Raw genomic sequence first — 72,089 nt, forward strand, 5'->3', positions numbered from 1 at the left:
GAATAAAATGTATTTACATACTGCAGAGTGAGGCAAAAGGGTACTGATTTGGTACTAGGTGTGTCACAGTACACAGTATTTACAGTATTTACTGTACCTTGGTCTTGTGTTGTCAGATGTTTTTAGGCATGTTATTATATCTCAGTTTTCTTGAGCCATACTTGGATTTGACATTGCAACTCGTATATTGTCAATATGAACAATGCAATACAAAAATGAATCGAGACAGACAGAAATGTAATGACAGTAGTGTGGCTACTACTGTTGTGAGCAGCACCCTAGAGCTCACATTATGAGCAATCCCATCATTAGCCTGAACAAGCTAATGTTAGCGTTGATAAAGGTAATATTGTGGTGAAGTGTTGGAGCACTGCTCCATCAAGATGCAGCAGTCAAAATCAATAACTGCAATATCTGCAGCATTTCTGGATGTGAGCATTGTGACAAAATGTTCTTGATATAAAGTCATGAATTAACTATTTTAATTTTAAATCATTGGATAATTTTGGAAAATGCAGTCTATGAAAAAATATTTTATCTTGTAGAAAAGTTGGCCCCACTTGACCCCAGAGAAGTAAATCTGTTGAGCCACTTGAATGTTTGAATCAGAAAAAAGTTGTGCCAGCTTAACATTTTAAACCGTGTGCACACTGCGTCAACTAAAGAGGAATGTGTCATTAGCTGAGCTCAGTGCTCTGTACAAGCATCATCTACATGTAATAGTTTTAGAGTCAGTCTCAAACTGAAACATTAGATGGCGCCAAAGTACTGAGCTGTGATGTGGGTGCGGGCTCAGCCACTGTTACTGAGCCTGATCAGTTATGAGGCAACATGGCACCAACACGATTATTGAGACATCAAATTAAAATAATAATAACAAAGCCTCAAAGTGAAGCACTAGTTGGGCTAGAGTATCCAGAACAGCAGCATTTAGACAAGGCAGTTAGGCCTATGGGTTTATAGGATGATAGTTTATGTGAATTATCTCTAATGCAAGTAACAGCTGATTTTGTTTATGGGTTCTCATCTGTGTTAAATTAAGATTTTATAGCGTGTAGACTACAGTATGTGACTAATCTGGCTCAGACTCAACATGTTGTAACCCGATATGAAACCAAACAGATATAGAAAAAATGCCTTTGTTTAGTTTACTTTGTGTGTAAATCATATAATTACAACAGTGTGGCCTACAGGACAGAGAAAGCTGAGCTTCAGGCCACCTTTATATCTGACTTTGATAGTCTGAGCTGGATTCCCCTCAGAGGCTCCATTACACAGCCTATCATTAAAGAGCCCACACACGTCACTGCTGCATTAGTCCTCAATGAATGATGTAAACATTTTTTTTTTTTTTTTTTTTTACTTTGGCGTTTATGTAAAATAAACATTTGCTTTGTAGCTTTAAGTAAAGACGCAGTCAGGCAGTGAGGGAGAAATGCAGAGATCTTTCAAAATTATTCGAATGACGTCTTCTTTTTCTTTTTTTTTTTTTTTTTCAAATTTCAAATAACAAATCATTTTCCTGGTTGCACCTGGCTGTAAATCTGGAGGAGCTTCTGTCTGTGCTACTGGCCTGCAGAGCCTGTAGGCTATAGGCTGGCTTACAACACAACTGTAAAAAAAAAAAAAAAAAAAAATGAACAGAGACGCAAAATTACATGAACAAGCTCGATGTATTTCATAAATATCACAATAACATAACAGAATAGAAGAGCACAGTAACTTCTGAGAGCTGAGTGTTTTTAATCCCCCCCTGTGGCTTTGAGTGTGAATTCTGGGCTTTTTTCTTTTCTTTTGTTATCATGAGCCTGTTGTGTTGTAGTTATAGTAATGATTCCGCTTATCTGCCACACAGATGAAAACATTAAAATAAGAGCAGAAGACAAATTATCGTTTGACTTTATAGTTTTTATGTAGCCAACGCTGAAAACAGACAAATCAGGCGCTTTCTTTACACACAGACGAATGGTTTATCACCTTTAACACACACTGTTAAATCATATCACATCAAATGATGATGCAGCCCATAAATCAAAAGATATACATTCTAAATATAAATATAAAATCATATAGATTTTTTTTTCTTTATTAGTGGCCCGACATGTTCTAACTCACACTACTTATGTAGCCTATAGTAGCTTACATTACATTTTTAACTGAACTGAACTGAACTGAATCGTTTCACTTTCTTGCATCGAGGCCACCACATTTCATGTGTGCATTTTGCTTAACCTCTCCACAAACTGGACCAAAACCAAAGCCAGAAGACCCACTGTGTAGCCTACAAACAGAAACGGTCCCTCTCACAAAGCTTTAACTTCTACGTGGAACAAATTGAACAAAAGAAGAGGGAGATAAACACTGACAGTCTCCTAGTGGCATCATGGCAGATCAATAGAATTAAGTAATAATCATAATAAAATGAAAACCCTAAATCTTGCCAGTAGTGTAAAAATACAACCTCCCGGTCTACACTGTAAATTTACATAATCACTGCATATTCATATCCACCTTAAAATAAGCTGTGATAAATATGAATGAAACGGTGATGTTAGATTTATCCCCCACCACATCCCTGCTACATAACGCTCTTCTCTTGGTGCGCTCTTTACTGCTCTTCGACTTCCTTGGATAACTCCTCTCTCTCTCTCTCTCTCTCTCTCTCTCTCTCTCTCTCTCTCTCTCTCTCTCTCTCCCTTAGCCCAGCCCCCTTGATCCCCTCTGTCCATTGGTGTCTTCAGTGTCTCTTTTCTCCTTCCACCCCCTCCTCCTTCCATAGGTAGTCCATAATGAGTGTCCATTGGTTTTTATTATGGCTTGTCCCCCTCCCACTGGCTGCCTTTGCCCTGCCCATGTTTTGTATGTCTCAGTCCGTCCATCTCCTGACGTTCAAGTTCGCAGGAACGTCACGTCCGCACTTGAACTTGCAGCTCAGGGGGGCTTCGCCGTACCCCCATCACTCTGTCTTTGCGAAAAAGTCATGAAGAGCTCCGCACAGCCCGTAGCGCTCTACGCCTCAGCCTCTGTATGATCCGCAGTTCATCTGGTGTGTGTGTGTGTGTGTGTGTGTGTGTGTTTTTCCCTTTCCTATTTGGATGTCAGACGCATCAATGAAGATATTACGTTTGGAGTCTACCTTGTAGGAACGGATTTCCCAATGTGAACTCAGCTGAAAAGCCGCCACTGAACCAACATGTCTCGCCGCAAGCAAGGCAAACCCCAGCACTTGAGCAAACGGGAGTTTTCGCGTAAGTGGAGATAAATCGCCTTTTGCTTTCATTTGGCTGATTTTCACGTCGCAGCGAGCCACCTCTTTTTTTCTGTTTAGGGCAACTTCCTTGGGGAATTTTAATAGGTAGGATACAGCTACGTACGGACTGTCCTGAGTGAAATTACGAAAGGCAAACATATCCCAGGCTGGGGGTTATTTTAGAATCATTTTGGCATCATCTGGTGAAAGTTTTGAAACAACGTGACAGCTTCAACTTGTGCGGGTTAAGGTGTTGTATAACGCAGCCTTCAAGGTTTCTCTCGCCATTAAAGGGCATGCATGGGCTTAATGGCCAGAGACCTTTGCCTATATGAAGACAGCCCATAGTACTGCCGCTGCCGCTGCCGCTGCCATCCGCTGAGAAGTTTTCAGGTGTGGCATGTAAAGCTATTCCACCTCTACAACCGAGCCTCTTTGGTCGTTGTAAGAATATTTCCAGGGGTTTCGGGCTGGTTTGGACACAGGGAAGTGGTGTTTACATACCCACTTGTCCACAGCGCACAGACCTCGTGTGCGTTACCCAGAAGGAATATTGTGTCTGTGCACCCCGCTGCTTAAAGACAGCGTATGTGATGTGTGGTATGTTGTCTCACACCAATACCAGACACAGGTTATATGTTGCATAGATCCACATGAACATCCGCCAGCGGTACTGTTTTACGACCGCGACAGAGGAAACCAGGAAAGTGGTTTTTACGCGCGTATGTGATAAAATTGCAGGGCACTGACTGAGATTGAGTGATGGTTTGTGGTTTTTTTTGTTTTTGTTTGGTTTTTTTTTTGGCTCTCTCCAGATACATTTATGTTTGCAGGAGAATTACTTCCCCCCATTTGTCTGATGCCAGCAGGAACTGCTTTATCAATTCACTCTTAAGCGCGTCAGTGAATGAGGAGATGTCTGCACAGACTGTTTTCTTTCAAGTTTTGGTTGGAGATGAGGACATCACGCATTTCTGATGTCTCCAATTATTTTGGTCGTAAACGTATCTCTGCGTGGTTGTTCCCGTTTTTCGGTTGAGACCAATTATGCTCTCGCCACATGTAGCCTATGCTTTCATTTGCCGGACAATTGTCAGAAGTTTTGCCAGTGGGGGGCGCAATGTGATTGTAGTGCTGTGGACCACTGCTGAACTTGAACTTGATCCACTTTCTCCTGCTGCTGCTTGACCAGGAGGATCGGTTTAGTAGAAATACGAGATAGTTGCATATATTTCACGTTCCTTTCCTTGCTCATGTTTTATTTTTTATTTTTTACTGAGGGAGAAAAATATAAAGTAAAACATTCAGATTATTCAAAGAGGATGCAGAAAGAAAGTGTTTAAAGACAAGAAGCTGTGAGCCTGTTTTCAATGAAGCAATTCACAAAAATTACAGATGTTTTTAAAATCTTTTTTTTTTTTTTTTTTTTTTACAATTGCAGATGTTTCATTTAACCTGTGTAATTTCGATTTTTGGCTCTGACCCAGATTTAGTTTAGTTTCACTTAGTTTGACATGATACGTATGTTTTTATATATTCACACTATTAATTTGAACAACACAATACTGGAGACTGCATGGCCACATTTTGCATCATTTGATTTTGGGTCCAGTGGTGAGCTGTCCTGTAGCGGAGGCACACTCTATTACATATTTATACATGCAGAGAGGAAATTAATGTGCTGTATAAGCTTGATGCTTCCATTTGTCTTTTTATTCATTTGAAATGGAAAAAAAAAACATCTCAGTTTTTCCATTTTTCTACGAGTGAGTTGGCTGAAATTATTGATCCACAGGAAGTCATAATAGTCTAAAATGGCAAACGAAGAGGCCTAATGATTTTCCTGATAGTGGAACAGGCCTACCCCTGTATCCCAGTGGGAAACATTGGCCTAAACTACTTTAAATTCTGGCGCAGTTAGATGTCTGAAAAAAGGATTATATTTTAGTTTTCAAAGTTATTCACGTCACTCTTGCTTGGCATCAAAATGAGATTATTTGGTTTGAAGAAAATCTTTCCACCTAACCCAGCCTCACACACCTCGCCTATGTCCGTGGCATAAGCTGGTTAAGATAAGCTCCAGTAAAATAGGGGCGAATTCCCTCATCTTTAATGCAGTTGAACATACAAGTAACAGGGCCTATCTTGCATAGTCCCTCACCACCTTCTCGTCTGACCCGACACGGAATTAAAGGTTGAACCAGCGGCAAGAATTCATCACATCTTATCTCAACATCCCAGTCGGGGCGCCCAGTGTCGTTTACCATGTGGCTAGATTACTTCTTTTAAAATGCTCTCTCTCTCTCTCTCTTCTCTCTCTCTCTCCTCTCTCTCTCTCTCTCTCTCTCGCTGTACTTCAGGGACCTACTCCACATCCAACCCCTCAATGTCTAACCTTGGTTCACGAGATCCCAGCACTTTTAACGAAATGGGGTCCAATCATCTTGAACTCAAATTAGAATCTATTTTTTGATTCTCAGAGGTGTTAGGTTCATTAAAAAAGCGAGATTGGCAGCACAATAAAGAGGGTCAAGCAACTTAATCATTTGGCTGCTGCCTGCAAGCTGAACATGTCAGTCCTTATCGAAGTAGTCTGTGCTTTCTTTCTCTCTTTCTCTCTTTCTTTCTTTCTTTCTTAAAAACATTGTATACACATTTCACATTCTGACCTTATTCCTTTATATGTCTTCAAATATTGTGGTTTACAAGCACTACAGAACCCCTGCTTCTCTCTGTGCCGTATCTCACTTTTCTCCTTCTTGCCTGTCCATCCAGCTGAGCCGCTGTCAGGTGTTCTACCAGAAGAAGACTCTCAGGACTCCCCCAGGCTGGGAGTGGCTCAGGGCGATCCCCTAAAAGGGGACCAGGACCTGCTGACCTGCGGCCAGTGCCACTCCCGCTTCCCCCTGGCTGACATCCTGCTGTTCATTGAACACAAACGGAGGCAGTGCCACGGGAGCCTCTGCACGGACAAACCTCTGGACAGGCCACCATCCTCCCCGCTCGCCTCACCCCTCTCCACGTCCTCCTCGCACTCGCGGACCCACCATCAGCACCCGCGGAGGGTGTGTCACCCCGTGGAGGTGGCCATTCAGGTGACGCCGCAGGATGAGGATTGTTTATCTGCACCCTTGCAAGGAATAATCCCCAAGCTGGAGAATATCACAGGTAAACACACAGGGATCTTAAAATGGCTGCCGCGCAAGAGTAAGCAAATGAGCAAGAAAAACATGTGGGGAGTGAGTCTTGGAGGTCTGGGTCACACTCTCCAAGGTTCATACAGAGTTTATTTCAAACCAGAACAATTGACAATTGGTCTGTGAGATTTTCCTGCCTCTGATAGTGAGGATGTGTCCAATCTGCATAACCAGGGTGTGAAATATCTGCCGCTGCATTTAGAAGCTGTGAATCTCGCTCAGCTGAGCCATGAACCCACATGAAGACAAGCCGAACTGAAAACGATTGTGAGAAATGGAAACATTTGCAGACAGGGAAAAAGACACACATGGAGACAGACAAAGACCCAGATTATGAAAGAGAGAAAAAGAGAGAGAGAGTAAAAAAAGAATTTCTTTTGGTTTGTTGCTGCATCACAGATGTGCTTAGATCCTGTGGCCTCCACAGTCTCTCTCATGTGGTGGTGAGAGATGTATCTCCATCCCTCCCTGGCTTATTACACTGTCATATCTCCCTCTCCCTCAAATATGTGCCTGCAAAGGCTCACTATGATGCTAAAATTAAAAAGAGACCGAAAAGAATGTAATTATGCTGATCTATCAAGGAAGAAGCGTTTATTTGAGAAGCCCTACAGCCACTAATTGTCAGTGTTTTTTCTTGATTTGAGTAATTAAGGACTTCTTAAGGCAGCTGCTCGGTTTGTTGGTTGTCCACTGGGGCTAAATGAGGCTGTAGTGAAAACACGAGTCGCTGTGCAAACAAGCATGAGTCCCTTATGACTGGTTTTACAGAGTGGGGTTTGATTTTGACCAGCCTATTTGAATGTTTATTCATTTCCTTTAACAGATCCGATATCGTGTGCCAGATTGGGCTGATTGTCTGGGCAGTTGTGATTTAATTTGAAGCTGGTTCAGGCTAAATGCGCGGAGAGTAGCACTCAACAATGTGCACTACTGTAGTGCATTAGTCAGTGCTTCAGCTTTGCAGATGGCATCGTAAAGGGACCACTGTTATCTGTTGTTAGCTAGTTAGCCCTCTGTTGTACAGAATGACCGCTGTTCATTAGTGTGCAGTTTGTTAAACATCTGTGCACACACACACACACACACACACATGCACATGTACACACACACACACACACACACACCCTCACACACATACACATTCGACATGCCTCTTGGCCCTGTCAGCTGTTTGACCATGTTTTTCTTTGCTCATTTAGTTCATCGTGCAGTGGAGTTCACATGATATCATAAGGTCAGCAGCATTGTGAGCAGAGCTTTATTTATAGGGCCCATGCCTCTGCACATTGTATAACAGTCAGGATTTACTTGGGTTAATAATGAATAGATTAACTCGGTTTGTATGAGGAGTGAGGTTGTTTCCTGTTGTGACGCCTCATCTGATTGTGTGAGGTGAGTGCGCAAGGTCAACGCTGCAGATAAGGAAAAGGATAAACCAGCCAGAGCTTTGGGGTCAGACAGGAGATGCAGCCTCTGTGCGGGACACACCACACATCAGTCACACATGCGTCCCACCACCACCACCACCTCTGTTTTCAGTGTCCAAGATTGATAGATCCAGACTGGCAGTGCCAGCGCGCCACCCCGTTCTCCATATGCTAGCTGCCATGTTCTCTCACCCTGCTCAGTTAGAGGCTGCCACTGAGCTGAGGCATCTCAATACATACTGCCCCCACACACACTGTATCTGTGCCATACTGGCTTCATGTCCAGTTCATTCCAGTGGAGTGTATTACACGTTACAAGACTTAGCGTATGCTGCTGTGCCGCATACACTCAAATGAATGTGACCCCCCCGCTCCCCACCCTCCTCCTGAAATGTCAGTCGACGGAGATAGATCTCTGCGCAGAGGGCGGCTTAAACAGACGGGGGCTTGGGTTAGGTGTAGGAAAGAAGCTGCTGGATTTAAAGGGAGTTGACACCCAGGATGGTTGAACTATGAGAGTGGGGGGGTGGGTGGGGGGCAGTTGTCTGTAATATACCCAGTATAACCAGCGCTGGAGATGGAGCTTTGCCTCTCTCTCTCTCTCTCTCTCTCTCTGTCTATGGGACAGCTGAGGCCGTCTGGGAGTCTCATGGCTGCAGCTGGGGCTGGGGTCTGCAGTCTGGAGCTGTGGGCCGTTAGAAGAGGGCAGAGCAGCCTGCGTGCCATCATTTGCATGATAAACAATTTAAGATATGCATAGGGACACCGTAGCTTGTCTCCAGATTATGGATGGCCCAGAAAAAGAGCAGATGACAGTTTCTCACACAAACTATGTGACTGCAGTGTGGTGTAAAACTGGATTTATTCCACAGGATATAATTACTGATAAAGAGGCATAGTGGTGAAGGAGATTCATGGTTTTTATTTACATTCACATTCATCATTCCACGGACTAAATGTGAATTGTTATCACGTTTGTTCGGTCTGATTTAGGATGCGCAACCACACGACTGTGTTAAGGCTTCATCATGTCCTACATACTGTAATTAGTATTTTTACAAATCGTTTCTCTTCGCTACATTTTATGAGCGTGGTGCCACATTCTTGTTCTCGCGCTGCTGCATTATTGTGGCCTGTATTTATCCCTCCCCAGCATTAGCACCTCTTGCATCCTCACCAGCATAGCAGCGTGTGGTAATGAGGCCATTGTAAATCGACCACCATCTCACACTTCTGCCTCCTTCCAGAGCACTGCCTCCATTGTAACCTGGACTCTGAATCGATACTGAGTTAATTATGGCAGCCACCTTTCCCCCTTTTTCATCTATGAGAGGGAAAACATTCTTACAACGGAGCGGTATTTCTTGTAACACCTCTCTGTGGCTGTAGTGTGTCTTCTTGCAGCAGCTTGCCTGTCCTGTTTGTCCCAGTGTGTTGTGGAGACAAAGGTATTTAGCAGGCTCTGTATTGGCACTATGCCACCTTTCTCCAAACCACCAGCCCCCCTGCACCGCTCCCCTCCCTCCCTCGTAAGCACACATATACACACTGGGTATCTGTCAGGCAGAACCGGGGGGGGGGGGGGGGGGGGGCTGGGCTCTGTGTGTGTATGTATGTGATGTATGTGTGTGTGACTGTGTGAGTGGGGGGGGGGGGCTCCTTGGTGGTGATGTCTTTTTTCCTGTGTCCAGTATGTCTGTGCGTGCGGGTCGCTGTGCAAGTTCACATGTGGCGTGTGCCTTTGTTTTGGTGATCACTTTAATTGATACTGAAAAGGCACAGATGAATGCTATTGTAATTATTGGATACCAGCTAATATTTTCAACATAAACTCCATTGTCTGTAAAAACTGACTCTAATTTGATCCTACAGCTGCTCCGGGCTCTGATAAAATCAGTCCTATTTTTGGCTGTGGGCTCCACTAAGTTTTAATGAAGGTGAACAGGAATGGTTTTTAGGATGAATTTTTCATAGAGGACATTTTTGTATTCCGTAGCCAAGCTCTAAACACCCACAAATGTTGTCGGCGGAGATTCGTCAGCCTTTGTTGTTGGATTGAGTGTTAGTGGCCTTGGCTGCATTCAAGTGCTGAGGTCCAGCGGATGTTTACATCTAAAGTGTGGATGCAGTGTTAAACTAATGTATGTGCATATGCGTGCATGTGTGTGTGTGTGAGTGTGGGTTTTGACCACTTAAGCTGTTTATAGCTTTCCATGTGTGTGTGTGTGTGAGAGAGAAAGAGTGTGTGTGTGTGTGTGTGTGTTGGGCTGTTTGTTAAGGCTTTACTACCCTGGGCGTGCAGGCTGAACATGAAAGGGTCTTTGACTTGGCAAGCCTCGCCTGAGGACACCCCTCTGTGGACCATGCCAGGCCAGACTTGGCACAGAGCGCTGGGCCTGAGGGTCGGGCTGGGCCTAAACATGTGTGTGTAAGAGGGAGGTAGAGGAGGTATACGTGTGTGTTCAAATGGTGTTTTGTGGCTTTAGGAAGCAGGACTTATGGTGAGGTGGTGGATATATGTGTGACTGACAGCAGGAGTGTGTGTGTGTACTTAAGGGTAGGTATGCAGGAGACTGTGTGTGTGTGTGTGTATGTGTGTGCTGTCCCCAGGGCTCCTAGCTTGGGCTTCCTGTGTCTCTGTTTGTCTTCTAACAACCCTGGTACGACAGCCTCAGGCCATTCAGGTGGAGGCTAGTTGAAGTATGCGCACACACATACACACGCAGACATACGGACACAAACACAAACATGCACACATTAGCAAAAAAGAGGCTCATACAAATGCATGCACCTACCAACAAATGCACACACACCTGTTTTATGAATACAACAATGCCCCCCCCCCACCCCCCACCCCCCCCACCCCCCGACCCCGCCCACCCACACACACATACACACACACATATGCAGACTGTCACACACGTGCAGTGTAAACCCCCTCCTGTGAAACTGTGTTGTGTCGGTAATAAATGTGTTGTGGCAGAGGCCCCATGATGTGTTGAGAGTTGATGTGATCTGTCAGAAACATATGATCCTTATTTTAGCCTCCCTCCAATCAACCCCCCACCCCCCACCCCACCCACCCCCACCTTGCTCGTTCTCTCTCTGTGCTTCCCCAGTCTCTCTCTATCTTGCTCTCTCTCTTTCTCACTCATGCTCTCTCTCCATGCATCGCTCCAGTAGTTTGTCTCGAGGGACTGGAAACTCGAACTTTTGGCTACATTACTGTGTCTGCACCTCTTAAAGGCTTCCAACATCCACTCTAGACCTCATTCTCACTCTCAGATTTGGCTGCAGAGCAAGCCAGAAGACACACACACACACACACACACACACATACACACACACATACACTGCCTCTTTCTATCCCCTCTACCTACTGTCAAGCAAAGCTATACGACAGAAACAACCTTGTTTGTCCACAGCCGCGTCACGCGGGATGAAAAAGTATCCTCAGAAATAAGCGTGTCCTGCCGCTGTCCTGTCAATAGCGTGGCAGGCAGTCACATCGCAAGGTCAGGGGTCATCTGACAGCGTCAGGGCCTGTCACGCCAGCCGCCGGCTTCACCACCTGCAGGTTAATGACTTTATTTTTAGACAGAACAGAAACAGAGAAGAAAAAGTGTCTTTGATACAGCTGTAGCTCAGGAAGTGGTGGATGAGAGCAGAAAGAACAGAAGAGGTATTTTAGGAAGGCAGGTTAGTTTAGGGTGAGAATAGAAAGAGAGATTTTAACAAGGTAATTTTCATTTTCTAAAAAACTCCCTTTTTTTCCTTTAAGTCCTGATTTAGCTCACTGATTGAAACTGATCCAGATTTTATTATTTAGTATCTTGGAGAGTCTGTGTCACATTATCACAGCGTGTATCACTACTCAGTATGTCACCTCAACCTCTTGTGTTCCTATTATGACTGTAGTGTTTATAGATGTGGTGCTGCAGGGCTGTTGCTTTGTCTTTCTCACACCCATAGTGATAATGCTGAGGCCATGGGAGAGCCATGTACAGGAGGGCCTCATGTTGGTCTGAACCCACTGATCCTGGTCACTATCTGTCTCGCTAGTGTTTCTTCCTCCACTATCTGTCCCACTGCAGGTCCCAGTGCTGGGCTTGGCCTGTCTATGGGTGTGTGTGAGTCTATTTGTACCTTTTGTATGTTGGTGGGTGGTCGTCTACAGCTGTGTCTCGCCAGCCTTATCTCCACCAGTGAGATACGGCACAGAGAGGGCCCCTGTGCCTGACATTACACTTGTGAAAACTCACATCCCTCTGTGTGTGTGTGTGTGTGTGTGTGTGTGTGAGAGAGAGAGACTCTTGGAGTGCTTTAGTGTGTACATGTGCATGCAAACCATGTCTGCAGCAGCACTTTTTTCATAAATGTATACTAATAGGTTTCTGTATTCCTCAGGGGGGTTTGTATTCAAAAGCTCATTGCCTCCTAATAGCTCAAGTTAACTGTACATTTGATCTTAGATTCAAATCCCATGTCTTATAAATGATGATCAGAAGATAGGGCCTTCATTCATTTTTAAGAGAGTGTTAATTTGGTTATTAGAAGCACTTTAGGCTGTATGCTGGATTCGGCGTACTGCAGTTTGCTTTGCACAAAATGCATGCAGGCATGATTTGGCACAGCAATGAGACTGACACACACCATCACCATGGATGCATGCAGGCACACACATACTTACACCTCCACTCCATCCCCCACACCAAACTGACCCCCAACCCTCCTCACACACACACACACACACACACACACATATACTCATAAATGCACACTCCTGTCCCAGGCACCCTTTACTTTTGCAGGCTGAATCTCACTGATAACATGCTGGCGCCCTCATTTAAATTTGAAGCGCTTCTTTAATCTTCAAAGGCCTGATTGCTTTATGAATATGCATGGACTGAGCTGACTCTCAGTTCATTACCTTGTTGTAAATTCTAATGACCATTAGGGCCCCGCGCGGTAATTGCCAATTGTTTTGCATTTTTGATTAGCCCATTACTGGAGCGCATTCTGAACATGTCTGCCCTGCCTGCCTGCCAGGCCACGGCAAGAAGCAGAGGGAGGGAGGGAGAGATGAAGGAGAGAGAAAAAAGGGAGAGCATGCGAGGGAAGCTGGTGTGAGGGCATGGAGACACGGTTTAGGTAGCATAAATTTCGAGGCTTGGCTCGAAATGTTAGTTGTGTTTAGGAAGGAAAAAAGAGGATGAAAGACACACGGCAAGAAATGTAGAACTGGATGTTCCTTAAACAAGCTCCGTCCAGGTTGTTTCTCCAGAGCTTGAGTGCAAGAGCGTGTACCTGGCTGCATTTACGTCAGCCTGTGTATTTGTTGACTGTGTCCGCCTCTCCGTGTGTACATGTCCAGGTTTGCGTGCAGTTCGTTGAGCTGGATGGGGTGGGTGGTGTGCTGGGAGCAGTGGGGAGGGTCTGGTAGTGCATCCCAATCCACGCCGTGCCTAGGACTTATGAAAGATTGATGGCTCCTAGCAGAATGGCATCACCCTGCTACAACTTGATAACATCTAATGGATAATTTAGCGCTCTAAAACCGGCAGGCTGCTCCCACTCTGTGGCAGGCTGGAGAGGACAGCAGCTGCTGGGCTTTTGGGGCCGCGGCTATGGCTGTTTGTCGGAGAGAGGCATGAAAGAGGGAGGAAGAGAGGGAGTGAGCGAGGGAGGAAGAGAGATGGAAAATGTGTGTGTTGTGTTTGTGTGACCTAGTCCTAGTCCATAACCCATACCAGGAGTCAAGAGTTGATTAGCCAGCTCTTGTCACTGTTAGCCAGAAAACTCTCTCTGTTAACCCTTATGAATAAGACACAAACTGTGCTAACTGCAATTATGCAAAAATACACCACCTGATTGACGTAAATGGACTGGACTAAACATTAGAAACACCTCGTAGTATTACACATCACAAATCAAATTACAGCCTTCAAAGTGACCATAAAGTTGAATTAACATCAGTCTCTCTAAATAAGATTCAGCTGAGTGTAAGTTTTGAAATGAATCGTTTAGTTAGCCTGTGTGGCTAATTCACAGTGTTCTTCCTCTGTAGTATTCCTCTGTACCATTTCCATGTACAGTAGCAAGCCTGGGCTTTAATGGCGAAAACCCAGATAATTGAATCCATAAATGTTGCAGGATCTTTGTGTGAATGGGGCTTCCTCCTTTTCGTTCTCTCTCTCTCATGCACTGGTCATAATCTCCGTCATGTTTACACACACACAGCTCCTAGGCCTACTGTCAGTCTCTTATTCCCAGACTATTAAGCTGTTGACAGTTTGGTTAATCGTCCCGCAGTTTGACTTCAGGGGAATCGGAGAGGGGTCAGCGGAGTCCGTCTACGAGGTGTGGAGGGAAAGTGGCCTACGTGTGCATGCTGTTCCTCACTCTGTGGCGTGCCTTCATGTCTTGAGTTTGTCTCGTTTTAACAGGAGTTTGGGGGGGGGGGGGGGGTGTCTGTCTTTGCTCTGGTCTTGAAGGGGCCAGGAGGGGCCACAAACACAATGGGGAAATTGTCCAGCTCCGGATCAGCTAGAGCAAGTAGCTATGGGTTTGCAGGCTGGCTGGTTGGTCTGTGTCCAGCCTGTGTGTGTTCACACTCACACACATTCAGACTGAGAGAGAGAGAGAGAGAGAGAGAGATGTAGCAGCAGCGGCAGCGGCAGCAGCAGCAGAGCCTGCTATGGCCAAAGGAGTCTCAGGCAGACAGCATGATAGATGGCTTTGTTAAAGGGTCCCAGGGTGTCCCCTGAACTTGAAGCACTCTGTTTATCTTGAATAGGAGAAGCACAGAGTGTTGGGGGGCAGTGAGGAGGAGGAGGAGGAGGAGAAAGGGAATGATATAGCTTTCAGGGGAAGGGAGAGAAAGGGAGTGGAGGAGGAGGGAGAGGGAGAGTGAGGGTTTGTATCTGGGCAGGCCTGGCTGGGGGTTGGGGAGGTTAAGGGGGGGTCGTGAGCAGGCACGGCTGCTGGAGACACAGAGCGGAGGGAAAGAGGGGGATGGGGCAGCTCTCCTAGTAGCTGTCCATTAACAGATGAACTTGGCAATGGTCCAGGCCTCAAAGGTCTTGGGAGACAGGCACACACACACACACACACACACACACACACACACATATGGATGGATACTTCCCTGGTACCTGCTGACCATGGATGGAATGCCACCATGGTTCTTTTTTGTCCAGAGGCGAAAGAGGACACGTCTCTGGTTCACCTATGTCAGAACCAGTTCAGACCGGTTAGCCAGCCAGGCCAAAGGAGGCAGACGGACAGGCCTCGTCGCCCGGCCCTCCTCTCTCCTCTCTCTCTCTCTCTCTCTCTCTCTCTCCTCTCTCTCTCCTCTCTTTGCAGCTCGCCTCCTCTTGTCCTCCTCCTCTGTTTTCCAGGCTTTAGAGGAGGAAACAGAGAGAACCTCTAACCTGAGGGCACAGGACAATGCAGAGGAGAGAAAAAAGAAGGGAGGGAGCGTGGGAACAAAGTGAGAGACGACTGGATCTGGTCGTAAACAGGGTGGGAAGAGGAGGGAAAAGTGTTTGCTTGTTGTTGGTGCTCGCCTCTTGATGGGGCAACATGAGCTTAACACCACCGCTGCTATTGTGTACTGAAAACATTACAGCAAACATGAGAGTGGTGAAAACTTGGGGGAGAGAATTTGATATGGAAGATGTACATAATGGGCTGTTGTGCCGTGTGCGCGAGAAACCCTGTATCTGTGTCAGCTTTCAACATGCATAAAAATATCCACGGATCCATATTTCCTACATGTACACATGGAGGAAGTCACATCTTCGAATGTGTTTGTGTCTGTGAACGCCATAAAATATGGACGCAGCTCCTCTCCTAATTACGACGGGGATGTGTCCCTCGAGTTTTGAGAGCAGGCTGTTCGCTATTCCACTTCAAATGCTTTCAGCTCGCACACAAACCCTGCCTCAAGATGGCAGATCAGAAAGCTCTGTCACATCATGAACATCTAAGGAATTCACGGGACCGAGAGTTTATGGCTGTAGGACTGTAGGATTTATTCATTTGAGTCCTCCTTTAGGCTACAGCCATCATTTGTCTGTCATCTTGATTGAACTGCTCCCGCGACTGGTTTTCATGTTTACAGTTTTGAGTAGAATATGGAATAGAAATCTCAGATTTGAGAGGAAAAAGATGAGCTGCTGAAGTGAGAAAACTGAGTTGGTAAAAAGTGGGGAATTAGTGTGAGAGGTTGTGTGTGAAGACATGACGAGGTTTATGTAACAGTAGGAGTGGGTTAGGTGTCGCCTTTCCAGCTAGCTTTGCAGGTGTCTATCTCTCTTTCTCCCTTTCTTTATGTCTGCCTTTCTCTCCCTCGCTCTGTCTTTTTCTGTCCTCACTCAGGGCCTTGTGGTTTCTGATTATGACAAATGGACACGAAACAAAAGACTTTAAGTTCAAGTGCAGCTGCGTAGAACTTGATTCATCTTGTATCAGATATCTCCATATTATTCATTTTTGTTTAATTCTTTGAAATTTGGTATACGTCTACAGCGGCTGTATAAGCGTCTTCTCATTTGCTCGGGCCGGACTGACTGACTGACTGACTGCTTAGGCAGATGTGATGTGGGTTGTTGTGGGACAGTTGTGTTACATCTTGTGTCAATTGACAGAGTGAGTTTTCATGTATAAATTCATCACATGCATGCTGCAGGGCAAACATGGATAATATATGTTTGCGTGTCTGTGTGTGCATGTGTTTATGTGTGTCTCCTTGTAAATGCATGCAATCCCATTTGCATGTATTTCACACATGCTCACATTAATTTGTTATTTATAAAGAAGGTTCTTCTTTTCATCTCCCCCATTTCTTCCAGCCGCTTCCAGCTCCTGCTCCATTTCTCAGAAACATGTTTTCTTTTCCAGAACTCTTGCGTGGTTACTTTGGTGCCGAAGCCAACTAAATATCTCGCTTCTGTGTGGGTGTGTGTGTGTGTGTGTGTGTGTTTGTGTGTGTGTGTGTGATGATGGCTGTTTTTATAATGCCCCCCTGCAAATTTGCATATGTATATGCACAGATTGTATGAGAAGAGCTCTCACACTTAGAGCAGTTGGATAGGGAGGGCGATGGGGGCCATTGCAAGGGTTGTGTGTGTAGTTGACGTGTGAGTGTGTGTGTGTGAGTGTGTGTGTGTGTGTGTTTGTGTTAAAGGGGGGTCGTGTTGGCGTTTTCGACCCCCCCACCACCCCAGACAAAGCCGGCCACTACTCCCAGATGGTAGTCTGCTCTCTTCGGCCATGTGTCTGGTGTATATGTATGTGTGTGTGTGTGTGTGAGAGAGAGAGAGAGAGTGAGGGAGAAATTTGCAAGCGAGAGTGTATGTGTGCATGAGATGCAGGCAGAGGATGCTGATGGAGGAAGATGGTGTGAGTGTGTGTGTGTGTGTGTGTGTGTGTGTGTGTATGCATATACATGGGCATATAGGTGAAGAATGTGAGACTTACACACTTCAATGTGTAATTGAAAGCAACACAGTGTGGTCTGCCATGATGTCTGTGCCTTGTTCTACATGCATTAGAATGCAAAATTTGAGGCAGATAGACAAAGAGAGAGATACATAGAGAAAGGGAAGGTGTGGAGGGGGCGGGGGAGATGTCAATGGACGTCTGGCTAATGGGGTCAGAATTAAAGACCAGGCGTCAGGATTATATGTACCTCAACTGTCTTCTGGACAGCGAGAATAAGATGGATGTCACTGATGTATATGTATGTGCAAAGACAGTCGCACAACTGTATTTCAGATCAGATTTGATAGGCTGCTTCCTTTTTACTGTGACATCATTCATGCTGTTCACTTACAAGTGTCTTTCAAAAGTCAGGTGAAACGTCTGCAGCTTGGGAAACAGCTCTAACAGTGTGAGGGTCCTGATATTCAATATAAAAGCCTGCCTGAGGGTTCTGTCTAAATCCTGGTGTCCCCCTGGGGCTGTATGTTAAAACAGGCCTGCAGCCCTGTTAAGAAAGGGCTATCTATTGCTTGGACAGACTCCAGCTTCTCTGACCTTGATGTTTGTTTTTCTTGTATCCCCAGACATAAACATGGCTCTCGCATCCAGACACAGACAGACAGGAAGTCATCCTCTCTGATGTCTTTTTCTTACATCTGGCTCCTCGGTGAACACCGGGGCAGATGTTTTGGGCTTGAAAATGGGTAGTACATAGGAGTACATATCATGTGAACCCAAATGATGTGTGAATTTTCTTCCATGTGCGTTTCTTCACCCTCACACCTCCCTCCCTAACCCTTCTCTTCTCTCATACCTGTCAGACTGGTTCTCTCTCTCTTTCATTAAAGCAGTAGAGCCCTTCTCCTCTTTCTTGACCAGGTAGTATTTTGTTATCAGACGAGAAACCAGACTCCCTTATGACAACCCTTTACCCTGTAGTTCAAAGTGCCAAGATAACCATTCTCTATTTATACCTTTATTGAGGCAAGCCCTTCTTTGCCAGCGAGCGGTCTGGCAGGGAATGCTTTCCATGCTGGACATGCCCTGTTCTCCCCAGGCTCTGGTACTGCTGTGGTCTGCCAAGTTGCAGGGCCAGATTGCCTGTAATAGGCCTGCCATTTCCCTCTCATCATCTGTCAGCACTCTGGATCCAACTGCAGGGTCCAAAGAGGGCTACCACTCTCCAATTAAAAAGGTTAATTTGCCCTCGCCCATCTCTTCCGCCTTCTCCCCTCTCCAGCTTGCTATGTCTTCATTAGCACTCATTTGTGATTCTGTGTTGCTTTTTTCGTTTGCTTTCTTTCTTTCCTCCTTTAGTTCCCTTTTGCAAACACTGTTTTACATGGAAAAGGTAAAGACGAATGTCCATTCTCATATTTTTTCTGAGCCAGCAAGTTTTTTTTAATTATTCACAATGGTTACAAAAGTTATTTTTAACAATCTCCTCTGAGAAGTTCAAGTTTAAATCAGCTCAATTTCTTTGCACGCTATGCCCTAATGTCACTTTGATTAAACTGGCCAGTGCCAGTGGAGGATGGAGGAGACTACAGCGTTAGTTCGACATTTTTGGGAAATGTACTTATTCACTTTCTTGGTGAGAGTTAGATGAGAGGATTGATACCACTTTCATGTCTGTACTTTAGACATTAAGCTTCAGCCAGCAGCAGAAAGACTTAAAACAGCTAACCTGGAGTCCTGTTGTCACGGTGAGGTTGCCAGGAGACTCCATTAAAAACACACTATGTCATTTTTACGCTTTTTTTGAATGGATTAAACCAACATACAATGTGTTGATCAGTGGCCTTTAAAGGTGCAGGTAGGTGGATTATGTCATTTTTGAACAGAGCCAGGCTGTCTTTATGCTATGCTAAGCTAATCGCGTGCTGGTTGTAGCTTCACATTGAACTGACAGGCATGAGAGTGGTATCAGTCTTCTCTTAACAAGTTAGGTGACATCATTCAGTCGCTTTGTAAAGATGTCATTAACTGATGGTGCTCAACAGGTAGCAGAAACATATGAGGCATTGCACTAATTAAGAATTGTGTGGATTTGACAGTGAAGAGAAAAATCTTTCCTTTTACATGGTGGCCGACGCTCTCTGTCGTTATCCTGACGAAGGTCAGTCTTTGTGTCAGTTTTTGGACTTTTTGTCATCTGTGATTCAAACAGAGGGAGAGGAGGTCTTGTCCGGACAGGCTGCTTTAACTCCCTCTGCCTCTATCTCTGCTGAGGGTGTTTTCCTGTATCCTCTCTGTTCCCTCCTTCACAATGTATATGGACGTATGTGGACATGTCGCTTTGTGAACCCAAAGCCCAGGAAGGAAGCTGCCCCTAACCGCTGCCTGCGCTGCTGCTTTCTGTCAGTTACCACTGCTGTCAGAGCTCCATCCCTGTGTCAAGCTAACACAGCCAGCGAAGTGTTGTGCGTGTTTACTTTTGGGTGTCTGGGTCTTTAGGAGCAGGATATTGACTAGGCAATTGAGATATAGCATTTGCTTTTAAAGGATAATGTCGACATTTCCACTTTTTGGGTCATTTTGTTTGTAGCTTGTTTAACTATGATTTATATCCTGTCAGACTTTAGGTCATTTTATAGACTTAAGGTTTTGGCACAAGTAATTTGGCGAAACTCCATCCAGAGCTTACAGAGTTATTGTCTAAGAAAAGGAACAAATGAATGACTTTTTAAATTAAGGATCTTTTTTTAAACAAAATAAAACTAAATGAGGTTTGGATTTTGTGTCATCACACACTGTATGTTAACCTGAGTGTGGGAAACTAACCTAAAACATAGGCTCACTCTTACAGTTATTTTACCTTAATAAATCAGTTGTAGCAGCTGCGTCGTCATCTGCTGTTAAGTGTAGTGGCATACTAAATGAAATTGGGGGTCAGCCTTGGTAGTTTTAGTGATTAACATAAGCTAATGACTTGGAAGGATGAACAGGAGGTGGAGATAAAGGGGGGGAGAGAAAGAGGGAAGAGGGAAGAAGGGGGACGCTGTCTGGCTCCCTCATCGGCCATTAAAGGCCTGCCCCTGGACTGCGAGAGCGGGCCAGTTTCCCATGCACCGGCGGCACAGGCAAGCCCTCTTTGGTTACACAAAATGTCTGCCTGTAGGGCCACGGAGAGAGATATTATTAGTGTTATTTCGCCTCCGTTATCTGAGAGCATAGAGCTTTTAGGCCCCCTTGTTTGAGTGGCTGACAGACACTTGAGTTTCTGCAGCAGATTAAATGAAATTTTAGCAGCTTTTTCTTGGGGCCAGGCCATAAAACCGCACAAAGGAAGCAGCTGCCACTAATGTAATCTAGAATGGGGTGCTGCAGTGTAAAGCTGTCCACCACTCTTTTGTTTTTCCCTTCTTCTCCTCTCCACCGCTTTTTACACCATTCTTGACACCCTGCAACTACACCCCTTCCTCTTCAGATAATATCCTTGTTCTTTCACTGGCCTTAATTCCTCTTTTCATCAGCTACCCCTCTGCACACTGCAAAGGTGAGGAAACAGGACGAGAGCAATAAAGGCCATGTGTTTTAAGAGCAAACATATCTTTTTATGTCTTTATGCATCTATACCGCGGTGTCAAAGGTACACCAGATAGCCGTTGGGTTGGGTCATGCTCAGGCACTTTCCCCTCCCGGGCTTTTCTGTAAGCCTACACCATATCAGCTGGACATGTATGGAATGAGCACATAGGAGCTTTACGGTTTGACCTTGCGCAAATTCTCAAAGTTCATTTCTCAGAATGCAACACAAGCAGTCTACTGGGGTCAATGCCCCCATGACCCCCGCGTCAGTCAGAGGTTGTCAGCCCCTCTCAAATTGACAGGGTGGATCTTGAGAACCTGAGTTCATGTTGGCAGTGAGTGGAGTTACATTCCTGTCAGGGCTGTCATTGTCGAAGTGACACAAGAGAGAGGGAGAGAGAGAGAGGGGGAAAGAGAAACTGCAGGAGAGTACACGAATTCCCAGTAATGCAAGCTGTTTGTTAATTGCATCCTTTAATTATTTGGAGTTGACATTTGCATCAGTGCAGCAACATTTTAGCATGTTGGCGGCGCTTTACATTGAGACTCCACTGTTGCCTTCTGTAAATGAAGTTTTATAGTCCGTTAGAGAAGCAATAGCACAAACATCTGGCCCATAAATCTCAGGTGGTGCTGCAGAGTGCAGCCTGAGAAACCAGCTCTACCCATCCCCTGATCAGCCATTAATCCAAATTTCCGCACTTCCACGCTGACTTATTTATATACGCTTGGTTAGCTGGTGAGCTCTCCAGGAGTGAAGGCAACGCACTGGAAAGTGCTGCTGCGCTTATTTAACGCATATGAAAATAAACTACAGTGTTTGTGTGATTAAGTTCTAGTGAGTGTTAAATGTGTGTCTGTGTATTTGCATCATGGCTGTGTGTTGGTTGTATGTGTGTGTGTGTGTGTGTGTGTGTGTGTGTGTGTGTGTGTAAGTATGTCTTGCCACTGCCTGTTGTGGAATGTCTGACTTCACGGAGCCTTTCTGTGCAGAAACAGTGGCTTGGAGATGGACTCTGTTGCCTGCTGTTTAACCAGTCAGTCAGTCAGTCAGTGAGTCTGTACATGCGTGTGTCCTGTCCTGCAGCTGTCTGTGAATAAATTCTTCTGTCACCAGAGGAACACAGGCTTTCTTCACATGCTCATGAACGCTTTCTCAGATTCTAAAACTGTTCCTCTCAGAGCATAAGAAAAATAACTTTTTTTTTTTTTTTTGCTGGTTGATTCTTTGACCTTTGCTGATCCACTGGAGAAGTTTGTACCTGTTACTGCAGTCCTCCTCCTCCTCTGTCTTAAGTATTTCTCTCGCTCTGTCTCTTATTTGCTGCGACTGTGTTGTTATTTTCCCTCGGTTACGTTTGCTTCTTCTATAGCATCCTCATAAAAACTGGAGAATTTGTTGTGGTGTAGCACATATGCACACTTTCACACTTACAGCACCACATATGTTTACTTAAACCTGATGACCCAATAGAAATAGCTCATACCCCCCTTTTGCCACCCGCCTTTTCTGCTCCTCTGCTCTGCCCTCCCTCCTTCCCTCCCCAGGGTAAGTCGCTATAGCCCCCCTTATAAACATAGTGATCTATAGGAGCCCTAGACCCAGACAGGTTTTTGGCATGGCTATGCAGGTAGCATTCCAGCACGGTTTGAGATCTTAGGGCCCTAGCCTCGTTAAAAGCCTGATTTATGCTCTACAGCTGGGCACAAAGGAACCTACAGGTTGGCTACCTTAATTAATATCACGCTCGCTACCACTTGGACCTATGCATGTTCCTGACACACCTCTAGGGAGAATAAGTGGAAGGGTCCGCACGCTGTATTTTTAACAGGCCAGTGACGGTGTGTGCAAGTGTGTGTAGAAGATGAAGCTGAAAAGACACAGGTAGCTGTGTTAAATATTGTTTCAAATGATTCTTACTACGAAGTTAAACTGGTATAATGCAGATTTTGTCTTTCAGGGTTCTCTGTGTTCACCTTCTGGGTCGCACTGGGTCCTATCGTCCACCATTTTACCCGCCTCTCATGCATCGCTATGGTGGCTGATCAGACCACATGTCTTCAATTAGTAAGCAGGAATCTGGTACGGCGAGCCTCGGAGATGAAGAATTGTGTGGAGCGTGGCCTGCCATTGCCAAGCATATGGCCCATCCGTCTTATGGACTGTTATTGATGGTAAACCTTACATGTAGGTACTAGCTGGCTGCATTCACCCCGTTCTAAACCTGTAGTCTTTTCTCTGGTATGTACAGCACAGTCATGTGTCACTGGGAAAGAATAATGTGCCCTTTAATTTGCAATCCAACTTTGACTCATGTGATTTGGCCATTTGTGTGCAGTATTTGTCCAAAATAACATATAAAGGTGTAGCACTCGTTGGTATGAAGCTTTTAGTGCAGTTATAGCAGCATTAGTGTCCAGTTCTAGCATTGAACAGAGGAGCAGCTCGCTTTGAATATCTGACCACTTCCTCGCTCTGCCGCATCACTTCCTGCTTCTGTCAGAATGTCTTGAAGGGGCTGAAATAGGGCTGAACAGGAGGCCATTTTGCAATTTTAATCAGGATTTGGAAACAGTCTGAGTTGAGAAGTGGCCCAGCACTGTTTTCTCCTCCATGAATTAATAATGGAACAGGAAATGGAGGGTTGGATGAATGGATAGTGGTCGGTCGCAGCATCGAGGTCCCACTGTTAGTGGCGGTGTCCTTATTACAGGATCAGTGAACTTCATATCTTTGGCTTCATATGTTATGACATAGCCGTGAATATAACTCGGTGAAATGAGGACGTGCGATACGCACATAAAAGAATTTTCATCTGCACTCACACACTTTAGTTCTGCGGTCACCACATGTACATGCACAACTCACTCTGCTTCCCGCTTGTACATTGTGTAAGGAAAAATAGGTTTGCGAGCTACATCTGACCTGAGATACCCCTTGATCTAAAGAGTCCGGCTATTGATGCTTCTTTAACCACTCGACCACCGTGTGCGCAGTCACACACACCAGATGGGACGCGTGTTAAACCCTCAGCCTCCACAGCTCCAGGCCACGGGACACTCCAAAACACTGGCCCTCTTGTTTTAAAGTGCCATGTCCCTCCACAATGCCTCGAGGCTCATATGCATAACGAGCTGCTATGGTTGGCCCAAGCTCACATGCCCTGGTCCTCTCACCCTGAGGTGGTAGGACAGGGTGAAAAATAACTGCATGTTTAAAACGGCCCTTGTTCACTGGTATCTCAATGATGGCCCGTGCTTGAGAGCTTCTGGGCCCACTGCGAGTGTGTGTGTGTGTGTTCAGGAACAAACAACTGAGGTCAACATTAGTGGTAACTTTGTGTTTCCTAACAACCCACTTCTGCTTAAACACCAGGGCATGAAAATGTGGTATTTTACTGCTGATCCATGTGTATCTGGAAACCCGACATTCACAGACCCCCAGACTGCTCCACCTGCAGAGCCGTCCCTGCAGAGCCGATGAGTATCTTCACCTGTCTCGCCTCTTCTCTTTTTCCTCTGCCCGTTCTAGGCGTGTCATTTTTTCAGGAAATATTATTTACAGTGACAGAGCACCTCAGGCAAAACGTAGGAGGAAAAAAAAAAAACAAAAAAAAGGCTGGCCTGATGGATTTTGAGATCAGCCCGACACTAAATGAGTGGGTGGAGAAGATGAGAAGTATATCGTGGCACAGGTGTTTTATGGCCAAAGGTAGCTTCCCTTTGAGCTCCAGAAAAGAACGATTTAGAGAAACTATGTGAGTGTGTTTTGTGTATTATAGGCCAAGCATGGAGTATTTTAGCGGTAAAAGAAAAAGGGTGAGGGAGATACTGTGTGAGTGTGCGTGTGTGTGTATGTGTGAGTGTGTTCATGTGCTTGAATGTGTGTGTGCGTGATTGTGAAAGACCCACTTTAACCTCTCTCAGTGCTGTCATCAGAGCATGTTAAGGAAATAGCATGATGGAAGGAGGAGTGACGAAGGAGCATGCAGGCTGCATGAGGGACAGAGAGCAAGAGGGAGAGGCAATGACTCTATCCTCCAGACACTGAAGTGTTTACTCAGTCCAGATAGACTGTGTGTGTGTGTGTGTGTGTGTGTGTTCCCTCAGCTCAGATACCCTGACTGCAGGTCTGTGCCTGTAGATCAGACAAAGTCTCTAACCCTCACTGCCCACTCTTCCTCTTCAACTTTTCTTCACTCTCTTTCTCTCTCTCACCCCCTTGCTCTCTTTCCCTCTCTCTCTCTTTCTTCCTCACTCAACTCTCACACCACCCTCCTCTCTTTCAAAACTGTCTGTCATTAAATACAGCAGGCTTAAGTTTCTACTCTCCCTCTGCGTTTTCTTTCACCCGTGCTTTTTAATGTATTACTAATGTATGACTGTTAAACTGTAATTGCATTGCATTATGTATGTATGTCTGTGTGTATGTGCGTGGATGCTTTATGTGTCCATGTATATGTTGCATTGTGCAAGTTCATCTAGAGTGCATTTTGTGCGTGTGATTCCTGGTTTTGCCTCATAAAAAACTACTTTTTCACAGAAGATGGACAAAGTAACAGCAACATTACACTGGCTAAATGTCAAATTAATGAAAGTGGAGTATTTTATGCAGACTGAATGAGACAGTTTCTCAGGAAGTACAACCAAGTGTCAGAGAATGAAAATCTGTATCAGAGCACAGAACTTTCCATTAAAAAAAATCGGTCATTTTTTACGAGAAAGGGGAGGCTTTCCTGCTCAAGTGTCTTTATGCAAGATGGTTAATTTGAACTTAAGATGCTGCAGCTCTGCTAATGACATGCTCCTGCCTGAGGGGAAACATAGAATGATTTATTTGGGTAATAAATGAAATATATAAAAGACATGTAAAACACATACAAAGAGTTCTTGTCTTGTCTTGTTTGTCTGTGAATTAATTGTAGGAAATAAGGATAAAACCAAACTACAGTTTAGGAGTTCACACGTTTTTGCTCCTGATACCAGGTCTTTGCATACAGGTGATTCAACGGCAGCCCTGGCATACATCAGTTTTATTAATCTCACATGATGCAGTTTTTGTTTATTCATTAATTATAAGTGCATGTGTTTTAATATCTGTCTCACAGAGCTGCTGATTCAGTTGCTTGTCATGTTGCAACCTTCATTATGTGGCATTTAGAACATTTGTTTGTTAGTGGAGTTTGATGTATTTTGGTTCAAACTCTGAAACTTCTGAAATGAAACAGCAGCTTAAACCACTGACATGTTGGTGATTTTTGTCCATCTTGTGCAAATATTCACCAGAAACATCTAAGGAAAAAATCAGAGCTTTTTTCTAAGCTGTGCTGTAATGTGACTGAGCTGTGTTCACGTCAGATCTTCATAGTATTTTTCCATGTGGTGTTTGTGCTGCTCTGTCCATCTCCCTGCATGTCTATGAAGACTGAAGAGGGGGAAAGTGAGGAGAGGTCAGATACAGGGCCCCGTATGCTCCGGTGAAGCTGAATCGCGTCCTGGCAAATGGTATGCAGGCTCATAACGCGCTCCACTCGTCCAATAGCTGGAGACGAAACAGTTTTGACAGTGTCGAATGCCCTGCCCCGGGGGCCTTATCATCCCTCGCTGCTTGCCTCCCTCCCTCCCCTGTTTCTCCTTTCCTGATGCTATCTATCTGGAGATTTATGCAGAAATGTGCAGCTAGTCGACCTCCCTGGTCCCCCTCCATCCTTTCTGCAGGGACGCCAGCCTGTCATAAGCTGAGCTATGCAGAGATAGTGAAGCTGAGGCTGCTGGCCTCATGTCTCACGGAGGCTATCTTGTCTGTGCACTTCAAACAGAGATGATGCTTGTAAGGAAAGACAGCAGATGTTCTCATCTGAATGCTGCATTGTGAAGGTAAAAAAAGGCAAAAATATCCATGCATTCTGCTCTATTGTATTGTATTCCATTGAATTCTATTATATTTTTGTTAGATTCCTCATTAGCCTACTTTACTCTACTCTCCCCCGCCCTAAGCTGCAGTTTATTGAGACACATCTTCTCTTTGACAGAACACTTTTCACATTTCCCCTCTGAAGAGCTCAGAGACTCCTTGCCCATCTGGGATATTGCCCGAGTCCAAAAATACTCCTGCTTGATTAAGTCTTCTTATGTACCTGGATATGTGTGCTTAAACTGACACTTGGCAGTTTGCAGTTTCTTTGATTCCACTCCTTTATTTAATACCTACTCTACTGAGCGTTGGCTTTTGTTGACGGCAGTTTGATCCTGTGAAGCGGATCCCAACTCAATAAATAATCTCTGTGGATGCTTACATAAGCGATGGTCCATTTAATTAGACTGGTTAAGCTTAGAAGCCCAGAGGTCTTTTCACTGTACCATTAGAGCTGGGATGAGAAACAACAGAGTGCGGCCTCCCACCGTCGCTGGTAAGCAGAGAGCAAATAATGATCTGCATCAGAGACACGGCTGGCCCAGCCTATTATAAGGTCTGCCGGACCCAGCCGCACCCAAGCACGAAGCTGTCCAGCTGGGCTTAGTGGGAATGGATGAATGGATGGATAGATGGAGGGATAGACAGACAGACAGACAGACAGACAAATGGATGGGTGGGTGGATGGTCAGTTCAAAAACAGTTCAACCAAGAAAAGATCAAAGGGAGTAAGGTTACGCAGGGAGTCAGACAATGTAGAGTGATTCTAATTTTAAAATGATAGTGGCAAATGTGTGAAATACAAATGTCCACACACACACACACACACACACACAGACACACACAAACACACACACATATATGAATGCATGCATACATGGACACAGTCATGTGGTCATACTTGCTAACAATGAGCATGCATGCCCATTAAAGAAACACTCACTCACACGTGTGCATATGAAAAACACACTGACTTCCCCATCACACGCACACACACACACACACACACATTTGTCCATTGTGTATGGTGCATGCATTCATTGGCCTCTGTGTGGGTACCATCTGTCCATAGTGGGTTCTTAGTGGCTCAGAGACGCCCCAGTTCCACTGTTGCTCTTATCAACTTTCAGGAGAAGGAGAGGTGGAAAGGAAAGGTAAGAAGTGTGAAAGTGTGATTGGAGACAAAGCCACAGCCAGCAGATTACTTTAAACTGGGCACAGGCCCTCAAAGACCACCATGCATCTTTATCTGGAGATCTGCCTCCCCCCTTGCTTGTTCATGCCAGCGAGGCTTTTCTTCTCCCAGTGCACCTCTCTCTGTCCCCGTCTTTTGCTCTCTGAGCTCCCCATTCTCTCTTTTTCTCACTGCCTCTGTCTATGTCTCCCACTTTTTTTTCTTTCTCTCCTTCTGTGATGTGTGTAGTGGTTAGTGGTCAGCTTCTCCCAATTGTGTAATGTGTGACTCCAACACCAGCCAGCGTCGCAGGCCCCGCTCCACACCGGACTTGTAAAAGGCAGGGATTTAGGCCCGTTCTATTTCCTGGCTGGCTTTCTGTTTAGTAAACCGTATTTCCTGCATCCGGCTTTGTCTCAGGGACAAGTGTTGGTCAAACAAGCCTTTTGTCTCTGGCCAGTGGCTCAGCTCACCACAACAAGTCTGGCCCAGGACAAAGAAGTGAGTGTATGAGCCTGGGTGTGTGTGGCTGTGGCAGAGAAACACAGGCAAACAGAGGGAGATAGAGAAGTGAGCAGGAAGGTCAATGCCAGCCAGCTGCTCTATCAGGTATTTTCACGAATGCAAATGGATCCAGAGACAGATCCCCGGCATCTCTGGGTGAGACACCTCACACAGCACCCAAATATGAAAGGTGATGAATAATTATGGCTCGTTTGTTTGTTTTAAAAGTTTTTCCACCAAGGCCTTCGCCAGCTAAGTCAGCTGAAAGTCATGTACAAGAGGATGAAATCAGAAACCGAAGATGAGCTCTAATGGGAGCCTTCGCTACTTCCCCCATCTTCCTCTTCAGCTTCTCCTCTCCTGCTTCACCCTTCACCCCTGTCCAATCCCTGACTGTGAATACCCTAATGACATAAACAGAGCAGTAATCACATTAACGCCAGTTACGGCTGAGGCACTCTTAAGAGGTACTGTATTGACAACCCTCCGTCTTCCCAAGGCACTCACTCCAACACCTATAAACACTTATGAATATTGGCAAAGACCTTCTATTAGCATAATCACTTTTCAGGTGTGTGTGAGTGCTCCTGAGCCCAGGCGACGGATAACTTTGGGAAATGGCAGTGACACGCTGCGTCCGCTCGTGTCTCCAGTCTCTGTGCCTTCCTCCTCCTCCTCCTCCTTCTTCTCCTTTTGGAAGGCCTGCGGGCTAATCCTGTTAGCTCGTTCCTCCATTAGCTAAATGACCAATATCAGTGAGAGCTGCGTGGTCACACCAGGACGGCCTGTGCCCACTATCAGGGTTGGTCAAGGACAAAACAAAAAAAAAAAAAAAAAAAAGTGGGTCAAGCCAAGTCTGCTAACTTTTGGATGTATGGCTGGAAAGTTTGAGTGAGCAGGTCAATGGATGTTGGGGTTGATTGAGTGACAGAGGGAGAAAGTGACAGGTGATGTCAGTATTTTTTTCTTGTTAACCTGCCATCATTGGGTCAGGGCCATGCTTGTGTTGGCATCTGTTGTTTTGTTGGTTTGTGTTTGGCCTGGTAGGATAAAGGCAGAAGGGGGTGGTATGCTTGCTGTGCGTGTGTGTGGGGTGATTGAGGTTAGACTGGGTGTGTGTGGGACGGGGTTTGCGGGTTGCGTCCCAAACAATAATCAGCAATCTGAATGAGCAAAGTGTACATTAAGCCTCAGCTTCGCATATTTGTTTGTGTGTGTTGCTGTGTGTGGTCAGCACCGTTGCGTAGGACACTGGTGTGTATATGGAGTCAGCGGCTACAGGCGGCCATATCTGCTGTCTAAGGCGCCATAATTTCCCTTCTGCCCTTGCGTCAGTTGGCCTTGTTCTTTTTGCATGAGCCCTGGATCATATTCTCTGCCTGATAGCAGTACACTATGTCCGTTAGACACCGTAATAGCTTCCCCCTGCTTTGTGTTGCAATGTGCTGAAATGGCTTTGAAGGAGTTGTTTAAGCCCCCACCCCTTCTCTGCCTTTGCCTGTTCCACGTCTCTCCTCTGTGCTCTGCCTCTGGAGTTCTTACAGTATAGTTCTGCCTCTTTTTTCTGATTATCGTTCTCCTGCTTTTCTGCTCCTGATCCCCCTGCTCCCTCTCGCTATACGCTTTCTCTCTTCTCTCCCCCAAAGTCCGCTCTTTCAGCCCCTGCCATGAAATGGCAGCTAAGGGGTTGTCAGTGTGATTTCTCCTCTCTGCTGATCCTATTTCAAAGGGACCTGGAGATCCAGTATTAGCCCCAGCTCTCCTGCTCTCCAGCCCTAACTCACCACAGACTTGGAGTTACTGGAAGGAGAGAAACAGACAGAGAGAGTGAGAGGGAGCTCTCCTTTATTCCATTAGAGGACAGACTCGTTTATAAGATCATCCTTCCTCCCTCGCACAGTTCTCTGCTCTTCTGTATTAGCAAAAAAAAAGGCTGCAAGGCCATCAAACGCCTTGTCAAAATGTCTTCTCTCCTTTTGAATAACTGTCCTTCTGTCCCTTTGAGGACAGCTATTAAGGACACTGGTGGCCTTATTTAGGTATCTTGCCTGTCATTGTTGTGAATCTGGGCATGTGTTGGTCCGGATTGTTGATGCCCATCAATGTGTCCACTGCCTGCACGGGCATAACAATTATCGGTGCTGCTTGTGGCGTGAGCGCTGTTTGTCAAATGTCCATAGATGGGCTTGTGATTGCATAGCACAAGACACGCCGTTTTTTGATACATAAGAAAATTAATTGACTACTGCCTTTGAAGTGCTGTGTTGTTGCTCTGGTGTCCTTCAGAAATGTGGTGGGTTGTCATTAGGAATGTCCCCTTCACGCCACACTTCTCTCCCTCCTTCACTCCCTTCCTTTTTCCCTGCCTCCTTACTTCTCTCCCTCGGTGCTTTCTTTCCTCTGACGGACGCGGGCTGTGTCTCGGAGGAGAAGACAACATTCGAGCCAAACCACCACCACCACCACCACCCCCCACCCCCATCTCTCTATCTCGTCCTTCACAACAACAGAAAATTCATTTCCCTCCTCATGCATATACACTGTCTACTCACACATTAGAAGAGGGAAGTGTGTGTATAGGCTGCAAATCAAAGGAAAGTGAACAGCAGAAGCCAGGTTAGTACAACCGTTTTACGAGTGATATGGGGCTTTCTATTTAAAGCCATAAAAACACACATAATCAGGAAACATGCATATAGCCAAACCAATGTAATGGGCACATTTTATTTGTGCTTATGAGAGAGGGAGCAAAAACGTGTATGGGCAAATGGCTTTTTTATGATGGAAAAATTCCATAGTGGGTCAAAGCCCCTTGCAGGTGGCAGCAATTAACTGTAATTTTTGCAGATTGTAATGATCCATAATTTACCAGTATACCCCCCTTCCAACTCTTTTCAGTCAAGAGAAAAAGGTTTGCGTGTAGGTCTGATTGGGTGCACATTTTATGCCGTGTTCTGGTCTTTAAGTGAGATTGTTCAGAGGGGGCGCGGTGGCCGTGGACACACGAGATAGAAAGAAGAACCACACAACACCAATCTGCTCCCTCTGTCGCTCATCCACAACATCCCCCTTTTCTCTCCGCAGCCGTCCTCTCTTCCTGCCCCTTCTTCACCCCTTTGTCTCTCAGCCACAGCGGGCTTAAAACATGCAAGACTGTCCATCCACCATCTTAGAAAATCTCATAGTTGCAATCGCACACACACTCGGCCCATCTTCCTTCCTCCCTCTCCCTTGTTCTCCCTCTCCAGCACAGTATGGCCGTGGTTTTAGGTTCAGTGTCTGCAAATGACTTCAGAAAAATGCCCTCCAGTGAAAAAAGAAAAAAGAGAAGAAAGGATAAGAAAGCCAAAAGATGAAAGAGGGAGCACATTTGCAAGTGGCGGATGCTTCTTATTTTGCATATCTCTCACTTCTGCTTTCCCCTTCTTCTCCTTTTCTATTCACCTGAGAGGATTTAAATAAATCCATAAAGCATGAAATATCAGAAATAGAAAAGTAATGCATGAAATGCATTTTCATAGAAGCCTCCCCACCCACACACAAACACACACACACATACACAATTTTCCCCTTTGCTTCTTTTTGCTGTGAATGTGTGTTTTTTTGTGATAAACGCTGGTACAATTTATTAACATGTGACCTCTTATTTGTATTCAGCGTTAATATGCAGCATCAGATACATGTCCCACTTTAGCCTTGCTAATTCTGTAAACAAGGCATTGGAGGGGAGATGAGTGTGTTTAACGAGATTAGGCGTGCATTGTCAGGCAAATCTCAGGTCAGCGTGCAAGTGCTATTGAAAGTCAATTATTGTTTGAAATATTCCTGTGTCTTCTCAACTGTGTAAATTGTGTATTTGCTGCCTGAGATACCTCTCATAATTGTTTTATTCATTCTTTTGTTGAGCGTACACCCACTGCAAGTTAATGTTGGTTTGATGAAATTGAAAAATACATATTTAATCTTTCACATATGTTATAGTTCGGGATATTTGTAATAACAATTTTTTAAAAATGCGTTATGCAGTGTGTTAAGATTCAGTCATGCTTAATCACAAAATTAAAAGGGGAGCTTTATTTCTCTGTGTCAAAATGATTTTCATCCAATTATACCATGACACTTCAAGATTTTTAAAATCTTTTTCAAGCTTCTGTCTAATCACAGTCATTTTGGCAGTGCACTCTTAAAAAGAAATGTGTTTGCTGCTAAATTCTGTCACATGATTTCACTTTTTGATTAACACGTTTTATATATTTCAAAACCTGTCATCACAGAAGAGTTGTGCAACTTTTTAAATGATTCTACAATTATGGTGTTAAATCAGTTCCTTGTTCATCAGTAAGTTGTTGCTTATTATGGTTTTATCAGGTTGATGAAAATTTTGTTTCTCTGTATGTGTCCCTTTCTTCTTCAGATAAAGATGAGCCCAGCAGTTACACCTGCACCACGTGCAAGCAGCCCTTTACCAGTGCCTGGTTCCTGCTCCAGCACGCCCAGAACACCCATGGCTTCCGAATCTATCTGGAGAGCGAGCCTGGCAGCCCCCTCACCCCCCGCGTTGCTGCAGCTCCTGGGATGGGGGGGGACTGTGCCTCCTCCCAACCACCCCTCCATGCTGTCCACCTAGCTGATGGCAGTCCTTACAGCCTCCTGAGGATGCCGGGCTCTGGGTCTGGCCGGGATTCAGCATCCACACCTCGCGAGGGTCGTTACCCCCGGACCCCACCGCTGTTCAGCCCGCCACCACGCCACCACCTCAGCCCTGATGACCTGGCCCTGGCAACCCACCATCCCAGCGCCTTTGACAGGGTGATGAGGCTCAACTCAGTGCCATTAGAACCGCCTCCGAGCATGGACTTCTCTAGACGTCTACGTGAGCTGGCTGGGAATGCCACCGGGGCTTCCCCACCACTCTCCCCTAACAGGCCCAACCCTATGCAACGGATGCTGCAGCCATTCCAGCCAGGTTCTAAGCCTCCATTTTCAGCTACACCTCCCCTCTCCACCTCTCAGTCACCTTCTGGCTCACGTTCTACCCCCAATACCGTATCCAATGCAGTCCAGCCGGGCACACCTCTCAAGGCAAAGTCTTGCGAGTTCTGCGGGAAGACCTTCAAGTTCCAGAGCAACCTAATCGTTCACCGGCGTAGCCACACAGGGGAAAAGCCATTCAAGTGTCACCTCTGTAACCATGCCTGCACCCAGGCCAGCAAACTGAAACGACACATGAAGACACACTGTCAGAGCAAGTCGTCTGTGCTTAATGTCAAGTCAGATGACGGCCTCTCGACCGCCAGCTCTCCTGAACCTGGTACAAGCGAGCTGATGGGCAGCGCCACAGACGCCCTCAAGTCAGTGGTGGCCAAGTTCAAGAGCGAGAATAACGGTTTGATGCCTGAAAATGGAGAAGAGGAGGAGGAGGAGGAGGAGGAGGAGGAAGAGGAGGAAGAGGAGGAGGAGGAAGAGGAGGAAGAGGAAGAGGAGGAAGAGGAGGAAATTGAGAGTAAGCCTGGAGTGGAAGAAGAAGAGGGAAGGAATGACTATCGGTTCAGCCTGCGGCTAGAAGGGGCCCGCCACCACCAGAACAGCGAGGCCCTGCACCCACGCCGCCGGAGTTCGTCCCGAGAGCCTGGTGATGAGGACTCGGCCATGGAGTCAGACCGGGCCGATGATGGAAGCACCACTACCATCAATGGCCTAGGACCTCTATCCACTGACAACCTGTCCCGGAAGCTGCTTGGTGGAGGTGTCAGCCCTGGCTCCCTTAGTCCCCTGTCCAAGCGCATCAAGGTGGAGAAGGATCTCGACCCCCCCACGCCCACCATCCCAAACACGGAGAACGTCTATTCGCAGTGGCTAGCTGGCTACGCTGCCTCACGACAACTCAAGGACCCCTTCATCAACTTTACAGGTGGGGACTCCAGACAATCGCCCTTCGCCTCCTCATCTGAGCACTCGTCAGAAAACGGCAGCCTGCGCTTCTCCACGCCACCCGGTGAGCTGGACGGGGAGCGGGCCGCTTCAGGACGCAGCGGCACCGGCAGTGGGGCCAGCACTCCCCACGGCGGCAGCGGGAATGGCAGGCCGAGCTCCAAGGACGGCCGCCGCAGTGACACTTGTGAGTTTTGCGGCAAGGTGTTCAAGAACTGCAGCAACTTGACAGTGCACCGACGCAGTCACACTGGAGAGCGGCCCTACAAGTGTGAGCTGTGCAGCTATGCATGCGCCCAGAGCTCAAAGCTCACCCGCCACATGAAGACCCACGGACAGATGGGCAAGGATGTGTACAAATGTGAAATCTGCCACATGCCTTTCAGTGTATACAGCACTCTGGAGAAACACATGAAGAAGTGGCACAGTGACCGCCCTCTGGCTAATGACATTAAGACTGAGTAGGCAAAGAGCAGCATGCAGGCAGCTCTCTCTCTCTCTCTCAGCCCCCCCTGGCTAAAAAGCGACCCTGGCTAACTAGCCAATAAGTGAGGGGAAAGGACAACAGGGTTAGACACCAGTACACAGTACAGCCCTGTCATAATCCCCGACTGGAAAAAGCTGAATGCATGATCCATCATTGGGGCAATACTATTGCATCAAACGCAAAACTTTTTGAGCCTTTCTATTGTGCAATAATTTCCACGTTTTGTATTTTTTGTAACTGGACAGCATGCTCGGTGTGTTTTGGCTACTTAGAGAGAAAATTGTCCTCGGCTGGTGGGTTTGGTTGTACATGTGTTGCTGTTGATACTTTTGATTTCTTCAACATGAAAAAAAAAAAAAAAACGTTAGTTATGAGAACCCATGCTGCATACAGTATCTACTGTTTTACATATCATGTACAGTTTTGTGTTGGAACATAGTTGGACAGTGTCATATTATCAAAACATCAAGACAAGCAGGGTCACATGTAAAACTGATCTTTGTGAAAGATTTTCCATGCAAGATTGAGATAAGAGATATATATATAAAAAATTGGGCTGCCTATGAAAAGCTAGGCACTGGCGCCATTAAATATTTCTTTTACAAACAGCAATGAAATTAACAATATGGTGTGAAATGACAACAAAGAGTGCCTTGGATATTTTACCTGCATTAGTTAATCCTCCTTTTTGCTATAAGCTCGGAGTTTCAGCTATCGAAGATTACAGGACATTTTTGTGCACATATGGAATAAGCAGGTACTTGCATCAAGCACCTGTATGACCCCGTCGTTGAGTGACTTAGCAGAGCGTAAGGAACCAGCTGAAACGAAAACGAAAAAAAAAAAAGATGATGTGTATCTCTGGTAAATCATTTATCTGCCTGACTCATGTATATTGTTATTCTCCAGATTATGATTCTGTTTACTGGCATGTTACATGCTGAAGAGGAGTAGGAGTTTGGTGTGTAGACTTTTGATTTAGGTGTTTATTATTTTTCTGGTACATGTGTACCGTACTGAGAGGGTACTCTGACGAGTCGTTTAAACCAACGGAAAGCTCTTAATTTTCCAGAGTGTTTATTTTCTTTGAAAATTAAAAGTTTGCAGGTTTTTTTTTTGTAAGTAGCACAGAATTATGTTTCTTCGGTGTCAGCCAGGCAGGCAGTGTAGCCAGCAGCCACTTGAAGACCACAGAGTGGGTTTTAGTTGTTCTAAGCCAGACAGATTTTGGGTGAGGGGGGTGGGGTGGGGTTTTGGCTGGGTGTATGAGGGTAAGGGTGGGTGGAGGGTCAGAGTAGTGGGTGGGGAGTGGGTTGACCAGGTGTCTCTACAATTCAAATGTTTATGTCCTTATAGCGCTTATTCTCTTTACTGCATTAGATCTTAGAAACCCTTAAGTAATCTGAAAACTTTTTTTATTAACTCACATTGGAAATTATCTTAAATCAAAAGTCACGAATCGGAATTTAGTAAAAAAAAAAAAAAAAAGAAAAGAAAATTTTTTTTTTCAACAAAGTACCCCTCCACACAAGTTTTTAAGAGTAAATTGTTCACACTTTGTGTTCTTTTGCGTTAACATGCTCTAGACCTCATCGTGGTAGTTGTATCTTTATCTCCATCCCCTGTCATTGTTGATGATATAGCACTTGTCACTCTGCCTTGGATTCTGTATCTGTCTCTCTAATCGGAGGTACAGTGGTTGAGTATAAAATGAGGCCCGGATTTCAGATCTGGGACTACCTACGTGCACTGTTCAATTTTCCCAGTTTACAGTTGGACGCTCAAGGGAAAACTTGCTCTAATGCTGACAGATTAGTGTGGTGTCATTGCTTTGCATTAAAAACAGACCAGAAAAAAAAAGAAATAAAAAAAAAAGAGTTGAACTAGAAACTGTCGCCAGCCATGTCTCCTCCTGAGAACTGAACATCAGTTTGGCTCTCAGGGGTATCAATGCAGGAACCGCCATAGAAATATCCTGCTTCATACCAACTATAGAAATATACTGCTCATTACAGAAAGATAAAAATTCTACAAATTTGATTTAAAAAGATAAGTAAATTGTGTTGTTGATTTTTTTTTTAAAGTAACACGTGGATATCTTTTGGGGAGAACCTTATTTAAATTTTGTTTTAATTTTTTTATTGTTTATTGTCATTTCTCTTTTCTGTCTTGGTGACATCCGGCACTTGATCACTATGTAATGAATTGTGATGAACATGTCTCTCATCTTTTTTGCCTTTACTATACACAAGTCTTCAGGTTGAACAAAAATTTGCATTGGGGAGAGATTTATGATATATAAATATATAGAGAGAACTTAAAACACATAGGAAAATGCACACTCATGTAAGTTCCTATGTTCAAAACACATTTATGGTCTACTTTTTTCCTGTATTTAGAATGGTATTTGAAATTAATGTTCACTTAGTGTAGGCACTTATAGTATTTATGTTGGAGCCTGTATTTTTAACTGTTTTGCCTGTACTCTTTAAAGGTTTCAATGTACCCTTTTTTTTCTGTAGTGAAAAAAATCCCAACAAGCTGCCACCGTATATTTTCTTAATTTGGCAGGATAATATAGTGTGAATAATTTGTATGCTTGAAAATAAGTATGTTTTTGAAAAATAAAATGTTGTGGTGTTCCCCAAGGGTGAGAGGTCATATGATGGCCTTTTCAGGCAGTCCCGCTGGAGTGACCACAATGAGGTAAAAACAGGTGGTTGTACATATCTTTTTAGTTTGTTTTATATATTTTTCTCTCCTGCCATTTTATATGCAGTAATACAAGCTATTGTTGGGTTTTCTCGGTAGCCAAATTTTTACTGTCCTTGAACATGTACCACCTGATAACATTCCAGCCGTTTTTGAAAAAGACCTTTTTGTCATATGCAATCAATCCAACATCAATCTGAAAAGCATTTCTTTTTTTTCTTTTTTTTTTGCTACAGGTTTTTTTTTCATTCCTTATTTTGAATTTTGTTTTGCCATTGCCAAAAGAACCATGGTGCTTTATAATTTAAATATGGTACATGTCATATGCAAGGCATATTCTAAATATAAGTGAAATCATAGAAAGGAAAAGGTTTGGTACATGTTATCATTGCTGATGGTGTTGAGGTACATTTAGGTCTTCAGCCTGATTTCATCCTGTGTTCTGTATTTACTCTCAAGCTATTTGTTCTGAACTGAACTTGAAGTTGACCTACGGCATTGGTCGACATTATTTATTATGACTATACACACACACACTCTGTTCAGAACAGAGTCACTGCAAAACAAATCAGTTCATTCTTCTCCCTCCTGATGAATTGTGATGGCTTAATTTCTCTGTTTGATGACCAAAGGTCATTGACCAACATTTATGAGTTCTTGCTCGACTTACAGATTTTGCTGTTGTTATTTTTCAGTTACGGAGATGCCACTCTATTTTCAGCTGTTGTCTGCATTATTCTCTTCACTTGGCCATTTTGTCTTGAAAAAAATAAAAAGTATTACATACATATCTGAATTTGGTGCTCTTCTTTTTTTTTTTTTTTTTTTTATTTTTTATTGTGGCCTGCATGTTTATTGAAAATATAACACTATGTTTAGAATAGAAAGAACACACCACCACCACAACACACACACAAACTATATAAATATACATAAACATATGCTACATTGAACTAAAGCACATTGTGAGCATGTTTGTTTGGATGTATGGCGCCCAGGTGTGTTTGCAGGGCTCAGCTTGAGTCATCCGTCATAAGGGTGGAAGTTCACCACCATATCTCTGGTCTGTGGCCTTGTCAGGTCAGCTAAGTGTCTGTGTTATATCTCAAACAACCCTCCCACCTCCTCCTCTCTCCCTCCTCCCCCGTCTTGCCCCCATCTCCTTTTTTTTTTCTTACCATACCATCAGCCTTTCTCTGTCTTTGTGTCTCTTTTTTTCCTTTTCTCTTTATTTTCATTATGCTATATCTAACTTTATGTATCCGTCTACGTCCCGTCCTCCCCTCTTTTCTTCCGACCTCTCCCTTCCCCATTTCTTCCTCTCCCCGCTAAAGCAGTGGAGGGCAACGTGACAGACTAATCGCTCTCCTTGTCCGAGCCTGGCGCTGTTTGCCTAGCAGGGCCAGATTAAAGTTCACAGATAGAGAGAGGTTCCTGCTCAGGCCAGGTGTTGACAGTTAAGATAAAGCAGAGTTGCAAGGAAGTGGGGGTGGTTGGGTGGGTGCTGTGAGTGAGAAATGTGTTAGCCTGTGTGTGTTCTTGCACATATATGCGCTTACAATGTTTAGGAGGTTGGTTCTCCCCCCCTTGTCTCTCCCAAGTTCAATGTCAAGAGAGCAACAATGCTCTGGCCCACAAATCCCGCCACCAAACAACCCATGCATAGCAGACATACTTTTCCCATAGCAGACTCTTGGCCCTTGCCTACCATCCCCTGCCCCCTCCTCTTCCTTCTCGTGCAGACATATGTCCTTAACTTGTAACTTGTGGTCTATGATTGAAAGGAGAGTTTTCAAAAAGTTTCTCGTGCAGGAATAATGCCCATAGTCCCGTTTGAATCGCTTTCTTCAACAAACTTGTTTTCCATTTGTAAAACAAGATGTTAGAGAAAATGAAAAGTGTTATTTTTGTTACTCTAATTTCTGGGAAATCTTAAGGGGATACACTGATTCTCTGTTGAAGGGCGAGAATTTATTAGTTCATTATGCTAATCGAAAGTAGTTCACAAACTCTCATGAAAAGATAAAGATCCCCCTCCACCACCCCCCACCCCCCTCCTCTCTCTTTTGCTTTTCCGTTCTTCCCCTACTTCACCTCTCTGTCCTGACTTGCCTGGGTGTTTAAAGCAGGGGAGGCCTCCCAGGCATAGCTGGGGAAATCCTGTCCAGGAGAGAGTCGGCTCGTTGAATCGACTCTCTAATCCTGCTAATATGCCACTTCTCCCTGTCCGCTGCTCTCCCTCTATTCCTCTGCCTTCCTCCTCTTTGTCGCTACTGTCTCCTCCTTGCGTCAACTGTCAGTGGATCACGTCTCTTTATCTCTCCTATCCCTCCTTTTCTTCATTCCCTGGATCGCATGCATTCTGTCCTGCTTCGTTTCTTTGTCCATTCCTCTTCTTCTAGTTATTGCCTCTGTTTCAGGCTCATTTTTTCTTGGGTCTGAGCCCGACTCGTGAGTGTCAGTGAGTAGAGGAAGGCTGAAGAGCAGAGATGGAGAGGCAGACTGCAGCTGTGCTGTGGTGCAGTGAAGAGGGGGCCTCGTCCGGGCTCCTTGGAACAATATAAAAGCACTAATCACCCAGGACAGCTGACACCCAGTGCCTCACACATATACACACTGTGCCTCACACACAAACACACACGCACACACAAAGATCTGAGGATTGTCAGTGCAGGGTGGAAGGAGAAGAGCTCTGCCCAGACAAGACTTACAGGTCTGGCCCGGCTAGAAAACAAAGTCTGTGTTTTGTCTATGGGCAGCGACGCTTCGGGGCTGAAAGTGATTTCTCACAAACATGCACATACGCACGTACGGTCCGCCTATGCATACACACACTCGTAGCTACTGTACAACAGACATACATGTGTGCACACACATGAAAACTTAAAAGGCCTCTGAGCACACAGGAGTATACAGGCAAACTCCCCCTCATGCACGTTTGTACGCGCAGACACAGAATCAAACACACATGCTGATGCTGGAACACAAACCACATAATGGATTGAGTGCATGCACGCACGCTCACACACACACACACACACACACACACACACACGTGCATACACAAAAGTGTCTTCGGGAATGTGACCTTTTCCCAAAAGCCTCCCTTTCCTGCCCTGGCTCCCCTCCCCCTCTGGCTGTGTGAAGACTGAAGGGGTCAAGGGTCAGGTTTTGGGGGGCTGGAGATTAGGTTTCACATGACTGAGCACCTTTGTTGGGGCAGGCCGGCAGAAAGGAAACGTCCAGGAGGGTAGTTGTGTCTGTCTGAGGAGGGAGTGAGAGACGTGGGGGAAGGGAGAAAGAGAGGGACAGAGGGATGGATGGAGGGACGAGGCTTAAGTTGAAGTTTGGTCAGGCAGAGGCGGCTGAAGTTGAAGTGCAAGAGCGAGGAGGAAGTTTTGAGGGAGCCCAAAGGAAAGGAGGATGAGACAGAGAGTGAGAAAATGTGAGAACATGAAAGAGAAAACCAGAATAACCTCACCAGCATTCCTCACCCTATACCTCTGCTCGCCTTTCTCCTTCCACCTCTCCCTCTTTTAACTCTGTCTCCTTCTCTTTCTCTCTCTGACCATGTGGCTTCTGTGTCGGGCTGCGGCCAGCCAGTGTCCTCAGTGCCTGCTGGCTGTGCCGATCTCTCCCATGACCACACAGCGAGAAGAAAGCCCCAGCCAAAATAGTAAACTGGATCACAGCAGAATCCGACCCCTCCTTTTCCCCCTCCTCCTCCCCCCTCACAACATCTGAGTCGTGGTCTGCCCGCTAGACAATATGTGCTGTAACTGGCAGTGAAAATCTTGGCAGAGACCTGGATTACCTCGCTTGTGAAGTATTACTTTAAATGTCTGTGTGTGCGATCTTTTTTTTTTTTTTTTTTTCCTACTTCTCAGACATAGAAAGAAGGGTTTTAACGACATGCAACAGTTTCGACTAAATGAGTCACAGAGGTGGGACTGGTACTGCTGATGGCTTCCAGATAAGGTGAAAACTTTGACCCTGGAGTGAAAAAGAAGGACAGGGGGTGAGGGGTGAGGGGGAAGGAATGTCTTGAATACAGCGGCGACCATAATTGAGTGGCCTCTTTTTGGTTTCATTGTGCACAATCAGATATGAGCCCTAAGGTATTGCCTTTATTACTGACCTCTTGGACGCCTGACATTCCTTCACACTCACTCTCCAGTGTCACACGTGTTTGCACAGCTTTGTGTGTGTACAGTGTGCGCACGGATACATAAGGGCCAGCCTTGTGCAGGTCAGCACTATTTCAGTGAAAGCTCTACTGTACAATCAGTATGTGGTTGGTCTATCGCTGAAGGGGTTTCCTTTAGCACGCTGCAGGGGTGGCTCATTCCAGAGCATGGGTGTTGAGGAGGTTCAAGGGGGTGGGGGAGGTTCAAGGGGGTGAGGGAGGTGGGGCGGGGCAGGGGCAGGAGATTCCACAGGCCGACTGATCTGACCTTGAGCCGCAGGGTGTGGAACTCAGAGTGGCACCATGTTGTAACTGTGTAAAGCCTCGGTGCGCCGCCACGGACAAAACACTCCATGTTTACACCTGTGTGCCATGGCCTGTGAAAGGTGGATAAATGTGTGCACAGGGGTGGTGTGTGCTCATGGACATGGTGGGGGTTAGTGTATGCTTATGGTCATATTTGAGTATGTGTGCGTTCTCCAGGTGCAACGCCGCTGGCAAAATTTATATGACCAGTAAAACAGGGTCATATTATCAGTACCCTCTGACTTGTGTGTGCTTTTCAATGTACCTGCATGTGTGTCTATGTGTGTGTGAGCTGTATGCTGTGTGTGCAGTGGGAGACAGTAGGGCGCCTGTTTACTGTCCTGTGAATAAAGAGGCAAAGTTCATCCTCTGGCCTCTTTATGCCGCTATATTTCAGTGTCAGTGAAGGCTGGACACTAACTCAGCAAATACATCATTTATAGCTTGTAAACTATGTCACGCATGACAGATGGGATTCTCAGAGTGATTGACACTTAAGTGCAATATATAGGAACTGTCTTTTATTGGTAGGTGTTGCTATCTTTATTCCAGTCTTTGACGCCAGGGAGACTCCAGGACTGTAGCTGCTGAGGACACAGAGGTTTTTTAAGGGCTAATTATTGTACTTATAATATTTTTAAAGCAATAATTCAAACTTTTTGGAAATGTGTTTATTCTATTTATTTTGGTGAGAGATGATAGATGAACAAACAAACGAGATATAATAGGTTCATTTGTGACTTAACAGGTGCTGGTAATGGAGTTTTGTTACCTTCGGTCAGAGTCAGAAAAGCTTTTTCCCCCCACTTCATGCTAAGCTAAGAGCTAAGCTAATCAACATGCCATGAATTCACAGTATAGATGAAAAGGTTGTATTAATCTCTTATTTCCCAAAATGTCCAGTAAATTTTGAGTGTTTTAGGTGACAAAATGAAAGAAATGTTCTTAAGTCACAATTTAATGAACTGAGAAAATATGAAAAAAATAAATATCCCAAAAAAACTGGAGCTATGACTTCAGCAGCCTCATGTGAGTAAGCATAATCCAGTGTCAACGGTCAGTCTGTCTCTTACAGGAACGCCCTCATTACAGTCACACAGTTACACACATTCACACCTGGAAGCTTCCCAGTACAACCACAGTCTGACCCGCTGGCCACCGAGCTGATTCACTGGGACAGCTGGAGTTAAGGGCCTTGCTCAAGCGCACCACAATGGTGTTGATGAGAGAAGGGCAAGCGCTACTTGTTTTTTCACTTTTCCCACCTAGATTTAATCCTACTGGTCCAGGCACTGAAATGGAGACATTCCAGTCACGAGCTTGTTTCTCTAACCTTCAGGTCAGCATATATGTAGTGAGGTAAAATGTAAAGGTGTGGCAGGCAGGGTGGTGCCTACCACAGGGTGTGGTTTGTTTGACTTTACACATACAGGTAACCAGAGTTTGCCTTCCTTCACACACCACACACCAACAATGAAAGGGGCACAGGAATCTCCATCTTTACTTGAGAGTACAGGTGAGAATATCTCTATAGCCTCTGACGCTCCAGTTTCAACGATTGTTTTTAAAATCTATTTGTTGTAAATCCCTCAGATTTATGGAAGTACAGTGCTAAATTACAAGAGTGCTTTAGTTGCCTGACCCACACCAGAGCTTCCATCATAGGTGCAGAGCTGATGGATAAAATATCTGCAGCTCACATAATCATTTGCAATTTACATAATGGTTGAAATGTATGTTAATTTTTAAGAGCTTAAAGATCAGATCATCTCTAAAGTGCATGTCATACAAGAGAACTAATAACAACAAATTAAAGCTGTCATATTTGCACTCAAGGTGTATTGAATTTAATCGTTAAGTAATAAAGATGGAAAGGCAGAAAAACATAACAAAGTGAGCCTGTTACTTGGACAGCTTGTGCTGCTGGAAATGAAAGCTAGCTTCGCTACGTTTTCATAGCCTAGCCTATTAGCTTCACTTGACCTCTGCCTGCACTGTAACTTTTCCCCAGGCAACATCCACACTGCTACGTTCTCATTTTAAAACACATCTCTTTTGCTACGTTTTTGCCTCCAATCCACACTACTCCAGAGTTTTCTTTTAAGAAAATGGCCCCAATTTAGTTTGAAACTGGACGGGCAAGAACGGAGACCTTTGGAAAAGATGACATAGTCACACCGTAGTCACAATTGCTCCCTGATTGAATTTCATCAGCCTCGACTACCAGTGGTGAAACCAACATGAGTAATGAGTCAAGTGTTACTGACCTTGTTGTCTTTGCGAGCAGCTGTTGTGCAGTGAAGTTCTGCATGTTAATGCTACAACTGTCTTTGCTGTTCCTCGTTTGTAGTATTTTCTGCAACTAATCAGCTGAGTACAACTCAGCGTAGACAATCTGCTTCCTGTTTACACCTGCTCGTCCATGCCCAGTGTATGTGAATGGTCATGTATATATGCGTTTGCAGGTGTGGTAGTATGGATGCAGATCATTTCTGCAGTAATCTGGTTTCATTTTAAAACTGCAGTGTAGATGTATCCTCAGGAAGGATTTTTCCATCTGCTGCTTCATTTACTTGTCTTAGGTAAGTAAATGAAATTATTCAAAACACAAACTAGTTGTGTTCATCAACCTACTACGTCCATGGTAACACTATTTAGCTGGATGTTTCTCTGACTGCTGCATTATATTGTCAACATGATGAAACCGTTCATTAAGTCAGTCTAACGTTTGATCATGTGGTCATAGTCGACTGACGAATGTAAACTTGTAACTTGCACGGGCACTTGACAAATAGCACTACACCTCTGGCTGCTATGTACAGATGTGGTGGAAAGCAACAATTTTAAAAACATCAGCATCTGTGGTAAAAAAAAAATTCTTAAAAGAATTTCATGATTTTGCAGAATCACCCAATAAGGAGATCCTGGCTTTCGCCCCTGTTGTATCTTGTTCAGATGTATAGTAGTTTCATGTTTACATATACATCTATATCCTTTCTTATCTAAAATTACCTATATATATTCTCATGTGTGTGTCCTTTTCATGTCTGTGTGTGTCTGTGTGTGTTAAAGGTGTATATGGCGGTACTCACCCTCCCTGTTGGGGCCGGCTGAGCTCTCTGAGCCATTCCAGCTGCTCCAGGGGTGACAGAGGCTAAGACCGGCCGAGGTTGAGGGGTGAGAGGGCTCAGGAAGTTTCTGGAAGCTTCTGAGAACTGCTGCACCACTCCTGGTTCACTCCTGGTTCACTCCTGGTTCATTCCTGAGGCCCAGGGGTCAAAGAGAGCAGGATAGGGGGGAGGGAAGAGGGGCTGCATGGCCACGGTCACATGCTTGACCTGCCACACTGACCTTATTATACCCTGCACATACTTCCTTCTCTCTGCAGTGTTTACAGTTGAGCTTGCATGTTTTGGAAGTTTTCCTTTTACTTACCTCTGAGTAAACACATAGTGTGTGCTTTAGTCATAGAAAAAGTTAGAAAGTTTGTGTAATGTCCATATTTGGTATTTTCATAGTCTTTCTGGTAGCTTGGTCTGTTTTCTCTTTTTATTTCATACTCTCTCTTTCAGACATGCACACTTGTCAGTCTTCAAAATGCACTTTTCACCCTCCTCCACACCTTTTCCTTCCTTTTTTAGTCCTCACTGAGCCTGTCCAGTTCACTTTTACAGCATTTGCCGAGACTTTGCCGTCCTGCAGGATGGAGCTCGCAGTTGTCCAAACTACTCCAGGGGGTTGCAGGACTGCAGTCGACTCTCTTGGACCAGGCAGCCTCTAATATTCTGGTCTTTATGGGGCCAACCGGTGGTCTTTAGTGGGGACACATTCATTGTGGGCCTCCTGTCTTACAAAGCGCTTGTCAGTCATTGTGCTGAACTTGTGTTGTTTCTATGCAGCACTCGGCAGCACAGCTGTCGTCAAAAGACCTAGGGCTACTCTACCCTCGCCTGAAAGAAACAAACAAACAAAGCCGTAAAACAAGAAAATGAAAGACAAAAAAGGGTCACAAATAATGAGTGTACAAAAACCATCTTGTCGAATTGCACCTTGGGAGCCTGTCTTCAGGAAGAGTGAGGGGTAAGAAGCTTCTGAGCAGACCAGGGGCACAAAGGGACTTGGCCCCTCCTGTGTTACTGTTAGCCAGGCCCTTTGGATGAACTTGTCTCCTTTCAGATGGCGCTCTTATGCCCAGGTGTGTCCTTGTGTGTATGTGTGTGTGTTTGAGTGTGTGTGTGTGTGTGTGTGTGTGTGTGTGTGTGTGTGTGTGTGTGTGTGTGTGTGTATGTATCCACAGAACTGACATCTCTTTGGCCCCAAGTGCTCCATTGAAAATAAGACGGAGAGCAGAGCGGATGAAAAGAGATAAAGTGCAAAACAAGGATGAGAGGAGGAATAAAAGAAGAGTGGCTTCCTTGCTTTTCAGGACAAGGACAATGTTCAGGCCTTTCTCCCACGCTCTGTTCAACACTCTCTCTGCCCCCGTGGTCTACTTAGTGTCCGAGACCATCGGTTTATATTTGAATTTATTGAAAGGCGTTCAGTAATTTCATGTTCAGTGAGCAGCTTTCTGCTGAATATTTCAAGGAGAGAGATACCTTTTCAAATGTGTGTGAAGTGGGAATTACAAATTGTTGTTACTAGAAATGTTCAGAGATTTCCTGCTTATTCTTTGACATAAACCATCAAGAAATTTGATATTTTGAAGGAATTTTGCTCTTCTGCTTGCTAAATTTATAATAGTTGCTGCCATATCTGATATTAATGCATTAACCCACAAATCACAGCTTTGACACTACAAAACTACAATGAACTTTTTTTTTAAATATTTTTTTTTTTTACAATATTCATGACTAATATTCTGCCCATACTTTCCCAATATTGCAATCACCCTGAGGATCTCTTGGGTTGGGTAGCCAGCCAGCCGGCCAAACAGCCATCCAGACAGGCCAGTGAATGGCTCCATGCCAAGGCCAATTGAGAGGTGCTGCTGTGGTGGAGAGCCAGAGGGGAGATGGTCATCCATTATTCATCACTAAGCCAAATAATCCCCAACAGAATTGGTCTGGTCTTGTCTGGCCCAACGGTTGGGGAATGGATGGGATGGTCCGGGGGGCAAGAGGGGAGGGTTTTTTTTTTTTGGTGCTGGGGGGATGGCAGGTTTGAGGGTTTTTTGGGGGAAGGTTTAGTAGGATCTTTTCGGGGGGCCGAAAGGGGGTAGCAAGCTCTCTGTAAGGGGTGGGAGGGGGGTTCTTTGAGGATTAGATGCAAATATGTCTTTGATAGCTTTCACAGTCTGGGAGTCCCATTCTGTTTATGGATATTCATATTAAGTCTAATCTTTGGAAACAATCCCTGGCATGGACGAGTGAGAGGCTGCTGGGATGGGGATGGAGCACAGACGCAGCAGGGGGTTCTGGGGGGATGGAATGGACCTGAATGGAGTCTCCCTTGACCCAGATCAGGGGCAAGACCAGCAGAAACATGGTGTGTGTGTGTGTGTGTGTGTGTATGTGTGTGTCCGTGTGTGTGCGTGTGTGTGAATGAAGGAGAACGAAGAAACGATGACCCCTGTTCCTATCCTCCAAATACACTGATGTATCAATATGTTACCACAAACACACTTGCACTCACACAAACATACAAATTCTTGCACAGACATGCGGACACACAAACAAGCAGGCACAGACAAAGCGATGCCACTCCATCAGTGTCATGGACAAATAACAGATTGAGACACAATACAGCCTTCACCTTCTCTCCTGCTCTCGCTTTCTTTCTTTGTGACTTATCACTGTATTTGTCCTTGATTCGGATCCATGTCACTGTTTTGTCTTTATATTTCTCCCTCCAGGCAGCTGCTTTCAGATCGCACTGAAGAAGAAGAAGAACAAGAGGAAGAAGAAGAGAGCCCTTCTCAAGATGAAGTCAACAACCAGCAGCTTTGTCTCTGCCACCACACACAAACCTCTGCAAGAATATTATTTGATTCACCTAGGAAAGGTTTCTTTTCATCCACGGCCGTGACATCTGGTCCCAGAAGTTTGCTTTTATGAAACACTGTTCTGCTGTTTGCCACTAATAAAGCAGAACAGGTGAAGGTTACCTGCCTTGCTTAAGGGCACACTGTGGGTAGTAAAAGCAGTGTTATTGAGTATGGAACTGGATATCTTGGCATAGAGCCAGTGCATCACCCAATGCTACCTGCCCAACATTACTTTAAAAGCTCTTATAGAAAACCTCCTCCAGATGAGTCAGATTTCTTCTCTCAGTCTGATCATCTCCTCTATGATGGTATTTTTGACAGCATCACATCCTCCATTTCACCGTCTCCTGTTTGTTTTTCATCATATGTGCCTCACAGCAAAATGATGTAATATAATGTAAATTTCTGCTCCTTATCTATTATTACTGATCAGTGCTTCGAAATTTGACACCTTGCTCATAACTGTAATTTAGTTTTATTTTGAAGTCAATTGCTAACAACGTATACTGTGCAACAAGGGGGGGGGGGGGGGGGGGGGGGGGACTTTAGTTGCTTGCACATTAAAGCAAAGGTCTGCACATAGATGCACACAATCAGGAGTACTTTAGGAGAAGACGTAGCCAGAGTTTTATTGAGAGCGATGCAGAAAATGAGACTAAGCAAAGGCAAAACGTTCTCATTAGCCCAGTATATCCTTAGACTTTCAATTTCTCAAAAATGTGTCATTACTGTATGGGTTTAAATGAGAGCATACACTTCACTGCTGAGCACAGGAAAGAGTGCAGACGGCCTAATCTCATACACATATCTGCGTCACCTTAAAGTTAAACTAGACAAATTCAGCCAAATCTACATTCAAAACAGCTTGATGACAGTTAAGAAAATTAAATGTATGTAGATCTATAAGTAAAATGCCAGTTGCCATAAAACAGCAACACAGCAACACAACAAATTAGCAACACTACTTTGGAGTTTAAATAACTGCTCAGTGTGACATTACAGTACTTTGGTGATACCTTCTTCCACAGTGGCAGCAGAGCAGGTAGGTGAGCAGGATCAGTGCTGTCTGAGACACATGTCTGTGTCTCTGCAGCTTTCTGCTGGACGACTCATCCGCAGCCATGAAGTGGACCAGACATGGCTGGTCCTCCTCCTCACAGCAGGTCAGAGATCAGAGGGTGAGGTGAGGGAGAAGAGGGAGGGGAGGTTTTTTTATTCTCCTCCCACACCCCAGCTGGGCCTGCGGTCTCCCCCCTCCTCCCCCCTTCTCTCACTCTTCCCCTTCCCATCCTGGTGGGCTGTATAGAGCTCCAGGTCAGGAGGTTCATGAAGGATATAGAGGGTTTCCCTCTTTACCGTAGACTGTGTGTCTGCGATCCTGTGCATGTGTGTGTGTGTGTGTGTGTGCATGGGGCAGTGTCTCAGGGGCATCAGGGGAAAAGGAAGAGAGCCAGACAGCAGATCATCTCAGTACACACCCCAACATGCACACACAGATTCATGCAGACATGTAGGTGGGCATATAGGACTTTATTCATGCTACTACTCTTTTATAGTATTGTATAGATTATATGCAGCATAGTAGAGCAGGCAGTGGTCCAGAAAGACAAAAAACATAAACAAACACATAACACAGAGACACACTGAAAAGTAATGTTGCTAAAGTATAACAAGAAAATCAGAAGTCACATGACAGGTAATATGATGACATCACTGACAGGGCTGCGTTGTTATCAATCATTGCTACAATTGCACATTTCTGTTTGCTGTGGAGCTATTTACATCATGAGGAGACAAAACACTGGTCACAATGGGCTGTGTTTTCCATTTGAATGTGTTCACTCTCTTCTTTCACTGGGGTCGGGTGGGGGGGGGGGGAGTGGGTTGGAGTAGTAAGGGTTGCACTGTCTGAAGGGTGGGGGCGGGGGTGGGGGGCTGCTCAGCTGATGCTGACCAGTGCATATAAACCCTCCAGCCCCACCATCATCACCAACTCAACCAGTATATAAAGTGTGTACAGTATTAGTGATTCATTTACATAAAAATGAATGGACAGGGCTGTTACATCTATGTCTATGTGTGTGTGTGTGCTTGTATGTGTATGTATGTATGTATGTGTGTGTGTGTCTGTGTGTGTGTGTGTGTGTGTGTGTGTGGAGTGGAGGGGTTTGGGGATCCTGGGACCCCCTTTCCCAGACATGCACTGACCTTTCCAACCAGACAGGGATAAAGGGACAAGGAGGGAGGGCTGAGGGCATGAGGGCACTGGAGTGTGTGTATGTGTGTGTGTGTGTGTGTGTGTGTGTGTGTGTGTGTGTGTGTGAGTGAATGTGCTTATTTGTGTGTGTGTGACTGAGTCCGTGGCTATGTCCATGCGTGTGTGCGCGCGACTTGATATGGTGGACCAGCCAGTTCTCTCCGTCCTGCTGAGTTTGGCCTGGTGCAACCAACCCCCACACACAAACACCCACAACCCTTACAACCCCCCCTTTCTCTCTCCCCCCCTCGCTCTCTCTCTCTCTCCTCATCCCTCTCTCCTCTCATCTTTTGTTGGACCCAGTCATTGTGCTATCCCCGCAGCGCCCTGTATGCAAAAAAGGTGGTGCTCTGAGGGCTCGCCAGCTCCGGACCCTTGCAAATCAATTTGTCTGTGGAAGGGGTAAGGGCAAGGAGGTGGGACTGTGGGGGGACTGTGGCGCACCGAGGACCATGAAAAGCATGAGGTATGTAACTCTCCCTCCTGAAAACAATGTCATAGTCTCTTATCCTTTGCATTATTTGCTACAAATGAGGAGACTAAGACCAATTAGGACAAACAGATGTGGTTTTGTGCTGTCAGAGTCACAATAAGAGCTAGTGTCTCTTTAGTGCAGGACCTGTTTTATACCAGACAAACTTCTTTGCAGAGCTCACAGTCTCTATTATTTCCTCTATTCCCTTTCTTCTCTATATCTTTTTTTTTTTTCTGACTGAGAACATAAGGAAAAAACACGTTTATGTTTTTGCTATTTGGATGTTCATTTACTGACATATCTTATTTTACTGCTGTCATTCAGGAACAGAAAAGAGAAGTAAATCCAGACTGACCCTGCCGCTCTGAGAGGAGGATCAGACATTGATTGTGGTTGTCCCTATCTCCCGCTCTCTCCCAGGATGCAGACAGGACTCTCCCCAAAGCACACAGGCTTGAGAGGGTCTTTGCTTGACTGGAACGATGATCAATACCTGTCACTTCTGTCTCGTCTGGCCAGAGCCCTGCTCCCCTGCCCCCCCAAACACACAGTGGGAAGACTTGATGACGCACACACACACAAAGACACAGACAAGCACAGATAGACTCGTGTGTGTGCACACATGCAAATAGTTAAGTATAAATAGCTGCCCCACATGGATGCACACATGGGCATAGAAAGGTGTGTGCATGCAAACATGCACAGGAAGACATATGCGCAAATATATAGAACACACGTAGATGTGCACACAAAGCATCTTGTCAGACATGCACACACACACACACACACACACACAGGCTTTGACAGCGAGGTCAGACAGGGCATTGAGACCCAGACACCAGTCTCTTCTTTGGGGTCAGACCACAAGGCCAAGGTCTACTCTCTAACCCTAGTGGCCCTTCAGACACACACACACACACACACACACACACACACACACTCACACACACACACAAACACACACTGACCAGCCGGGACAACAGAAAAGGAGACACTGAGGAGGGGTGATAGGGAGTGAAAGATGGGGATGATGGGGGATGGTTTCGGGAAAAAGAAAAGGTTTGAATACAAGCGGTGATGGTAAAACATGGGTTAATGTTTGAGTATGCAAATATCTCTTAACGTGGCAGATAAGTAGATAGAAAACAACTTTTCTGTCATTCAGAACAAGTAAAGAAGAAAAGTTCGTCAACCTCAGACTAGCATTATTCAGTAAACTTGAATTAATCCATATAATCCAGCTACTTTCTTTATCAGCCTGATAGTGTGAAAGGGTGAGAATGAAAAGAAAATGTATTGTGCTGGCTGGCACAATACATTTGGAAGTCACAAGTAAAACCTGCTTCCTTTTAGCAACTTGCCCATTCATTTGCTTGAGGTTTCCTTCTTCTCTGCAAGATTTCTCTTATTTTCAACTCTCTCTCTTCCTCCTCCTTCTGTCCTCCCTGTCTTCTTACTCAAGAGACCCTTGCTCTGCCCAGCCAGAGAGATAAGGAAGTGGAGGGGCCAAGTTTACCACTGCAGATAAGCTGTAATTGCAGGGTAATAAAAAGTCTGAAAAAAAAAGAAAAGAAAGGAAACGGAGGAAGAGAGGAAGAAAGAACGGACACAAAGAGGTGAATTGAGCAGCCAGAGGAATGATTGATGTACATGGTGACACTCTGGTTCGTTGACAGTTATCAGTGAGGGCAACCTTTTGCTCATTACAGTCATGTACGTGCAGCAGAGGACCAGTGGCTGCACTCAAACAATAACCGCCAGCCTTGACCCCTCTGATAAACAGCGACTGCAGACTAACTAGCTGAACAATCACTTCTCTGTTCTGTGACAGTGCTCAGTCAGTGGGCCTGTAAACGCTGGTTATTAACATGGACATTGTGTTCACACACATAAAACCAGCTGTTCCAGTTTTGTACACTTTTTTGTTGGTGTCATAAAACGAGTAAGTCATCCAAATGGCTGCTGTTAGCTGTCATTCAGTAAACAATCACAATGGTGCCCTGCAACCATTCCAACAAATAGATATTTCATATAAATGCTTTTCAGTTGTAAAATGTAATAGAAAAAAAAAAGCATTAAATAGGTTGAGCTGTAGAATGCGTAAACAGGTTAAAATGACAAATGGGGACTATGGTCGCGTGGTTGTTTGTTCCTGACAAATAACCTAATGTACGCTGCTAAAACCACAGTTTTTCAAGAAAATTAATATTATGAGATAATTAGTTTTATTTATTGTGTCATAAGGAATCCAAAAGGACTTGTAAGACACCAAAAATACTGTTGCAGTGGTAAAATATTTGTCAGGCAACAACACATCCTCTTACATATAAGATTATATGCACACAAATTGTTTAACTCTCCCTTGGCCCAAAACTATTTTTTCTAAAAAGTAAAACTCATAATGAGCAATTAAACATGAAATTAGCATTTTCTTTATTTTCTTTCTAAATCTCAATGCAAACAACTAAATTCAAGTTAAGTTGTGCCTCACATTAGACTTTAGACTGTTTCTGTTTTTTAATGTGTTAAGTTTAATCCTTTCGGTTTCTGAACATCAGCTGACCATTTTTCCTGAAACCTACAGAGGGAACAATTTGCGCTGAGCATCATGAATATTACACTGTGACCTGAAACAGTAAAAAAAGGGGCTACATTAATCACAGAAAATAAAGATTTTACTTTGCAGAGATGTAGGCTACTGTAGATGCAAAATGCCCAAGTTAAAGATCTTTTAGTGAGCCGTTGTCTGTTCTGGTCAAAAGCTGGGTTATTTCATTCCCACATCACCAAAGATGACCAGAGAAGTATGAGTTGATATTTGGAATATATACAATGCTTGACTGCTGCTGTTCTCAAAAATGCTATTAATATAGTAATATTTTTGAGAAATTCTAGTGGGGGACATTTGAATTGATGACATTAAAGCTGCGTGCACTAAAGGCTCCATGTGAGAGCAGCCATACACCCAAAGAAAAAAGAAATAAAGATTTAGGCATTTAAGGCATTCTCATCACTTCCTAAATGGAATATATATAGAAACGCTTTCACCTTTTACCCCGAACACAAAAATGTTTGTACCATCCAAATTCAAAAATCTACACAAGAATCCCCTGGGAGTTGTATAGTGATGGTCTAATAATGTCTTTTGGAAAGCATAATGTTCAGCTGTACATGAATAGTTTGTTGCTGAAGTTTCCACATTAAGTGTCAAAATTTCAAAACCATCAGCACCAATTTTTTGATGTGAATATTTTTCATGATGGTGAATAGAAACAGCTTTTTGATTAAAAGAAGGAATAAAAACATGAATAACTCCACATATTTCATCATGATGTCTATTCAGTTTGGAGGTTACCCTGGTGAAAGGAGACGGCAACTTGTTGTGTGTGACAGGCAGGTTTACCGTTGGCGTGCTGTGTGACCACCAGCCCTTACTTCCTTCCTCTCTGCTGGCCTAGGGGAAGAGTGTGTGTCCTGTTGCTCTGTTCCTCATGGGGCTTGTGCATGTGTGCGCATGTGTGTGTGTGTGTGTGTGTGTGTGTGTGTGTGTATACATATGTACTGTATATGTGTGTGTTTTCAGTCACACTCCACCGCTCACAGGAGGTCAGGTGAGATGGGGTCTGGTTCCTGATTCCTGGAAGAGTGGACAGCTGCAACGTCTCACACAAACGCCACGATGTGAGACGCGCACACAGTAAAACACACAACCAGAGCTCGCGCGCACACTCTCGTTATCTTTTTCTCTCCGACTGTGTCTCTCTCTCGTTTCTAAGGCTTGTCGTGGAGGTTAAGCTGTGTGTCGGACCTGAATGAGTTCTTGGTATGTTCAAAAATGTGCTTGTTGCATTGAGTTTGAAAAATTGGTGCCAAATGGCTGCACAAATCTTTATTATTATTATTATTATTATTATTATTATTGCTATTTGATTCCTTATTTAAATCTACATTTTTGCTAATTTAAGACTGCTTAAGAGGCTGCTTTAAAAGTCAACAGTCAAAAGTCTAGATTTCTGTATTGAATGAAGTAACTTTTTTCAAATAGTTTAGAATGATACCCTGCCCTACTTCTCCACATGTTTGTGCTGACTGGCAGAAATATGGAACAGATTATATTCCAGTGTCTGACCACCTTTTTTAATCTAATCACATGTTATCTGCCCACATCGCTCTCTTGTACACAGACTTATCTGAGGGGCCATTATAGCAGCTTCTCCATATGCTGCTATCTTCACCAACAGTGATAAGATGCCCGGGAGTGAGGTAGACCAGAGAAGAGTCCAGGCAGGTCCTCCCTCTCTCTCCCTGTCACACACACAGACACACACACACACACAGACACACACACACACACAAGGCTATAAAAACAGGTTGTCTGCATAGTATCAGAGACGTGGCTGTGCTGTGATGCACTGGAGGAGCCACAGTCTCCTGCTCTCTTAGCTCTGTGTAAATACACTGCTCATTGTTTATACAACGTGGTGTGGCTTCAGGTTCCAGGGACCATCACTCTGGGTCTGGGTCAGATCGCCAGCAACACACACACACACACACACACACACACACACACACACACTCACACACACTTGTAGAGGTATGGGCACACATGTGGCTACACATGCACACACACACGCACACACACACACACACACACACATATTCATCCTAATGCAAACCAGACTCCCTCTCTCCCTCGTTTCTTAGGGAGCGAGGGAGAGAGGGAGCGGTAGTAGGGAGACCGCGCAGCATTGGATCTCGGCCAAATGGACCAGCGGAGCTTGTTTGGAAAGCTTTCAGTCAGAAAGCCACTTTTTGGCAGGGGCCCTGTGAGTGCTGCTGAGCCCTCTGAAGCGGGCTGGAGCTGCTAAAATAAATAATGGTTAGGGCTGAGGGGGTAAGAGTGGCGTTGGAGGGTGGGGGGGGCAGGGCTAGCAAAGGGGAAAAAGCCGGGGGGGGGGGGGGGGGCTAAGGAGGGAGAGATGAGGGAGGGAGGGGGGGGGTGGTTTAGAGACCGCTCCTGTAATTATATCTGTCAGTCGACACCAAGGCACTTGGACCGCCAACGCTCACGTTTCCCCCCTCGCTCTCTTGCTGTCACCAGACAGAGAGAGACTAAGAGAGTGAGGAGGAGGGCCGGCATGTGTACGTTTGTTTATCTGAATTTGTCCGTCTGCATACACATTTTTATGTGTGCATCAGCTTGTGTCTGTGAACAGTCTTGCTAGCTCCCTGGGTGGTGTGTGCGTATTGTTGTCCGTGTGTGTGTCTGTGTGTGTGTGTGTGTGTGTGTGTGTGTGTTGGTGGGCCCGCAGGGAAACAAACCTGGTCATTCTGGGAGAGGGAGATAAGGAGGTGTTTCACACAAGAGTGTGTTGGTCTTTCAGCAGGGAGCAAAGTAGTGGCCCCTCTGTACACTGGCTCGCAACAAAATAGCCAAGAACAGCTTTTCACACATTAGCTGAGCGTTGCATGTGCGCTAACTATGTGGCGCTGCACTAAAATGGACTTACTGTTGTTTATTTTACATTCTACAATCACAGGTAATTAATCTGTTGATTCTGCAGCATATTACAGTCTGCATGCTCCGTATGTGAGTGGTGTCTAATCTTATTTTTAGCTGTGAACACCAACTGTGATACTTTGACCAGAAAAAAGCATCTGCTCCTTTTGGCCGGATCAAGCCATTTTCATTCGGTTAAGCCACAACATCTTCCTAGAAGCTGTGAGAAACACATTGCTACATCACGTATAGTTGTGCATGAATTAGATGGAAAACATATCCTAATAATTGGCATTTGGCATATTCAACACAATGTCTGCAGAATGGGAAGAACAAGAAAAGCTCTTGTTAATCCAACTTGAGAGCGTTCACACATTCTTCCAAGATGGTTACCCCCCACTGTGAGCTTGTCGTCACGTCATTCAAAAAGCCAAAATTAACTACTTTTTACTGTGGCCCTTAAGGACAAAGCACATACAAGAGAGAGAGCACAGACTTTAAGGGAAACCTGCTGCATATCCAGAAATGCAACAAATACCAAACACAACCAAAAAGGGAAAACACAACAAGAGCCGCTATCCCAGAAGTGCTCCGGGATACCAGCGGGAGTGATGGACTCAGTTTGGATAGACAGTAACATTACTGACTTATTCCTAAATAGACTTTTTGAAGAACAAGGTCTAATTGACAGTGGGTGTAGTCAAAGATGGACACAGCTTTATGGCAGCAACAAATATTATACTTCAACTCTGAGACCAGATGTTATTTTCCTAAATTAATGACAACATTTCAAAACACAATGGATAACAGAGTGAGTGACCAAAGGCCCAGACTGGACTCTTCTCCTTGGGACAACATCATACACTGACTGGATGGTCATCTCGATATCCAGCCTGTGAGCTGCTGAGATGTTCAAAATCTAAATATTTTTTCTCACCTGAAAAAATATCAAAAAATAATATAGGGTTAGGCACAGAAGTAAAAGTGTCACTTTGGGTAATGATTTTCTAATTTGTTTTAGTTTTCACTTCCAAATAACTTAATCTGACCTGGAGACTTGTTTGTATTATTGTCTGAAAGATTATTTATCTTCCTGCATTCATTCACTTTGACAACGACATCAACCTGCATACATGAGAGCAAGCACATGCAGCTTTTCCTTGTGCTCTAGCTTTCCATCTAAGTCTTCCTCTTTCTCCTTCTGCTCTGTAGTGATCTGCCTCGTTCTCTGATCTCAGCCAGGATCAGGTCCAAGGATCTCACCCCAGAGACACAATTACCACACCGGACTAAATGTGCCGCCCACAAGCTACAGTACCCATCAAAGGCCTTCCAGACTCTTTCTAACCCTCTTTTCCTCTGATGCTTTCGGTCTTTCGCTCTCCATTATTAGTATGTCTCATTCACACACTCTTCCTCCATTCCTCCTCTCTCTCTCTCGCGCTTTTTTCTCCATCATGATCCTTCAAATGATGCGAGATAAGAACTTCCTTTTTTTTTTGTTAAGATGCTGTAAAGACGATGAAATGGATGTTGTGGATGACTCGCTGTGAAGCACAGCATCTTGTAGGCATCAATGTCTCCCAATACTGACATGAATATTTAAAAAAAAAAAAACAGTGCACCCACTCTGTGGACAGCTGGACTCCCACCATGACAGACAGTCCGGTTGGAGCAGCATTCAGTCGGCAGCGGTGGTCTGAGTGTGTGAGAGGTGTTGATTTAGCTGTAGGAAGGAGGATTAAATGGCTCATTGGTGGGGCTAGGAGGGGAGAAGGTGTGAAGCGATCAGCCCTCCCTCTCCCCTGGTTTCTCTTTCTCTGCCTCCCTCTCCCTCCCTCCCTCCCTTCTCTCTCTCTCTCTCTCTCTCTCTCTCTCTTGGCCAGGAGAAAAGGCCATTGGGGCTGAACAAACAAATCACATGGCCATCAAACGCTACTCACCACTGCTGCACTGGGACTTCATTCAGACAGAATTTTACTGGTCTCTGCAGTCTGCTCATATCCACATCCAAAGACGCATACACACACACACACACACACACTACTGAGTCTCCCCATCAACATGACAGTGGTTTTACAAGTCCCCATAGTGTGAGGTCTCTTATTCCCCGAGTAGCACTAGAACAACACCAGCAGTACGAGCAGAGGGAAAAGAGGAAAGAGGGACAATTCAACTACTGAACTGCCGTTGCTCAGCATTGTAGGGAGAGTTGTCAATAAAGCTCATAAAAATGGTTGTGAAAGTTGTAACTGTTTTGTAATGGGAAGTTGGTGTCAACTCCCTTTAAAGTTATGGCCCATTTAAAAAGAAGTGTGTTTAAATGTGACGAGGATGCACCTTGCAGGACTTTTAAGATTGATGGGTAAAACTGAAAATGGTCGTTACGTTCCGGACTGCACTGTGTGTGTGGTTTCGGAGGGTGTGTGTGGTACGACAACCTGCCTGTAACAGAAACCTTAGGCTGGCATTTTCTTTTTAAAAATGAAACTTTCGCTTTCATGTTCTCTCCCTCGCCCCTCGGTTAGCCACTAAATGTCACTCTCCCCTCTTTAAAACAAACAAAGCCAGTTGAGTCTAGCATTAGCTGCTATTTGAAATGGCTCCGAGCCCTCAGAAGGAGCCCCTGCTATCCCTTAAAAAGTGTATCATACACAAAACACGCACCAACACCCCATTAGTTTTAAAAATCAGATGGAAAATATCAGAGAAAATCTCTGACTTGACTGGATAATCACAGCCGTCGGACATTAAAGGGCTACTGTGGTATTATGGAGGGATGTGGGAAAGGCTGAGGGAGACACAGACAGTGGTAGACAGAGATAGAGACACAGGAGGAGAGAGAGAGAGGCTGAGAGCAAAGGGCACAGACTTTGGTCTAGAGCTACGCTAAATACCGGCTACCTCGGAACCACACATTACATGGAGCTATCGCCAAAGATAAGTCTTCAGTGTCATAACTGTCATAACATAATCACAAGGAACTTAAATCGGTTTATGAAAACAGATCTCAGAAAGTGTGTTTCATCAGCTGTTCTCAGGAGGTCCTCAACAGCTCAGTGCATTGATATTCAAAAGATGTAATTTTACTTCCATCTGAGCTGAGGTTTGTAACTTGGGTTTGATGAAATCTGCTCTTGCTCCACAAGAGGTTATTATGGGAGTGCTGCAATCTTTCCTGGTCAGTGTCCTATTGTTTGGAGATATTTCCACACATGAGAAAAGAAACTGGCTGTCCAGCTGCTAAACCCTCTGCCCCTATCTGCTATCTGGACAAATAAACAAGAAATAAACAACTAACCAGCTGAGGAAAACAGTCACTTAGTCATTTAGGTTTTTTTTTATCTACCCAAATAAGATCTATTAGAACATATAAGAGGGCACTCCACTGATTTTACACATCAAGATCACTTCACTTGTCATGTTGTAGCCTGTAGTTTTCCTGCCTCTCTGCAGCAGCTTTGTCAAGTCTGAGAAAATAAGCCTGATGATGTCATAGTGATGTCATCTAGGTTATCTCAGATTCATCTAGCAACATCAAATTTCTAACAGACAGCTGTAATAAAATGGAGGTGTGGAGTTTGGAAGAGGTGGACAAAGTACACAACTCCATTACTTGAGTCAAAGTATAGATACTCCTGTCCAGATATTACTCCAAGTTGTTCAGTCAAATTTTGACTTGAGATAAAGTACTCCAGTACATGCTTTTAAAAAAAGGATGGAAGTATTCAAAAGAACATTTTCTTTATGTCATTGCATTTAAACAGTGCACCAGAGAACCTTATGAACCTGAATGCACTGACTTATTTTTGAACCTGCAGAATAAAAGATTAATTAAAATTGATACAAAGCCAACAGAAATGGACATGAAATCACAATTTAAAAAAAATACAGCCAACTACTGCAAGCTGTCTGTTTAAAAGTCTGCCCAGAATATATAATATAAGTTGCTCTTTCTCAAGTTGGGCAGTGAATTTTTTTTAGGCAGTGATGGAGGTTGGTTGTAGTAAACACAGCAAATATTTAAAATGAAAGGAATCTTTTTCTATTTCCAAAATTTCAAACATGGACTTAAGATAACGTCATGGTGCTGTGGTGAAGAATCTTCTGCCAACTTCAAACCGAACTGTTCAAAAAAGTAGCAAGCACAACATGACTGACAGTGTACGAGCCGTGTAGGCTGTGATTGGTTTTTTCCAGTGTAAGGCCCATTACATTTTTCAAAATAAAAGAAAATTCATTCCACTGACTAAAAGCTGTATTTCAAAGTAACAAGTTACTTCATAGAAATGTAGTCGAGTCAAACATACATTATAATAATAATAATAATAATAATAAATATATATATATATATATATTATAATAAATTGTCTTTTAGTTGTAGTGGAGTAGAAGTTCTAAGTTTTCAATAAAAATGAGAAAATCTAGAAAAATATACTTAAGTACAGTACTCAAGTAAATGTGCTTTGTTACTGCCCACCTCTGGAACACAGCATTTACTGGTCAGGTATCATTTAACAGAATATATGTGTTTAACATTCAAATTCCACACTGTTTGTTTCAAATGTTTTGTTCTATTATTTTTCCTTATAATTTTCTGTTCATGTAGGATTCCCTCCCTGTGCCTATAAAACTAAATAAAATGATAGAGATTATGATTAATTACTTTATGCATGGTTCATGTACAAAATATCAGGGGTAAAGCTCATATTGTGGTGACAAGGGGGATCTACCTGAACACTACAAAAATGAATTTTGCGCTGCTGTTCTCTCAGGGTTCAAGGTGTTTGTCAAATCTCTGTCTCTATCGGGACGCAGTCTGACATCTGTAATGCATTTTTCTGTTCTTTTTGCATGATTAAGCAAACTTGGCATGCAGGTGCTACCCAGTGGACTGCACCAGTACAACAATATTCCCAGAACAAATTAAAGTAGCTGTCGTATGGATCAGTCTCTCTCTCTCTCTCTGTTTCTCTCCCTCACTCACACACAGACACACACACATAGAAAAAAAATAACACGACCAACCCAAAACAAACTAATGATAACACCGATTTCAAATCACAGGAGAAAGGCAGAAATCAAACAAACAGAGATTCATAGAACAGCAAATCTCTCAAACTTGAATGGATGGGTCTAGAGAGAGCCTTAGTTTCACTGAATAATGTCTGCCGTCTGCTCTGATGTTGGTACATCAGCGCCATGGGCCCACTCACTACTGGTACGGCTAAAATGAGGTGGTGCAGCAAATCCTCTAACCCAAATCCACTGCGTCCTGCTCTAAGAGTAATGATGAAGGGGCCTCAACCGACATCACTTATGCGCTAACTAGTTTCAGTCCTCGGCAGTCTCATCACTTATTCAGATGGACCCAGAGAGAGAAGAAGACAGATACAGAGGGAGAGAGAGAGAGAGAGGCGACAAGCACTTCACACTCTCAATTACGCAGTGGAGCTCATCACTTGGCAATCTGTCCCGATCGCTTTAATTGGCTTATAATATTGCCTCTGATCTTGTCGCCCAATTAACAGGCCTGTCTGGCAGTAGGACTGGGGAGCCGGCGAGTATGTGATGCTTCCGGATCCGTGCCATATGGAACAGAAGCACTGATTGGCCGCTGATAAGGCACCGCTTTGCCCCTCTCACACCAGGCCACTCTATGACAAGAGCGGGTGTTATGTCCCCGCATGTGTGAGTCCATGTGATGGGGCAAATTATAGCAGTGGTTTTGTGTGGATGAGGATGATTCAGTTTTTGCAGCAGTGGGATGAGAGGACTTGCCAAAATTGTTATGAGTAAGTTGATCTAAAGGGACAGCTTATGATTATCGACAGTCACACACGATATGACACTCGCTCAGCCTGATGGTCCCAGTGATGCACAGTCAATTATGAGCAAAAAAGCAACATTTACAACATTTTATACAAAACTGTTTTTTCAGTTTGTGTTCATGTGACTAAAAGGATTTCTTAAAATGTATTAATAAGGTCTAATGCCACTCTGAGTAAGACAGCACCATTGTTAAGTGTACACCTGGGAGTTTACTTACTGTGACAAAAAGGTTAGTAAAAACTGCTCCTTATTTGCACATTTTTTTTAGGCATTTAACACATTTGCTAAGCTCCGGGATAACACACAGTAAATTCTGGTGAGAAATACTGAATGTGTTTGTTTACAAGAAAAGTCCACAGCTTTAACAGCTCATTTCAACATAGGCTACTGCTCATTATTTTGAATGGCTGTATGACTGTAATCTGCAGTTGCGCAGCCCTCTCTGTGGTGGTTTGTCCTTCCAGATTTGAGATTTCTCAGACTGAGAAAGACAGAGGAATCCAGCACCCTCTGTCATTAGGGCATGGTGATGACTGGGGGCCCTTAAATGGGAAGCAGATCCCTTTAAACTCTGACCCACTTCAGGCTCAAAACCCAAAGGAGGTCGACAGACAGAGATGCAGAGGGACAGAGGTGAGAAGATGACAAAACTAGAGATCAGTAGTCACAGATATGTTGGCGCTTGGTGTTACATAAGCACTAACACTCAAAAGCCCTATCAGTTTCACAGCCAACAGGCGACTTAGCCAGATCTACGCACACCTCGAAGAAATAGCGCGCCTTCTACTCAGCTCTCACTTTCTCTCCGGTCGGTATTAAACACCCTGCAGTGCTCTAACTATCCTGTGGCTAAAACCATCTCTTATTCAGAGATATACAACAGCAGCAGCAGCAGCAGGATGTAATATCTCACATCCCATAAACTCTTTGCATTTCATCCCTCTTCCCCTTGGACGCGGTGACATAATATTCTGCAAAGATTGTACAAGTCAAATCACTGCAATGCCTTTGATGGCAGTGACAGTCCAAGTCCAAGGTGTTTAACTTTCAACTGCTCTGCCAGCTGACCAGAGCACAAGCTACAGAGGCCTGGGCCCCAGCCAGTGCACCAGTGCCAGGCGAGTATCCCTGGAGTCTGAGCGCTTGGCAGGGAACCCACTGAACAGTGCATGGCATGAAACCGAGTCCTGTCTCGCAAAGCTCCACCTGAGAAGAGGAGACGAGGGAGAAAGGGCAGGGGAGAGGAGAGGAGAGGAGGTGGCAAGAGAGGAAAGAAGAGATTGAGAGAGAAACTGTTTGGAAGTAGTAGGATGGAAAGAAAAAAATAATCAGAACTGAGAGAAAGAAGAGAGAGACGCTAAAGATGGGAGCATGAGTGAGCCTGTCTGGCCTTGTCTTTGTGTCCATGGCTTTTTTTGGGCTCTTTTCAAGTGACTGCGGGGGCTATCCCAGTGCTGCTATTTCCCCATTAACAGGGCCCCACATCTGTTTCTCTCATTCCAGCCGCGCTTTAAGGTCCCTGAAGGTGCAGTTAAATTAGAGCCAGCACAGGTTTATAAATGTAAAATCCTCCAATAATCTGGAGCTGACATGACCCCTAATCTTCTTGCTCTAGTCAGCAGGGCGAACGGTGCTAACTAAGGCTTTGGCAGCACCAACATGTGTTTTGGCCACCAGACTTTTAAGAGGAAGGTGCAGACAAGGAGGATTTTATGGGGGAACAAGTTCTTATTTGTGTGTGTTAAGCTTGGTTGAGACATGTACGTGAGTCAGTCAGGTATCTGTTTGCTGTTCTGATAAATAATTAAAAGAAAAAAAATCCTTACTATTTTATCATTCCAGGGAAATTATTGTCCAGGATATCTAACTACTCTCAGATTAAACATTTTTTAATGCAGAAATGAGTGTATCTTCTAAAAATAAGTTTCCTTACTGCTTTTATTTACACTATATGAATGGATCACAAAATCTTTCAAGATCATGACTAAACCCTATGGGGATAGAAACAGCTTATAAAGGACGGAGAGAAGAAAAGAAGGCAGAAAACCCATGTCTCTTAGCTCCAGAGGAGGGGGTTTCACTAAACTAGCCTGTCTAATGCAATTAATCTAATTGGAGCCGGCGTAAAGTGACAAATTACTACCTTTCACACTAGGGACTAAGAGAGAACCTCTAGAGATGGATGTGGGAAAGGATACCTAGGTAGTTAATGTTATATCTTTTAATTCCATCTTAAACCCTATTGTAAATGGTGGAAAAAAACAGTCCATTAGATAAAAATCATGTGCCATTATCCATTATGCTTTATTCAGCATGTGCTGAAGCATGTGTTCATTCTGATGAATATGTATTCCTATATTTTATAGAATGGCAATGATTCTGGGCTACAAGTAACAGCAGATTATCTTTCTATACCATGTACATATTGACAACAAATGATTAATACATTAATAGCTTCTTGGGAGAGGCTTAATGTTAAGCATTAGTCATTTTTTGATTTGCATTCACTGATTATCAACTACATTCATATACCTCACTGAGTCTCCATTACTATGTCATAGTATCAGTATCAGCAGCTCTGCCCTATTTGCTTGGATCTGCATGCATTTACACTTGACATTTGAGTTTTTGATTTAATCTCAGAACATATGCACACGAACTCTGCATATTTCAGTGAAATTGTGTTAATGCGTGCCCTTTTCTATAACCTTGATTACTTGCTGTGGTATCAAAAAACCTTTTTGCGGACATTGATTTCTGCCTGGGGCCATGCGACTGAACCTGGAGCAGCCTATCTCAGCGGATATAATGAACTTAAAGAAAGCATAGCTATTACCGAAACCTCTGACATTTTGACATTATCAAATGCCTTGGTTAAAACGCACATATGGAACAAAAATTCAGTGTGATATACATATGATTTGCATGCCATTTCCATAAGTGATGGGAAGCTGCACATCATCCCTTTCTGCTTTGCAGGTGTTGATCTCAATCATTACATAAAAGTTTTAATTGGATTTTCTAGCTGCCTATGTCAAGTGCTGTTGAAGTATTTATGTAAAGTGGAAACCATCCACTTTCAAGAGTTTTTTTTTTTTTTTTTTTTTTAGAAACATTTGTTGTGGTCCGTGAAATTTCACATTTGTGTGATTCCACTTACCGACGATAACCATGACCTCTGACCCCAATAATTGTTCTAAATTGTGACCTGTGAACCTTTGAGCTCGTGAAAAAACAGAGAGGGAGGCATCGAGAGGTGGAATGCTGTCTGCCGTTTCACTCCCAGAGCAGGTACTAACGTGCTCCAAGTGAGAACCTCAGTGACCCAAAAATGCATCTTAGTGCTGGTCCACCTAACCCCCCCCCCCCAACCATTCCGCCTTTCTAGACCTTGGCTTTCCTTTCTCCCTTTCTAAAATGTTTCTCTTTACCGCTCTCTTCATCCTTCCCTTCTTTAGTCTCTTAAAGTCCATCCCCCTCTGTCACCTTCACTCCAACCTCCGCCCCCCCCCCTCCTCCCTCTCTTTCTCTCTCTGTCTGGAGAGGAAACGGTGGCCATTAAACGTGTCTGCTGGGGTCTGGGGGTCTGGAGAACAACCGTCACATTGTGTGACCCCGCCTTGGACCCCAGACGGACTAATGAATAAGGGTAACCCACCACCACCACCACCACCTCTTTCTCCATCCTCACAACCCCCCACCCCCACCACCCTCAGTCCGTTCATGCCAGACCCCTGGTAGGTAATTCCCCCACTTCTTTCACAGGGTCCCAGACATCTCCCGCGGCCTTTGACTGAGGGCTTATCTTTTCAGAGGGAAATGTGTGTCATTTGGGGTTTAAGGAAAAAGCAAAACAAAAACATTGTCACTACCATACAGTTCGACCCCCGCACCCCCCACCCCCCACCTCCACCCCACCTCCCCACTCACCCTGTACCCCCGGTCCTTCACTTCTTTCCCCTCTCTTCCAAAACTTGCAGGGTCTGGATGCCGGCTTAAGGAAATAGTGTGAGACATCTACAGTGTCTCCAATTATCTTGAGGAATATGTAAATAGGTGAAGAGACAGTGGTGGGATTATATGCAACTGGCAGCGGCTCATGACATGAGGTGGACAAAAGGCTCGGTGGAAAACAGGATTATTCTAACACAGAGGGGCCCATATATTACTGAGATGGATTCAGAACCTAACTATACAATAAAACTACTGTAGAAACTAAGCAATAGAAATTCAAAGTAAAATATGCTAAATATATCAGAAACATGTTCCAAATACCACTAAAAAGCCTGTAAAACTATGTTGTGTTTTCAAAGTGTAACACTGTATCGTGGCATTTTTACATGTCCTACGTCTGATCATTTGTGCACTGACGAGCAAAATCCACAGCCATGAAAAAAGAAAATGGTCCATCTTTTTGTTCTGAGACACCCACGCTAGCAGTAGACTCTTCAATAACCACATGAATAACACAAAGCACTGGTGCTCCTCTGAAAGGCAACCATGTATCCCTAGGAGATTTAACAATGGTGACATGTGTAAGCTCAATGCATACAAAATATCTCTCCTCTGCTCTGTCTTTTCCCTCTGTTCTCCTTCTCCCCTTCTTCTTCTGTCATGTTTGTCTTACATGGTGCCTGCCCACAGCAAACGCGAGCATCATTTCACAACACTCAGCAATTCAGAGTGGTCTCATTATTAGTATTTCTTCAGTAGCTTTGTAGCTAAAGTACTTGCACTTACGGCTAATGTATTCTGCTCACACCAAGACTGACTGCTGCTATCAAAGGACTTGCCTGAACGGCGGTAATAACTGGAAAATTATTTCTGATAGCCTGAAACAATCTTCCAAATCATCACAGAACTTTATTAAAATAATATCAAATCAAATTAGCCAGCGTCCCCCTGTAATGAATTAAGTAAAGGGTTATGCCAGCATTAATCCCATCATGCTCGGAGGCATGGGGGCGGTGGGAGCGTTTAATAAACCAGTCAGTCCCTTCAAGCAGCAGGGCCAGCTTCAGATCCACCATCCGCCCTGATGCCCGCTCTGGAGAGGGAAACACATCAAAAGACTTCCTCTCCCCTCACTTTCTCTCTATCCTTCGTCCCCACCCACCCTCCTCCGTTCCCTCTTCCTTTATTTTCTCATCCCACATCTCTCTCACTCTTGCTCGTCTCCCTCTTTTCCTCTCTCTTTTTTTCTTCTTTCTCATTCCCCCTCAAACTATCCCCAACCCTCCCTGTGTCTTTCTAAATAATCTGTCGCTTTTTTTCCCTCCCCTTCTTCCAATGCTCCATTGTGCCTGTGGGTGAGATTATTCATACGGGGGTGAATCTTGGTGGAATCTCAGAAGGCTGGTGATAAGTGGTGGAGCCCGTTGGGACGGCTTGGCTTGTCCTCCCAGTGCAGGCTTTCCTTCCAAGCCGGCGCACAGAGAGAGGAATGAGACGAAATCAAATAGGTCACTCTTTAGCCATGGAAAGACAGAGGTATTTTGGATGTTAAAGTGGCCAAATATCACTGAGTAGCTCTGAAGTCATCACAGTTGGCACTTTTTATTCAAGTCTTTAACTGCCACTTGAACATGGGGAAAAATAAAAATATATTGGATCAAGCTGTGATTATATATTCAAATCTAAATTCTCAGTGTATAAGCATAAAACAACATTTTGCCATTGGAAAGCTGCCATTGGAGTCTTTACCTCCAATGGCGGGTATTTGTATGATGCTGTCAAGAGCATGCTCTGCTGCCCTCAGTAAACCAGGCTACTGTTGTTATCTTTGCTAATGGGTGAAATAGGCTGAACAGATAATCACAAAACTAAACCATCTGAGAAAGTAATATGAGGACACATTCAGGATGCATTGTTGGAAAAACTGGATGATAAAGGTTGTTTGCACCTGTCTTACAGTAATGCTAGCTTGTCACTTGAGTGAAGGTAGGTGGGAACCATGAAGTGAACAAAAACAAATAGTTTATGATTCAGCTACATGAGTTGTATTCAAATGAATTAAAATAAATTATGTTAGAATTGAATTGAGATATTTGTAAGATTTGCATTTTGTTTCAAAGATTATTTTCCTAATTGTGTCCATTGTTCCCATTAGTGATAATGAGACTGTTTTCAACAAGTTGCTGAAATCTGGACACACAGTGTGATCACTAAACTGAATTTATTGAAGTCAAAATATAGCAGTGCAAGATGCCCCAGCCTACGAAATATATTTTCCAGATGTAACAGAACATTCTTGTTTCAGCAAAAATCACATCATCATCATTTTTTATATTTTTTTTCAGTGAAAGTGAAATGCAAAAATGACCATACCCACTATAGTCGTGACTCATATCGCAAAATCTGCCAAAAATATTGCAATATGATTTTTTTTGCATATTGTTCAGCCCTATTAGACAGGGCACAGAGCATGAGTCAGGTGATCAGACAGGTGAGCCAAACTAATGAGAAATCAAAGGCAAACTTTAAAGTTATTACCCAAACCGTCAACATCCATCGCATTTAAAAGACCAACTTATTAGTTCGTCTTCGACCTGTGCTTGTCATAGTTGTGTGTGCACAAAGTTTTCCTACAGATTACCACCAACATCTGGGCTGCATTTAGCTTTGGTTTTGGTCGAATAAAGTGGATCAGCTACTCCGTTGTTTACGACCTCTCTTATTGTCTGACCATCCACTGTGGTCTTAGCTGTCTGCTTTGGTGAGCACAATTTTATCATCACTGAAAGAAATCGTGGCCAAAGATATTACAATAAATCCCAAGTTGTGATAAATATAGTTACACTTTAAACACAGAGGCATATAAGACTTGAACAGCCATCACTTCCATGACGTGCTATGGAGGTGCTGTGATTAATATGGCCACTGCCAGGATCAACAACATGCTTCAGCTCTTCTAATTTCACCCACATTCATTCCTGAAGTTTCTATCTCATCTTTCTCTTTCTCTCTCCGTCTCTTAGCAGCTCACCCATAACCATCACAGCCACTCCTCATGAAAGTTTTTGGACAGGATTCACGGGTCCTGTCGCTGCATGGCGGCAGAGGTCTGGGGGCGGGTCAGCGTGTACCATGCAGGCGGAGGTGAGATAGTATCTTCAGGTAACAGGGCATGGATAGCAGACAAAGTGCCGGCAGGTAATGTTTGATGTAGGGCACTGTCCGTGAGGCACCGGAGCAGGCCCACAGGCTAGCCAAATTTTTGACAGGCTATTCAAATTCTTCGCCTGCCTCACAATATGTCAAGGCATGTCTTGATATCACTGCATCTTGAGAGTTAGTCAGTGCATAGCTTGTGTGTGTGTGTGTGTGTGTGTGTATGCTTTGATGGGCATCACTGATAACCTTAACACCCCCCTCCCTCCACACACACACACACACATACCCTCTGTTTCCATGTGTCTTCAATGTGTGAGAAAGTATGGGTGAGAGAGGGAGGGGTCACCACGCTGTTTCCCCTCAGGAGGGTTTGTCCTGTGCCATCTGGCACCTCAGATGCATGGGCACAGGGGCAGGAGGGGGGCCTGTGTGTGTGTGTGTGTGTGGTTGTGTGGTTGCGGGTGGGGTGTGTGTGTGTGTGAGGGGGGGGGGGTATCTTGATATTATGACACTAAGTGCCTTGTATGTCCTTTGCACCTCCCATTTCAGCACCTCAACATCCCATACTTACGTTTTCTTTCATTCGCTTTCTTTTTTTCCTTGTCTCTCTTTCTCCTCTTACCCGGCTCTAAAAACATCAGACCACTATGGGAACATGCTTTTTTTGCGCAGGGATGACCCCCCTCCTTCTTTTCCTGCCTTTTATTCCTTCCAATCACTTTCTCACATATTCCTTTCCTCAACTTACTTTACTTCCTTCCCTCTTTTGTTGTCATCCCTTCCTCATTTCCCCACGTCTTACTTCCCTCCATCTTACCCCTTTCTTCCTCATCACCCTTGAGTCTCCTCTCCTCGGTGCGTGGTGCGTGGCAACAGCTCAGCCAGCTGATGAGGGCCAGTTAGAGATTGCGCCCAACCTTGACACCCGCAGCTGCAGTCCACGCACACACACCTAAAGGAGGGGAAGGATTGGGGGCATTGCGCTATGTAAAATAATCACAATGCATTTACATTCATGGTGGTGTGGATTTGTTGCTATAATAAGGCTGGAGAAATCATGAATATTCACACACACTTTCAGCAATTATGATAATCGGCATTATTCCTAGCCTCACCGCTATCTGTCAGAGGAGATGGCAGCAGAGGCGGGAAAAGTAGGTTGGAATAGTCTGCAGTTTTACACTCTTGAAATTATATTACATTTTTTTTTCTTTTCTCCTCATCCATTTTCCCTCTCTTTTTCCATGTCCGCCTCACTCCGTTCTTTTGTATCTTTGTTCCTCTGTTCTCTCTCCGTCATCTCCCTCTCTCCTCATATTTTACTCCCTTCGTCTTCTAGGCTTGTTCTGTGCTAAAGTCCATTGTGCTGTATGAAGAGGAGGGGTAGGATCCCGGAGTGAGAATGGCCCCTGGGTGCTACAGAGCTGGCAGCAGTGTTGGTCTAATCTTCCGGGTCAGGCCTGGCGCTTTCATCTTCTCTCACTTGGAGCCCCTTGTGTTTGATGTGAACTTAGCCCAGGAATAACCGTTCCTTTCTTCTTTGCTAACCTGGCCCTGGAGTAGGGGAAAGCACTTTGTTGTTATCCTAGGAGCCAAACAATGCTGGAAGGAGTGCAGAAAACCTTAATGAAAGGCTTTTGATCCACACTGATATTAAAGTGAGAACCTTGAGAGAGAGAGTATGTGTGAGGGAGCAAAATAAAGAAAAAGTGCAGAAATCGCAGAAATCAAAATGCAAATTGCATCGGAATGGTTAAATGGAGTTTTTCTTTTTTCACACCCTTTTGAAATTAATTATTTTAGATTTGCCTGCATTTGTTTCAAGTTTGAAGGAGAAAGAATAAAGGAGCAATCTCATTTATTGTAGAAGTGGAATTTAAATTAGCACATAGAGCCTTGCGGGGCTTTAACGATTAATTTTCTCGCGTCTGCACCATGCAAAACAATTTCTCGACTTTCCACAATTAAGCCAAGAGTTTCGGTGTCACGTGTGACAAGGCCTAGAGAATCTTTTTCGACATGTACAGTATGTGTGTGTGTGTGCATTACTGCTGCACCACTGAACCTCACAACAACTGGCCAGATGTTATCTTCCCTTGAACCCGACGACTGACATTGACCCTTGACCCTGTGACCTTTTGTGCATGTGCTGCTGGTCTCATGCAACAGCAGGAGGAACAAACGGTGTTTAAAAAGCAACTTGTGGATCTTTGCAGTAATTTAGTGCTCTCTGCTGGGCTGTTGGACTTGGTGAAGAGTTTCCACAAGACCGGTTCAAGAGCAGTTTCACATTTTACTAAAACGTCATCTTTTCAACCCCAACTTGAAAGTGTCAAAGCCAAACCTTTTCAACCTACAATTTGAAAATGAAGTTGAACCCAAAGGCCAAAAAAACAAGTCACAAACAAACCTCTCTTATATGAGGAAGGAAATGCACCTTGGAATTCGACATGCTTGCTGCCATGGTGATAGCCCAAACCTCTGCAACAGCAGCACATTAACCCCTCTTGACCCTCTATTCTCACCTGTGATAAAAGGGGAGGAAGAGAAGGAGGAGGTGCCCCCCTTTCCACTGCGCCGCACTTTTGAGTACCCGGGCACCAGCAGGCCCTTGAGAGCCCACGGTCATTAGGAGCGCTTTATTCTTGGAGAGGTAGAGAAAAGGAGAGAAGCGGAAAAAGGAGAGGAGGAAGAGGAGCATTGAGCCTGAAAGATAATGTATGGTCAAGGCTGGAGACTTGTGGGCACTGGATGAAGAGAGGGTCGAGAGAGAGACAGTGCTTTCATACAGAAGCACCGAGCAAACCAGCTGCTTTTG

At 44.5% G+C, this 72,089-nt stretch overlaps 1 protein-coding gene across 1 annotated transcript; it reads left to right on the forward strand.

Annotated features, from left to right (window-relative positions):
* Positions 1-2,920: 2,920 nt before the first annotated feature.
* LOC139636728 (B-cell lymphoma/leukemia 11A-like) lies at positions 2,921-35,292 on the forward strand. The gene is made up of 3 exons (XM_071505015.1): positions 2,921-3,248; positions 6,026-6,418; positions 32,901-35,292. Exons 1-3 carry the CDS (start codon positions 3,194-3,196, stop codon positions 34,880-34,882), a joined length of 2,430 nt encoding a protein of 809 aa, XP_071361116.1. The 5' UTR covers positions 2,921-3,193; the 3' UTR covers positions 34,883-35,292.
* The last annotated feature ends 36,797 nt before the right edge of the window (positions 35,293-72,089 follow it).

This window comes from Trachinotus anak, unplaced genomic scaffold (genome assembly GCF_046630095.1).
Source record: "Trachinotus anak isolate AG129_WGS33_773 ecotype Australia unplaced genomic scaffold, CSIRO_AGI_Tana_v1 ptg000019l, whole genome shotgun sequence".
Lineage (NCBI taxonomy): Eukaryota > Metazoa > Chordata > Actinopteri > Carangiformes > Carangidae > Trachinotus > Trachinotus anak.

Excerpts from the sequence above, each read along its gene's own strand:
- LOC139636728 (XM_071505015.1), top strand. The coding sequence starts at position 3,194 with ATGTCTCGCCGCAAGCAAGGCAAACCCCAGCACTTGAGCAAACGGGAG. Across the intron at positions 3,249-6,025 it reads GAGCAAACGGGAGTTTTCGC|CTGAGCCGCTGTCAGGTGTT; the intron begins GTAAGTGGAGAT and ends CTGTCCATCCAG. Across the intron at positions 6,419-32,900 it reads CAAGCTGGAGAATATCACAG|ATAAAGATGAGCCCAGCAGT; the intron begins GTAAACACACAG and ends TTTCTTCTTCAG.